This window comes from Metopolophium dirhodum, chromosome 9, assembly GCF_019925205.1.
Source record: "Metopolophium dirhodum isolate CAU chromosome 9, ASM1992520v1, whole genome shotgun sequence".
NCBI classification, from domain to species: Eukaryota; Metazoa; Arthropoda; class Insecta; order Hemiptera; family Aphididae; genus Metopolophium; species Metopolophium dirhodum.
In genome coordinates this window covers 21693379-21765467 of record NC_083568.1, presented here as the reverse complement: position 1 = coordinate 21765467, position 72089 = coordinate 21693379, and the positions used below count along the sequence as shown (strand labels likewise).

Here is a 72089-nt window from a genome sequence, read left to right as displayed (position 1 = left end):
TCTGACTTATCGAGAGGATAATTTTTTAGTTTCTCCAAGCTTTTGAGTCCCAGCAATACCGGCGCACCATCTACACGCGAAATTTCAAAAACTATCCACTCCCGACCGATCTGCGTGTTATTCGTTTGCTGCACACATATAAATGGGTGTAGTACTTACTAATAGTATAGGTACTAACACTGTTAAATGCTCATCAACAGAATGATTATACAATGTACCTATACATGATATTGTTATTGTTCATATTATAATATGTAATGAACTCGAAGAATATATGATAAAAAATTAACATTTTATTACTTTTGGTGCCCTGCAGTGTCACGTTTTTTTCTCTTTAATTCCAATAATTTAAGCCACGTACTTCTACGTAGGTATATGTATATATATATTATTGTATCTATTGCAATTAATTTTTTTTTTAAATTTTTTTAAATCAAATATATATCTACACATCGTTACATTGTAGTTAACTGTGCAATTGATTATAATCTATAAATATACAATCAGAGATGTCAGGTTCGGTGTAATTTTCGATTCTGAATATAATATTGGTTTTGCGATGAGGTAAATTTTTATATATTTTTTTGATTGTTTGTGTGTCTGCAGATGAAGACACTTTTTAATTTTTATTGTAGAAAAAATGCATCGATCTTCAATATCGAAGTTTCTTTGATTTATGGTTGAAAATTGGTTCTAGTTAGTACCAGATGCTGGTCAAATGTAAAAAATTTCTTGTATTTTTCTGAGTAATCGAAAAACTAAAATAAAATTACAGAAAAACATGGAAAATACCAATTTTTGACAAATCTAATTTTGTTATTTTGTTGTAAATCAAAAAGAAAATAACCATAAAAGTAGATACTATAATGTTCATCGTATATTTATTTAATTTTCTACAAATTTTGCACTTTTTGACCTCTAAGTAGACTGAAATTTTCAACTTTTTTAGTTTTATTTTTTATATTATATTGATTTTTATTTTTATGCTCGGAATCAATTTTGAAAAATAATAGAAATTAATATTGGGTAGAAATCACTACGCATTGAATAACTTTACAAGTTTTAATATCTAATTCAATATAGTATAATATAAATACACTTATATAATATTTATGACCGAATCATCTAGGATTATACAAAAATAAATTAAAATTGACCAATAATCACAAACTTTAAAACAGGCGCAGGCACTATATGATAATAAGATCAAGAAATTTAGTAGGTAAGTACTAATAACTGTACTAACAAAAGTATCTATACGGCTATACATTAAAGTTTTAGAATTAAATTAAGACTTTGAAAAACAGTTCAAAGCCCGTGGTCCTGTAAAGTTTCCATGTAAAATTGTGGGTCATTATATAATTATAGAACAATAGGCCTTTGCTGACATAGTTCAACCTTAAATATAGGTATGGCTGAATAAGCCCAACTCGCCCAAGGTACATAATTTTAACAGTCCAGCAAATGGCGTCACGTATCAAGGATTGTTTGTTTCGACACCAAGAACGTGAACACTAACTAATTTATATTGTTTAAAAATGTATTTATTAAAATTATTAATAATATTATTTATATAACATAATTGTGAATGATTTACCGACCAACCTCTGGATTATTACAACGATTTTGAGTGGTTTGATGACCTATATTTATATTTTAAGTGTCTTAACTATACCTAACTGTCTAAACCGTCTGACGAAATATTTTGAAAGAGTTAATATATCAGGTTTATCGTCCTATTGAAAATGGTTGTGACTACCAATACTTTTTTAGACGGTTTTTAACCAGTTACTGAACCTAATATTGATAATATTTAATAATTATTTATTCTGATCACTCACCCATATTTAACTAGATAGATACCTATTTGTATGCTCCATGTGACCATGACAAACATTTTCTTAAAGACTTTAACGCCAGATTGAATATAGGTACTACCAACGTCAGTGATTATTCGATCTATGGTTTAGAAAAATAATTATATTTATATATTCTGAACATCATATTATTTTTTTTTAATTTATTCATTCACACTAGATTATCAGTATAATATTATATGTAACTTTTTCTATTAAAAAAAAAATGCCATGCCCTTCAGAGAAAATCAATAATACCGTCAAACTATTTTATATAAAACTTTAATATTATACCTAAAGGTTAACTAGAATTACTGAAGAAAAAAATTGTTTTTATAGTTTCTATGTTCCTGCTTTCACTAAATTAGAATAATAATATATGAAACAAAGTCGGTTCGCTGGAATGGTGTAAATTATTCAAACATTTTTTTTTATTCACATAAATAAGTTTTGGGGCTGACTCCGATTTTCATAACACTTATAATATTATTATTACAACCCTCCCCCCAAAAAGATATTTATGATTCATAGATTTTCCTTGCAGAGCAAAAATATCAAGTATCGTGCAATTTTGTTTTAGAACTGTTAAGTACAATATATGTACGTAAGTACCTACTTAAAGTATTAATGTAATATTTTTTTAAGCCAAAAACCTTGAAAATTAAATAGATTTATTACATATATATAGGTACTTAACATATTTTTTTTTAATTTTTGAAGTTTGAACTAATAAAACGTGTCAAAAACACGAAATCGTGTAAATGTTTTTAGTTTGAAATAAATAATAATATTATGTGAATACTGAGGTGGTTATGTAATTTTTTGTAAGAAAAGGATGCATATGTGAAAATTAAGTTAATTTGGAAGTTGTAATAAAATTTAAGATTTTAAACGTGAGGGGTGTTTCCTTAATTATTCAGAGAGTGATAGATTGAAAATATGGGTTTTATGTGTGTTTGATGCGTTAGGACAGTCAAATTTGTTTTCCAGGGAGTACGATAATATAACGTCAGTTTATCTATTTATTTGATCAATTGTAGAGGGCTTTTCACAAAAGCCGAAAATTGAGTATTTATCAGGAATCATTTTGTACATATTTTAAAATCGTAGTTATACATTTTAAAACTTATTTTTAATTTTTCACAGATGATAGGAAAATAAATTGTTGGTAGGTTTGTCTGGTTTGGAAACCTAGTTATAGTTTATGAATTAAATTTTCTACTGAAAAATAAAGTAAGAGTCGATGATATTATATAGAGTTATATGTGTTGATAGCTTGATGACATTGTTTGGAAATTTAAATGCGACTTCCATCGTGATTAAATCCATTCTAAAGGAGTTAGGATTTGAACATTTTAAAACCTTTGGAGTTTAAATATGAGGGAGGTAGCCAGTAAGATACAAATCAATTGTAGATATGTTGGAAAACTGATAATTTCTATTGGGATATGGTTTTATAATATTTGCTAAGCGTGCTCGAAATAATTCAGATTTTCCTGCATTTAAAGCGCATCAGGAGTTGTTAATGGTTTTCAAAGAGATATTTTATTTTTAAGACATTTCTTGGCTGCTCTCGAAACTGCGACATACTTAGTTGTCGTCGATAAATTCCAAGAGTCAGTAGATACATATCCAGAACTTATAATATACAATAACAATAACATTATAATAATTAATAATATAATATTTGAGTGATGATTTCGTCATCAATTAAACAAAGTTGAACCCACCGTATTTTTAATAGCATCTTAAATTACTTATATTAATATAAATAAAATATAAAATATCCTTAGAAATAGAGGCTGACTAAGAGTCTCTGATCAAAATAACTTTTCATAATATGCAATGAATTACCACTGGATTCAAATTTAACACATTCATATTATATCATTAGAATGACGTACTCACCAATGACAAAGGATACTCGAAATCTACTATTATAAGCATACCGAGTTCCCTGGTTTTTTTGTTGTTGGTATTTAATCTTTGAAATGTTTGAAACCGATGATTGTTTATATAGTTTGCATAACGTTGTATATAATATATATATATCTTATCAATGGTATTAAAGATTGCTTCAAAGAATATTCGCCAAAGCTTGCATTATTTTACTGCAAACATAGGTAAACTTTATTCTGCTGAATTTTATTATTTTGACGATAATTCTTCATTCAATATTCTGTTAAGTCATAATAACTATATAGTAATAATTATTGTTAGAAGATTATAATTTATTATAACGATTTTAGAGCTAAATTTTTATTTTATCTATTGTTCTACATTCATATGATTTACATATACTATAACATTAATACATCATTTATTGATTTTAAAAGATATAATACTGATGAGTTATCGAACATTTTAAGGTTTATTTACTTTTAAATTGTTTTTCAATAAAAATAAATGTATTATTCTTTATTTTATTTCATATTCTGATACAGTATATCCACCTTCTGTACGTGGACGCCCACACGACCTGTTGTTATAACTATTATTAGTTATTTATTTAATTTTCTTCTGATTGTAAATACTTTAAAACGTAGCCAATAGTATCTTTATTACTAATATTTATTTATTATATTATTACTTCTTCTTCTTATTCTTATCGTGTCCGGATATTATTACTAATTGTTATCTATTTTTCCAAATGCTAAAAAAAAATCTAATTCAACAACAATAAGATAAGATGACTTACGTCAGTAAAACTTTAATTAATATAAAAAAAAATAAAAAAAAAAAAATAAGTACAGTATATTTGCCTGTAAATATGTCTGTGCATAAATATCGAATAATCTATACATTATAATAATTATATGGTATGTATTTTATTGATGTTAACAAGAATTATAACTTTTAATGAGTATACACTATATATTATATATTTATCATTTAGGAAATTTCTAAAACTATAATTCGTTCAATTTTTTTAAACCAAAATGTCTGAAAAATTTACTGTGATAAAAATAAAACAAACAAAAATGTATTAAAATTTAAAACTGTTTTTCTTTTAAAAGATCATAAAAGTTGTAATAATAAGTAATAGGTACGGCTCTAAGTATAACTCAACATTTCTACTTAATTTCTACTTAGTTACCTAATAATATGCTATAGGTACAAGGCACATAATGTATCTATATAGTATATAGTATGGCTTAGGTAAATTAACAAGGAAAAATCAGGGTTGATTGTTTAAAGAAAACAACTTTACTGTTTACTTATAATACTGAATCGACTTACGTATTGTTTACCAATTGAAGAAAAAAAAACAATCTTGACGTTAGCTGTATACATTATTACCGTTGAACTATTGACATAATATTATTATTCGTTCATCGATTTATCTACCAACATAATATCGTAATAACATAATAATTATAAAGCAAGCTATACAGTATATCTATAATCGCGTAATGCACAATAAGTTCTGATTTCAAATGGTCAATTATTTCAACCAAAATGTGCCATGCAATTTTTGTCAATCATACCGATGGACCTGATAACGCGAAAAGATTTCTGAAAACTGATTTGAATTTTTTAGTATGTCTACTTGAGATACACTTTTTTTTAAATTTTGTTTCAAAACTCCTATACATTTTGTTTGAATATTTCAAATTTACGAAATTTGTTCATTATTCGAAAATTATAAATTGAATATCCTTAAATGTTGCCTGATCGATCTCAAGTAGACATACTAACGAATTCAAATCATAAGTCTTATCAGGTGACGCGTTATCAGGTCCATCAGTAGGATTGACAAAAAGTACAAACAAATGAGCATACGCATTATTTACCATTCACGCGCCAACGCCGTAGCGGTGACTTGTACATGAGCGTGCGGAAGCATTCTGCAATTTCTTTTACACACACTAATGATTACTTACTACACACACATTTAAAAGAGCCGTGTGCATACAATTTGGAAATTGCCTATTTTGACCTCCTTAAAAACTGTCCGTTTGCATTCCACTTAAAATAAATTTAAGCTGTAATAAACTGCAAACATAGCTATAATTAAGCTAATATACTATAGGTACCTACAGTATATTCTATAGTGGACGCCATTTTAAACTTGGTAGACCATGTGCCTACTTTTACGCAGACATTTGCAATATTAATTATGTAAAGGAAAATTTGGATTTCATAGTTTAAAAAAATTAATTCATGTTCAAATTACATTAATTTAATAATAAGGTGTGTAGGTACTTATTGTCGGCGTAAAATCGTTTATCCCCTACCACTCCCATTCATATATCAGCTATCATTCCACCCGCAAAAACCATAAGTACCTATGTCGATATACAGACGCATCTGCAGCAGTATAGCTGTTTTAGACAACTACAAGTCTACAACAGTCGATCGATCGTTTATGCGGGCAATGTTTTGGCGGTCGCTGCAGCGATTTAAAAACAATAATAATATATGCATTTTTATCGTCAAATTTTTACGATATACATTTTACGAGCGTCTGCCGGAAACGCAGCAACTGGCAATGACGCATAACAATAATAATATTGCGCATATGACTTTTCACACAGTGTAATAATTATTTATACTATACTATTATTACGGCAAACGAGCTAGCGTATAATATTATTATGGTGACGCGTGCGATAATATACTATAAATGTAATATATTTTCAAAAGAAATTTTTCAATTTGACATATTATTATTAAGCACTGCGCGTTTCTGTCGACATTATAGTAGTTTTGCGACGCGCCGCGATATACTATACCCATATAATATAATATAATAATAATACGCGACACCGTTTAAACGAAATACGTGAGACGGTGTTGACGTGTTTCGCGAGTGGGAAGGCGAAATAGTTTACTGCAGTTTGGGTCAATGCATCGAAAACCGTTTTAGGTCGCCCGCGTTCTTCCTTCGCCGCCGCCACCGCCGCCGTCCCGTCCGCGGTCGCTTCGTCGCGGCGGTGGTGGCGGCGGCACAGACGAGGAAACGCTTTTCCGACCTCCGCACGCCTATGCCGGCCGGCGAATCGATACAGCGAAAGTGCATATCCCCTGAAAAGCGCCGCCGCCAGATCGCGACCGCGGCGACGAACCGGACGGAGAAAAAAAAATTATCCTTTTCCTCACACGCGCCATAGCTAAAGTGTTATCGTGTTTTTGTGTGCGAGCTGGTCTCGTACGGTATTTATATTATATTATATTAGTGTCTTCGGACGTGCATATTAATATTGGTCCAGAAAACTACTAATGCAAATTATATTTTTGTCCTGCTACGTGCGTGAACCTTTAGGTACTTTTATTGAATTACTCTACCGCAAAACCGCGGCTGCGATGAACACCCGATAAATTATCTTAAATAAAAAATTATTAAAAAACCATGATAATTTTATATTTGTCTTAGTCATCCGATACGATCCGACCTGGCCACGTACACGCGTAATATACCTATGCTCACTGCAGTGCAGTAGTAGGATCCGTATAGTATAATATAGTGAATAAATTGGAAAAATACAATCATTTTTTGCGCTCTGGGGTTTTTTCTCGAGCTTTGAGGCACGCCGTTCGAGAGGCGAACCAATTTGCATTGCGTCCCGAAGTTAAACAAACAAAAATAAATCATCGGGATGGATAGGATACATGATAAATTAAATGCATGTTTATTTTCGGAAAATAGGTAAATCGTTGTATCTTATCTATTCCATTTGGGAATAGATATTACGATGTAAGTGGAAATCGTGTAGGTACACTTGCACACACACGCGCGGATAAAAGTACTCCACACAACGAGAAAAAAACATATTTCACGGTTAGCCTGAAAAAAAGAGAAAATAAGTAAACATGTTGCTCTGAGAAATAAGCGATAAATAGCGAATGGTTAGACCGGCAAAGTCTTGGAATAGCAACCTATAGCTATATACATGGATATTGAATTGGTTCGAAATGTTGTGTTTTTCTTTTCTTATTACCTAATGTATAACACTAAATTCTTTTATAAATATACAATAAAAAATATACGTTGAAATATATGGCTTCTGGTAATAAAATATAGTCTGTAGACAATAGTAAGAGGTCCGTGACAAAAATAAGTATGCACCCCGAAAATAACAGTTGAAATAAGTTCAATTTGATCACAGTCTTTCACGCAGGTACTCACCAGGTCAATTTACAATAATAATTATTGTAAACTAGTAAATTTGTAATTAAGATAAAATATATAATATTGACGTAAAATGTTTTAGATTAAAATTATATCAATAATAATATATAATACCATTGAGTATAATATATATTATTATATTGTTGTAATATATACTCAATGATTATATACATACAAAAAAATAATTTCACAATTTACATTATTTTATTTCTACGATAAGGGATTACATATTATAGATATAATTATACCTAACAAATAATTAGCTATTATACACCAATTTCACGCTATTGTTGAATACATATAATATAATTCCAGTTAGGCGTACGGCGTACCTATATGCCATTGCGTATATTACCTATGTTATTCCATGTATTGGCCATAAAAGATTTACTTTCAGCGCACGTGAAAATAGTGTGAAAATCGCATGAAAACTATATTATTGCTATGCCCGGGAAACAGACACGATGATCGGTTAAAACTTTAAAAGGGTCACACGAAAGGCGAGGCTTGGCTACACGAAAATAATATATACCTATTATAATATGTTCTCGGTTCGAATGTTTCTACAACTGACCTTTAACTGCACTTGATCCTCGCGGGCTATTTGTATTGTGCCAATACTTTTGTTATTATAATTACTACCTATATTGTAATTTAAATACAGACGGACGTCGATGACCGCTGGTCGTTGTCCCACTTCCAATCGCCCGCCGTCGACCATGGTTTTAATTTTGCATAACTATTTAAAATAGTACCTATTAAATAAATATATATTTAACTTAATTTTTACAACTGTTTATTATTTAATTCAAACTTAGTCCAGAACATTAATCACCTGTGTTTTTTCAGTTTTTTGTACGCTGTCTTTGTTTGCGGTATTTAAATTTTCATTTAATTTATGAATAATATATGAAATATTACAATCTAAGAAAAATTATTATATCTTGCTATTTAAAATTGAAATATCATAAAAATAATCCAACGTATCAGCACAGATAACGTTCTTAACTTCAACGCACTCCCTCTGTCACCAGCGTTAACATTCTTCTTATGTTTTTTCACATTCTGCTTCTTGGACTCATTAATCAACTTTTTACACTTATTATATAGTGTCAAATTGTCACTACTACGATATCTAAGAATTTATAGTAAAGTACATTATTAGTATACATAATTTTCCTTTTGTTGTCTCAGCTTAATTGCATCATTGACCTAATAAATAATTAAACTAAAAGTATGATTACAAGACTACAATTCAAACTTATAAAATAATATAATAATATGATATTTAATGCTTAGTACAACACATAATTTAGTATACATATATACGTGTATAATGTATATATAATATGTCTATCGATGGTATCTATATTCAATTTAGCTTCAAAGGATTATGGCTAAAGGTTACATTATTTTACTGAATTTTATTGTTCGGACGATAATAATTTATTTGATATTTAGTTTAGCTATTATAGTAAAAATTATTATTGGGATACTAAAATTTTAAAAAAAAAAGTATCTACTAAAAAGTATAACCAAAAAAGCCAGTAACCGGATCAATGAATTTCGAGTGTACCTCATAATATTATGTTTCTAAGTCACTGTGATGTATGTGTTAAATTTGAATTCAATTGTAAACCATATTGCACAAACGACAAATTGTTCTGAATGAAATCTATATATATTAGTATATTTTATGATATAAAAATATCATACATAATATACATACACAATGGATAATATCCATCATACATAATGCTATTAAAGAAATTTATTTTACTATTTACAGTAATACGGTAGGCTGGATTAATTTTTGCAAAATTCATTAAATGTATTTTATTACTAGTATTTAGTTATTATAATAGTATACATGTATAGCATATAATATTATTGTTATTAACTTTTGAGTCAATACTTACTTACTGTACTCAGTAGACCTAAGTGAATTATATATAGGTTTGTGGTACAAATAGACAATATCTTAAAATTAATCTAAATGTTTTGAATATGTTTAAACTTTCTAGTCCCCACGAATAATATTTTTGAACTACAACAAAATACCTAACTAAAATAGTTATTTTTTGTTTAAACAGACATCTAATTTCGTCCAAATTTGAAATTCATATTATGTTAATAATAAAAAAATGTTTGTGATTATAGTTTGGTTCCAGTATGATTGTATGAACTACTTAATATGAGGAACCTATTGTATTGAATTTTCGAGCCTTAGCTATATAAAACTGAACATTTTATACATTTTAAATAACAAAATAATTTGCAAGTTTTCGTAATTTCAACGTTGTACTGATATGCGCAGTATAGTACCTACATAATATATCAATTGTATTGACGTACAATATTTCAATTTAAGGAAATAAACTATATATAATAAAACACCGTGTAGGAAATTATTTGTTGCCAGTTGGTAGTAATGTCGATCAAATACCACCCACTAAACTATTAGTGTAGGTATATATCGATGGTAAAGTTTAAAACCGTAAAATACCTAACCTATTAAGTATACCACAGAATTATAGCGATTTAATCGGTTGAAGTTACAAAAATATCTTCCTCGACATTAGATGTTATAACAATAAAATAACTGTATACCATATAGCTACAATGCCGAGCAACCAGAGGAACTATAAAACAAATAATATATAAAATATATAACGATTAGAATAATATTAATTGTTTTGACTTTCCAGCAGATATTATACGAATACAATATGATTCCGTCGATAAGAAAGCGCATGATCGACAAGACTTTTCGACAAGACGGTTATCGCAGAGCTGCCGGTGGGAAGTCTCGTGTCTCGTTCCCCGATGTCGACGACATGAATAATAAAGTCAATACAAATACTATCGACACACTGAAACACGATTTGGACAAGCCACCATCTCCGAGCCAAAATGCAGAGGACCACCAGCGGCTGCAGACCTATCAAGTGGCATATGCAGGTCCGTCTACAGGTGGTCGCCGTCGTTATCGGCCATCCTCGAGGATCGACAGCCTGGCCAAGCCCCTGGCTCGGTTGCGAAAACCGTCGATTCGGCTGAGTGCCGTTTTCCGGGGTAACTGGGCGCTATATCGCAACTATAATAATATTATTTGAACTATGGCAATAATAATAATATAACGCGTAGTATGAGTTAGATATTATTATGTCTTATTACGTCGGTTAAAAGAAAAACACATAGGTACACAGAATAATTTCATTTGATCTAGACCATATATAGTGTGACTACCAAACGTATTTTCTTAGTGGCGCTCATTATAGGTATATGTATAGGTACTATATAATGACACAATGTAGAAGTGTTTAATCACGTTACTAATAATAGTTTGTGCTTTCAATAGAAAAATATATAATACTATGAATAGACTTGATACTAAGACTAAATTTTAAACAAGTACCTGCCTGGCTGCCTACCTATTTTCTTAAGAAGGTAAAGACAGTGTCTTGTTTAGTACGTAGGTACTATTAAATTTAATTATAATATGCAACTTTAACACTTTTAAACCAATTACTAAGTAACTATACCCACTTTAAGCAAAAAAAAAAAAATTGAAAAACGAAAATAATTTGAATAATTTGATAGGTGTAATTAGTTTTAAAACTATCAGTTTTATTTAGATTCCAAATGATATACTAAGGGGGCTTTTTTCAATAAAATAATGTATTGATTTATAATATTATTTCTGAAACTGTTTATAATGGGAAATAAAATAATAACTGCTAAAAGTTTCGTTTCGCTTAAAGTTTAGCTATTTACATTGTTATTCCACATGTATGACCATGGTGCTCTTTACAGATAAAACTAAAATATCACAAATTTAAATTAAATATTATTCAACTGAAAAGAAAAAATAAATATCAACAGCTCCGTATCTCCACCCTGTTCTGGTTATCAGCACGTTCCTGCTCGATTTATTTTTGGTTTTTTTTTTTTCACAAGATACATTTGCATTTGAGATCGTAGTATCTTTATAATAACTACGACGCAATATTTATACAATAATATTATATAAAATCGTTCACGAGTCACGACACGGTATAATTATATTGTACTGGCCTAATATTTTACAGGAGTTGATCACCAGATTCCGTGGTGCAAAAAGGGCCCAAACGTTCCCAATGATAAACCTCAAGTAGTGTGCGGTCACCCACCGCCACTACCACAACGAAACAAAACAGGGGTGTCACGTGCTGCTCTGAAATACGAGGCTTCAGAGCACATTAAACGATTGGCCAAGCACCGTCCAACGCCGAAAGTGGACGACGAAAAGAAGTGCTTCATGGTGAAGCCATTGTCGCTTATTTACAAGCCGTCGCTCCGTATCCAACAACTCTCCAAGCCCCGGATCCGCGAAGTGAAGACGTGATGATGGTCGTTTCGAGGTTATTTCCATATAAATAAATGTATTGGAAGCATTTTGTCCGGTATTTAAGGTCGGGTAAACTATCTACCGATTGATTCAAGTACTGGCTTGAGAGAAGTTAACCAGCTGACACGTCAGAAGTTCACCGTCTGCTTCCATAGCCGACGCATAGGGCATTTTTACAAATTCACGGTGTTTAATGCGCATTCCAGTTTAGGTAAATAGCTACCGATTGAAAAAAATATTTTTCTTTGCTTATGTTCAAGTAGGTATACCGACTTGAGACCCAGAAGTTAGCAGTCTGCTTCCATGGCCAAGACAGTCGGACCTCATACAAAATTGGCCGAGCACCGGGGTCATGCCGAACTCGGTCAGAAACGATGACAGAAGTAGATGGTCGTTAACTATTACAAGCCGTTATTACAACGGAGAAGAACTTCTGTCATCATTGCTGACCGAGTTCGGCGTGAACCCCGGTGCTCAGCAAATTTTGCTGTAAGTGATTCAAGGACTCGTTCTTGAGAGTAGCACGTGACACGCCTGACCTGAATTGAGGTGGTAGAGACAAGAGGCGGCTGGTGCACCATCCGAATTTTTCGTCTGGTAGCGTCATAGGGCCCTATGGAAGCAGACAAACTTCTGGCTCTCAAGCCGGTATACCTACCTGAATATAATACAAAGAAAAATTTTTTTTTTAATGAGTAGCTATTTACCCAAACTGAAATGCGCATTAAACACCGTGAATTTGTAAAAGTGCCCTATGCTTCGGCCATGGAAGCAGACGGTGAACTTCTGACGTGTCAACTGGTTAACTTCTCTCAAGCCGGTACTTGAATATAAATATAAAATGCAAAGAAAGAACGTTTTTTTCGATCGGTAGATAGTTTACCTGACCTGAAATACCGAAAATACCGGAAAAAATACTTCCAAAACATTTATTGTTTGTAAAATTGTACATCGTATATTGTAATATGTTATGCAAATAAATTTCTATACAAATAAACATATATATTTTTTCGAAGTTTTTTTTTTAAAAAATCTGCAATACTAGGAATATGCCCGAATGTCAATAAATATATATGAATACACAGCAAGCAGTATAATACGTGAGCCCTTACTGAGTGGTACGAGGGTGTCATGAAAGTTCTCGTGATTATGAGTTTCTTTGGATTATGATATTGATTTAGGAAAAATGAAAGAGATAAATGAGTATTTATTTACCTTTATGATGAAGATTGTGGTGAGGACCTGCAGTTGTAGTTTTTCTTTATAGATAGGAACACAGAATGTTAGCTGTACCTACCTCTAGGATCAGAAGGAATTAAACAAAATATATAAATATTTTAAATATTAGGTATTGTTAGTAAATTATTTATTAGTTATTACTTATTAGCTAGGTATCATAAACTAAGATAAACTATAAGTTTAACAGGTCCATTTCAATGGCCCCCCCACTTTCGAAATTTGAACTTCTGACCACGCCAAACGTTTGTGCATCGTTTGTGCAGAAATGTGCACCAAGTCCAATCGTTTGTGCACAAAAACTGAAAGCTCTATCCCTAAAACAAAATGGGGGGGAGGGGCATTGAAACGGTAGCCCCCCACATTGAATATTTGGATTTTTGAATGTGCCAAACGTTTGTGCATCGTTTGTGCAGAAATGTGCACCAGGTCCCGACGTTTGTGCACAAAAACTCCCAGCGCTATCCAAAAAACAAAGTGAGGGGTATTAACACGAGGGTCCCCCTTTTTTGAAATTTTAAATATTTGTCATATTAATAAATGTTGTTTACGTACCTAATAGGTTTAATAGAATTGTACTATTGCCATGTAAACGTATGACAAATAAAATCTTCAAATATTTTTAATTTATCAAGAAAGCATTATCTTGTTCTAATGTTTTTGATTTAAAAATTGTATGAATAAATACAGTTTTTTCTTTATGCATTTCTTTACTTTATATTTTATATTATATTTTGCTGATGAAAATGTGTTTATGGACAGGTGCCTCAACTCGACGTTGCTGTATGTCCGGTCCAATAATGTAAGTTATAAGTCATTGTGTATATTTTAATACAATAAAAGCATAGTAAAAAAAAGGTGGATAAATAGATGTCGCTCTGCTGTATAGTAGGTTACAAGTGGGTCACTGTAATGGATGATGTTAAATTTGAATTCAATGATATAATATCATTGTATAAGAAAAACGATTCTGAGCGAAAACGGACCGTCAGCCTATGATATTACCAAGTATATTTGATGATATTATTGTGAATAAAGTAATTTATATATAACCTATTTACGTGGAACCTTGTTTTAAATTTTTAATCCTTAGCTACAAAAATTGAACATTTTATAAATTTTTAACTACAAAATAATTATTAATTTATAAATTTGATAAATGTTGTCAACAATTGAACATTAAATGCTTATAAATAAAAATTGAGCCTATGTATTTTTAATATTTTTTAACTGCTATTAGAACGATATATCAGCAGCCTTATATTAGATTTTCACGCTATTTTACCCAATAAATAAAATTTTATTGATATTTATAGAAAAAAAAACTAAAATAATTGAAAACTGACTATGTCCGTAAACAGCTCAAAAAGAATCAAATTATTTTCAAAATTTTATCGTGTATAGAAAATGCTAATATAAACATTTAGTGAAATGTTCAAGTATCTACAGTCATACGTTTTTTAATTACAACAAAATAAGAAAATCGTTACATGAGAAATCGAGTGAATATCAAATAATGTAAAAATATGAATTTCAACGTTCATAAAAATTTAATTTGACTTTTTGTAGACATTTTTTTTTTGATATAGGTAGGTAAACTTTTGGATAATCTTGTATTACATTTTCGAATCTTAGATTGAAAAAGAAAAATTTTTATGAATTCTCAACTCAAAATAATTTGATAATTTTCGTGATTTTTCAGTATTTTGTCAAAATTTGAACTTTAAATGCTTATAAATAAAAACTGTGACTAAGGATTTTTAATTTTTTTTCATCTGCATTTGAAACAATAACTTAGGAGCCTTCTATTAAATTTTCAAGCTTTTTTACTCAACAGATAAAATTTTATTGATATTTATAGAAAAAAAAAATTAAAAAAATTGAAAACTGACAATGTCCGTAAACAGCTCAAAATAAGTCAAAATATTTGGAAAATGTTATGGTGTATAGAAAATGCTAATATAAGCATTCAGTCAAAATGTAATGTACCTACGGTCATTTGTTTTAGAGTTGCACCAAAAACCAAAATCGATTTTCTCGAAAACGGACTTTGAGTAAAAAATTCCCGTTTTTCCTTTGTTTTTCACGTCGCTTTTGAAAACTACTGGGAAAATTTTACTTTTGACCCCCCCATAGTACCAACTAGATTCACTTTCCTATCAGAAAAGTTACTGTTAAAGAAAATTCAAGCACTTTTACTGTCCTAAAAGGTGATGACAGGCACAAAAAAAAAAAAAAAACGCACATCATTGTAAAATCAATACATTCATCGCTTCCCTCAGAATCTAAAAAAAAAAAATTGGAAGTGACTCTGCTGAACAGTAGGTTACAAGTGGGTGACTGTTATGGATAGTGTTAAATTTGAATTCAATGATATAATATCATAGTATACGAAAAACGATTTTAAGTGAAGACGATTTGTCAGCCTAGGATATTGTATACTATATTTATATTGATATTATTAAATATTATTAATACCGTAGCTGGTTAAGCTGAATTATTATTATTTGTATATGATAATATATTTAAGACGTTTCAATTACCAATGAATAATATTTTTAAAATAGGCATATGTATATATTACAAGTAACAACGAATTAAGAACGATATTGCAAAAAATAATTGCCGGAAATCATTAGTTTTTAACTGAAAACGACAGGGAAGTCTGAACTTGGCGGTCAGTCTTATTTTTAAGTTATATGTATTATAACTAATTGAAATTTTTGGTATTTTCATATGTACCCGGTGTACCACACTGCGCTTGCTCGAACAATTAAAATCAAAAACATCCCTCGACTTGTTATGTGAAACCACCATAGGAGGGTGTCAGAATTATTTTTGCATCATCAATTTTAAAACGTTGATTTACTTAGATTAAAAAAAAAATTAATTTGTAATACTTAAGATCGGTAAACTTTAAGCGTTGTACGGATGCGTAAAACACCGAAAATCGTGAACTTCGTAAGGCTATACCATAAAAACCAATGATTTGCAGGTAGTCGAGTTTTGGACAAGTACCTACATAGGTAACTTATAATAATTCATATTGTAAATTAATTAGGTACCAAAAAAATATAACTTCTCAAACACTTTGTCTATTGGCACTGGCGGGAGAATGTATTAGAATGTCTATAAACTTGCGGACCAGTTTGTATAGTTAAATTTGGCATGCGAACTATAATTGAAATAGAAAACCAGAATAGGTGCATTGCAGATCACAAATATTTCTGTAAATACGATTTATAAATAAACCGTATAGGTATACTGAGTTCTTATATAATAATATATAAGTTCTTTGGATTTATCATAGTAAATAATATATTTTATGATATCTATGGCAATCTTCAATTGTCGAAATTCGTCGGCGACGGTTAACAATTCTAATAATTTCAGCAATACTAATGTATTATACATTATTATAAATTCGCAAATTTTGTTTGATCAGGTTATTTTCATAAAATATTTCGATACTTTCAAGTTTCAGCTCATCGGAGTGAGAGGATTAGATGAAGATGGATGAAGATAGCTGTTTCTTCGGCGATGGTGGCACTCTAGCTACGTTTCACCGGAAGAGAATGTTTACGAGTAAGTTTGTTTTCATATTACCTATTACCTACTATTTTACATTTACTTTTTAGACTTAAATTAAATATTTATTGCCACGGACAATCTGTTAACTAGGTGACGTAGAAGCATTTATAAGTTTAATCCCAATAGCACAATGTATAAAATACGTGAGACCGTCTTCGTTTTACCACGCCAAGTTTAATACGCACCTTTTTGCATGTTATACTATACGCCAGGTATCACCTTAGGTTTGCGCGAAGTATTTAAAACAATATAATGTTATTAATCTTTATATTTTATATTTTTATATACATAAATACATTATACACCTCATATATTTTATTATCATACTTACACCTTTTTTAGTGTAGTTTATACCCTAGATGGCTATAGATATAGGTATTAAATGTCTTGCAATTATATATTTTACTATAATTATTAATTTCATTATAATATAATATAACAATACACTCTAAATTAAATTAGTTGTTATCAAGACAGACAGTCTTAAAACAAACTCTTTTCTGGACGTTTTCAAAACGTATTACGTGTAAAATCACCAACACACAGTGCAGACTGCGTTTAAAAAATTAAAAACATAAAATAAAATATAAAATAATGTTGTAGTAGAAGCTGGAAACTGTAGTTTATTTTAATTTATAATCCAATTAATGTAACCGAGAATGTAACTATTAAATTAATCATTGAATGATTATTCAGAGATCACTTTGGGATAAATGTAAACTAAATTAAAAATAATTAAAAAACATTTTGTGAAAGGAACAAGATTACTGCTAATATTTAAGTCTTAATTATTATTAACAAATAAATACAAATAATAGATTTTTTAATAGGTTTTACTATTAACATTCAGTGTAAATATAGTTTCTGATCGACTTACCAATATGTAATAAACCCATATTATGTAATAAAATAATTATTCATATCAAATAATCCTAACAATTATTTAATGCAAGGATTCTCATAAATTGATCTTACAGCAGCCTTAAAACACCAAAAATACATTTGTACATCATTTACACAATTTTAGTTCCCTATTAATACAAACAATAAATTGCTATTCGAAAACACAATTTCGTATACCTATTATTATTTACTAAATACCTACAGTTAAATTAAACTAAAAATAAACATATGGTTACATACTGAGTGCCTATAATATAATATTATATATGAAAATTGAATCTTTATTACGAATACTTATCGTTTACACAGACCACAAGAAAAAAAAATTAAAAATATTTAAAAAAAAAAAACACATATCATTGTAAAAATATAGTTGGTATTATAGTATTTGATGAATTTACTGTATACGTTTATGCTCTTATAAAAATATTCTTGTGCTTCTGATATCTATTCACCACCATAATCAATAATTAAATTGATAAACGAAAATAATAATTTAAATAATACCAATATCATATTATTATAATTCAAATTCAAAATTATGAACTATTTTGGTTTATTGTCTTATCAAAATTCAATGAACAAATTGGTCCTTAACACAGAACTCTTTGATATAAAAAGTTGCATTATATTATATCCGTGGATTCATCATATTGACGTACCTAGTATAATATCTATCATTTATTTATTTAATCTATGGCAAATCTCAAAGTCGTTGCAGAAGACACAGTCGATTAAAAATTCTAAAATTTCAATAAGCAAAGAAGATATGATCAAAAAACTTACTGCGTTTCGTATAATTTTATTTTTCATAAATCACAATATTCCAAGTTCTGGCTGTATTCTGGAGCGTTTCCTCATGGGCGTCACAGTTCACACACGTCACGGATTCCGCCGAAGGAGTCGATAATTAAAGTAAGTTTGTTTTTATATTCTTTTGGGGATTAAATTTACTTTTAAGACTTAAAACAAATATTTAATGTCACGAAAAATGTGCTATCCAAGTGTTGTAGGCGCATATTTTAGTTCCGGACTAGAAATGTATAAAATACGCGAGATATAAACGTCGTCGTCGTTTTTCCAGTCCCTGTTTGTAGAACAATTATAATTAATAGGTGCATACCTATACAGGGTACTTAATATAAATATATAAATATTTTGGTTTAATTTATAGAAATATATGTTATGATTTATAACTGATAATAGTCATAAGATACAATTTTAATTAATAACTGGTAATTTTTCTTCCAAATACAACGTTATAAGTTATAGATAACTATTAATTTAGTGTCACATACTTAACTTCTATTGTTCACCTAATATCTATATTCTATATCATAGGGATTAGGGATGTATAACCATGTACACATAAAAGTATATTCACGGAATGGTCAACTGCCTATCCTGACGTGTGCGCACTTATGAATAATATACCTACCCATACACTCGTATAGGCATATAAATATACCTGTATAAATAGTGTAATACTACATACACGAATGTGTTTCCTATTATGTCCCTAAAAGTTCAACAGCTATTATTATATTTATTTATTTTTTAAATATAGGTAGGTACATTACAAGACTCTAATTAAAATCACATTTTTTTTTTATTTTTTTGAACACAATGTTTTAAAAATTATAAATTAATATATAATTTATTGGTATAGTACTAAATAAATTAAGGAAATAAAACAAACACAACTACTATAATTATTAGTAATAATATTATATCCACGTATAAATTATTAAAATACAAAACGAACAAACGAAAAACGATTCTGAGCAAAGATATCGTTAACTAATAAATAATATTGAGATTAAAGTAATTTATTTTTTCGGTAGAAAATCGGTATAAATATGAATTATAAATATTTTTTTATTTTCATACCATGACGCGTGGGTGAAAAATTGTTTATATTAAGTGTTTAAGATGTTAGATTTCGGTTCGGCTGATTGTCCACCCCCTCACTCTTCAGCATCAATGCATCAGAAATTATTATTTATAATATTAAAATATAAACTGCATTTTCTGAATTTTCTAAAACATTGCTTTCCAAGCAAAGAATTCGTTTCATATATTATCAACGAATTGAAAAATGAAATTAGAACATTAATTATATGGGATAAAGTGAATTTTATAAAAACTTATTAGAAAAAAATTAAATACAATTAAATAAAGGTAATTTTTTTTCTTATATTTCTATTTTTTTACGTACTAATTATGTTCGATACTATAACTTCAGTCTTCAGTTATAGAAAACAACACTAGCCAATATGGAATTACTGTCGAATTTTTTTATTTTAAAATATTAAATAGCATCTGATGGACTGATGTGCTATAATGAAACTCAAAATATAACGAATACACTACCTATACACTTATCTAAATTCTATTTTATATACGTTTTTAAATTGGACTTTTAATTTTTCTGGCCATTTTATTAAGCTTTGTCATATAAGTGCATTAAATCGTATTTTTAAGGCATATTTCTTATTTTTAATGCATTTAAATCCACGTCCTATTTATTTTATTTTATTTTATTTTATTTTTACAATACGGGACGAACCCTTTTATACATGAATATAAAAGTATAATAATAATAGTTTTAATAGTTTATGGAAACGTGGCTCAATATCAGAGAGAGAATGAAGGGTCAGTGTTGGCAATGCGCATAAGACGGATGATTGGTGAGTTAAGATAGTAGTTTGAGGAAGAGAAAGGTATATGAAATGGAACAGATGATCGTGTACGGCGAGAGGGGACATTAAATGAGACATGAGATAGTAATTCAGGACTGTCAATTTTAGATGAAAGGAGATTGGATAGAAATGTCAAGTTAGCTGAATGACGACGATCGGTGAGGCTATATTTATAATTTAAAGTTATTTTGTATATACCAATCGATTAGTGTACACAATAAAAAATATAATATTATTGATGGGTTAATAGGTTGATAACTATTATGTAGGTAGGTACAGTTTTGTACGTTTAATGTATCGCTCTTAATTCATAAAGTAGCTAAATGAGTCAAATGATTTTGTCAAGGGGTGGGGGGGAGGATATGGCTGATTTTTTTACATGCACTATTTCAAGGGCTCTTAACCTAAGGGGCGCACCACTCTAAGGAGGAGTGATACAATTACGTAAGGGGAGGGGGGAGTGAAAATGTTTAAAAAAAAACACACGAATTTATTTAGTTATTTTGTTATTTAGGTAATACATATTAATTAATAAGTATTTCTTAAATTTTTTTTATTATTTTATTTGAAACATTATTTTTAAATATTGGGATCAATAAAACTAATTTTATATAATTACTATTTTATATCAATTAGAATTTGTTTATAAACCAAGTAATAAATAAATGGTTACCAAGTAAAAAAACCGTTATCTATATTATAAATTTGAATTCACTTTACCGTATTTGCGTCTAGTAGAAACAAATAAATGTTTTTTTGAAGATAATGTAAAAATATCCATCATACATCGGTTAGGACCATATATATATTTTCTATGATTGGGACGGTGAGGTTATAATTATAAATAATCTATGGCAAATGACAATCGTCTGAGACGAACAGCGATTCCAATACGTACTCACATATTTCGTTCCATTCTGGTTATTAAACTAGGTGCCTATTTTTATAAATGTCATTATTCTCAATACTTCCAGACTGAACTTTTGGTTCGGAGATATGAAGACGCGCGCTGCATTTTTCTTGGCAGAGAAGCACAGCTCTGACACTAGACAATATTATACACTCGAAGGGAACGCGTTTCGCCGGAAGAATAAATAATTACATAAGTTATGTCCTACTACCCTGTTGACGCGGTAGACCTTATGTAAATATTTATTGTCAGACGAACTTATATACCCGCTAGACGTAGAATAGTTTTTAAAATCCAGTTGCTATATGTGTACAAAATTAGGATATTATGAAAAATACCTTAAATTATAATACTTTGCCTACAACTGTTAATTTATTGTTATAGTAGAATAATTTTTAAAGTTTTAAATCAATGATTAGGTAATGATTTTATAAGTAGGAAGGTAGGTTTTTATACCTACCTAACAAAATAAGAAAATACATAATGATTAATGTTATTTAGTATGATTTGTAAGTACATAGCAGAATATACCTATCACTTGGTGACGATTATTTTTGTTTTATACGTTCTTCGTAATTCAGTTCCGTCACGATAGTTTTAGTTTTCGTTAAATGTGAAACATACATTTGCTATGCATACGGGATACGGGCATTAAATATTTGGGTAATAAGAGAACACCTTAAACGTACGTTTTATTTTGGGGGTTTTACGGGATATACCTATAGGAAATTTTCTTCAAATTTTCACATTTCACTATCTGATATTGTGATATTATTTGTACCTAGGTTAAGTTTCTGTTTTAGAATCGATCGATATGTTACCTAGGTATATCCAATTTTTAAGCGATTGTTGTGTTAATCATTTTTTTAATTTATTTCATTCAACACACTCGTCTCAGTTTTCTAGTACCTCTAGATTTCTCACAAAATTCATATCGATCATCTCACAGCTTTCATATTCAAAACCAAAAAATATGTATTTTTATCTTATTTCAATCTTTTTCATCGAACACCATTTATATATTACAGATCATAAAGATACTAGTATTGTATACTAGATAAGTTTCAATTAAATAGAGATGGAGATGGAGCGAGATGTAGACGGATGAAGATAGCTGTTTCTTCGACGACAACGTGTGCTGCAGTACAGCTAGGTTTCACTGGAAGAGTCGATGTTTATGCGTAAGTTTGTTTTTATATTATTTTGGTCTTACATTTACTTTTTAGACATGAATTAAATATTTATGTCGCGGAAAATCTGTTAACTCGGTAACGTAGAACCACAAACGTTTACTACTACCTACCAAAAGATGTATAATAATAATAAATTATACGCCAGTCCGAACAATCCAAACGCTGTCTTACTCGTAGTCGAGTTCTAGTTGATAACTGACTTGTGAATAAATGTAATTTTTGTTAGGTATAAAAATAAAACTAATAAATCCTTGAATACAACATTTAAAAATACAAACTCTGTGTAATAAAAATTAATATTAGGTATATATTGGTAGGCTTATATAATATCTGTAGACTGTAACGCATAGGTCATTAGAATATTGTAGAACATTTTACTGCATAAGATGCGTGTTATTTCAGAAATGGTATTCTTCAGTGAACATTTTCAAACTAGGAATAATATATCATAAGCAGATTGAAATGTGTGAACGTTTCAGTGTTTCGAAGACTAAGTTTCGTAGCAGATTTTGATTACGTCACGGGGTATGTATTTTCTTATTTCTCAGTAGGTTTTTTTTTACTATAGTTAATTGATCAGGGGATGTATTGCCCGAAAATTTTCAATATTTGTATTGTAACTATACTGGTATAACACTATTCGGGCTATCAATAAAGTCGTGTTCAAAATTAGAAAATTGGTGAGGTATGATATTTTTTTAAGCAATTCTTTCGAGTAGGGAATTCGCTCAACGATATTTAAATATTTTCACCGATAATCAAGTACAATGACTTGTAGGTAACTAGAGACTGAGTGAATAGGAATTAGGAAGTGTGTGATATGGCAAAGATAATGAAATGGGTCAACAGGATTTCAGAATGTTTGGTGTATGAAAGGGAAAGATGAAAAAGAAATGTAAGGTTAGGGTAGGTAAGTGGAGTGAGAGTAGCAGATATGAAAATAATAAGTAAGGTGTTAAGGTACAAAAGAGGATAGAATAAGAAATTAATTAATTAAGGGTAGTGTAGGGTAGTGTAAATATTGTAGTGAAAACAAGAGAGAATAGGTTTAGGTGGTTCGGTCACAGTATGATAAGAGATAGTGAGAGTGGCTATAGAAGTTAATTTAGGGGAGAAATGATGGACGAGAAGACTGAAGAAGAGATGGATAGACAGAATACCGATCATATGGAGGTGTGGAATGAGAGTGGCTGAACCTGTATATAGCTTTGAGAGACGGGGGAAGAAAAAGTGTAAAGGTAGAATAGTTATGTTAACAATGCCGAATACGTAGGAAAAGATCTTGAATTGCAAAGGCCCTATTGACTCTTTGGCTTCAACTAACCATAGGTTTACCTAACTAACCTTCTTATGACTCATTAGGACACTGAATAAAAAGATCCTGAGTTGCAGGTTGCCGAACTTAAGTGTTTGATTATCAAGTTGATCCTTTGATTGTTGACACCTTAATCCATGCTATGGATGAAGCCCATAGATAATAAAGATACGGATAGTCCACGCCTATGTTAAATACATTTGAGGCAGGGGCGTCATTTGGGGGGGGGGGGGTGCAGGGTGTACATTTGCACCAACATTTTTTATAAACGCCTTCTTTGGCCTGCCAACAATAAATATAAGCGCCGATATACCAAAGTGTTATATATTAATATATTATATATATTTTAAATTTTTTCAGTATTTAAAAAAAAAAATTAAATATTCTAGGTACTAATGGGTTTTATTTCCAAAAATGATCGATGTGGTTGTGTGGTTATATCATAGACATAATATAAAATAATAATAATATAATTATGTCTATGGGTTATATATATTTTTTATTCTCTACCATGATATTATTACCATCGAATATATAAATATCTGTGGGTATAATATTATGCTGGTATAGATTTCTTATCACGCTCCGGTATCTCCCTACTCGTTATAATAAGAAAACAACATGATATATAATTCCCATCAAAAGGGAAAAAATTGTCTAAAAATAGCAACCACAGAATATTATTTGCCTACATTTTTAACCTTGTCACTTACTTTCTACGGTAGAAATGATATTCTATGGTAGAAATTCTACCACCAATTTTAGTTAGTACGTCGAGAATACGAGTTTTTGTCCCTACTAGACCCCCCCCCTCCCCACTGAAGAAAAAAAAAGTTTTCTATGTGGCCTGGTAAAAATTTGAATTGCCTGCAAACATTTTCGCACCAACAAAAAAAAAGTTGAAATGACGCCCCTGATTTGAGGCAGCGTTCCCGGAGGGGAAGGCAATTGAGGCTCCTTTATATTGATAGTCGATAGTCGATACTCGATATAAGTATACTTTATTGGCCTCAATTTAATGTTCCCCTCGAAGACCGCTGATAAGACCATTATGTCCTATCCATATCTTTGTTATCTATGATGGAGCCATACCCAGCTCACTCGTGTAAACTTGTTGCCGGTTGGGATGTCAGCGCACTATTTGTTTTCCATCTTTGACCCACGTGTAGCATACCAAATGTACGATTAAGAAAACACTAAAATGATTGGGTCAGAGAGAGAAATAAATGGTGCGCTAAAAATCTGACATCCTCTTAGTGTTATCAAGTTGAAGAAGCAGTTGATTGTTGACAATTTGACATTTAACATTAACTGTGGTAGGTATTATGATTGGAAGTAAAAGTAATTAGCAGGGCTGTGAATTTAATGCAATGAAAAAGTGTTAAATACTTGCCTGCATGTATGCACTAAAAACAGGCAAATATATGCACTGAAATATTCAAAAATATGCACTTAAAATTCAAAAAAATACTGAAAACGTTTTTATTAAAAATGTTTTAAATTAATAAATTATAATTCAAATTGGTTTACAAAAAAAATTCTTTATTTGCACACTTGGTGGGTAGGTATGTAAGTAGGTAACGGATGAACCGAAAATATAAAAACATTTTAAGAAAATAAGCATAAATACGAAGAAATCATAAAAACATGCAATTATATTAACTAACCAAAAAAAAAACGCATGTTGGTAACGGTGTTGTAATAATAGGGATCTACCAAAAAAAATAAGTACTAATAGTTCAAACAAATCATAAAAGCCAACTGTAATAAATATTAATTTATGAAAAAGTATATTAAAAAGCATTATTATTATAAATGAAACAAAACTATGAACTATGGACCGTGACATAATATAGGTATTTCTATATTTTTAGCTCCATAATTTCTGTTAAAATATTAGGAAAATGTATTAAGTACAGTAAAAGTGCTAAATTTGAGTTATTGCTTAAAATATTATATTCATAACAAATTATCATAGAAGGTTAGGTACTGTTATTCCACATACTTATCATAGTTTAATTTAACTACAACATTCTAGTAGAGTCTGATAAAATTTGGTTCCACGACTTTGATCATACAAACTATAAATACTAAACTATGGGTCTGAAATTTAGTTTATATAGATGTAAATAATCCAAAACATATATTGCTTCAAAATATAAAAATAAAGTGTCTTGTATTGTAGTAGGTGGGTAACTTTCAAAAAAAAAACTAAAAAAAATCATACTTGAAATCTATGTATAATATACGTATATTGTAATAAATGTTCAAATGTTTACTATAGTATATTATAAAAAATTAACTTAAGTTCACTATATCTATAATAGTACATTATAACAGGTGTTCAAATAAACATTTCATACCAAAAATTTTGTTAGTTCACACAGTCTCTCTTCAATTTTAAATTTTTCTTCAAATTATCTAAAAAATATAAATGTTTAGTAAATTGGAAGACTTGATTAAGTATTTAATCATTTATCTAAAAGAGATGTGACGGGTCGCCACATTACTATATCGAGGGGTCATGGTGCAAGAGTCGTCCATAAATATCATAACATATATTATATTAGTAATACCAACTTTATATTTCACTAACAGTAAATATTATAAAAAAATATTACGAAATGTACTATACTCGTATTATATTATGATTGTATTACTCTTGAATTAAGAGTTTGTAATGAAACGCAATTGGTTGGTAATAAATTGTTTTTATTTATTGAAATATCATGTTTTGAACCAATCTTCATGTTAGTTTTGTATAATTCATATGTTTTGTATAACAATAATTTATGAATTATTTTAATTATACTCATCAGAGTGTACAGTAAAAATATTTAATGGGGTGGGAATGCGAACATATAACTCAAGTTGTTCGGTAGCTGGTGAAGTATTGGCTCTGCTCTCGATGGCGGCGTACTGTCAACAACAACGGCTCGTACAAGTGGCACGGTAACACTTTATAGTGACTTACCAGCGTGGACGGTGAATGGGGGTGTAGATGAGGACGGCGGCGGCGATGGCTCTGCGTTCTCGACTTGATCAATTAAATATAACGATCGGACGGCGGCGGCGATGACTCGGCGTTCTCGACTCGGCTGACGGATTGACTACTGCGGTGCCTGGAGTTGGTCGTCACACGGAGTGTACGTAGAGCAACGAGCGAAAACAACAGACTTCTTCGCAGCGCACGGTCGTTTGGAGCGGAAAGGGAAGCCGGGACAGACTATTAAGCATCCGTGTATAACGAAGTTTTTAGTATCGTCCGGCTTACTCGGTCTGGGGCAATGCTGTTATATGTTTGGTAATTGGCGTCCGTGTATAACGATGATTTACTATCGTCCGGCTCACCAATATACCGCACTCGGCGGGGAAACTGCCGTTTATGATGTTTCTGGCTGGTACTTATCATAGTCATGACTTTCACGGGATGCATAAAATATGTAAAAGGTTTTTGAAGATAGTAGGATAAAAAAGAGATTTCTGGAACCGCATCCTGCTGGCTCAGCCCTATACCTGATGCACATCCCGCGAAACCCGTTTGCACATCCCACATACATCTATTATACACCTCTGCTCAACCCATATCACATACGTACACGACATTCCCCCCGCTACCCCGCTCTTCATATACCCCCCACCATCAATCACGCACTTATACGATATTCCCCCCGCCACTCTTCCCTATCAATTAGCCGCGGAAAATAATTTAAAAATTTTTTTACCGAACCGGGATTCGAACTCGAACAGGTCGCTTCCCATACCACAACCACACCACTGCGCAACTTACTCGCTTATGATTAGAAGGTATATTCTATCTCATTTAACTGGTGTTTACGACAATCGTTCGCATACGTACGAGATGTATAATTTCCCCCACCACCACCACAGCCACTATACCTTACAAAGGGCCGCCGCGAACGCGCGCGAGCCCGCCACCGCGTTATCATACCTATGTTATCAGTTATCACATCTATAAATACCTACTTACATACGCACTTACGTACAAACACACATACATACATACATACATACATACATATAATATACGAACATACGTCATGCTCATAATATAATATAAGGTACCTACAACATCACACATACCTGTCAACAAATATTATACCATAATATTATATACTTATTACATATATATCAATAAAACGCATCGTTAGCATACGATACATAGGTATATTTATACATATAAATATGATATAACCATACACATACAAACTATAATATAGTATTACACACCATACAGTACTCATCAGTTTTCATTCTGAACTTATATAATAATATTTACAACACACACAAGCTCAACATATATATTATATACCATATCATACATACACGCATGCATGCATAGATAAATACATTCATATCACATCACACATATACACACACACACACACACACACACACACACACACACACACACACGCGATTCCAGTATTCCATAATATAGTATACAAACAAGCCGCCCAGTCCTTTATTCATTCAATTACATATGAATGCTCATACACACACACATACATACATACATACATACATACATACATACTTGCAAAAATATTATATATAATCAAATTCGAATAACATCTCGATGCAGGTCTACCGTCAACCATGCTAGATATAATAAGAGAATTTAAAAAATGCGAAACTTGTGGGCGTCGCTTGCAGATATGGGTAGGAACGAATGAGTTAAAAAAAATGCGCGGTTTTATACCTGTACACTTGCAGCAGAAATAGAATTATTAACGCCTCAAATATTTAACATGATAAGTGAATTGTAGATAAGTAAACGATGTTTATACAGATACTAATAAACGCTTATTTATAACTATTTACCACGCTTTTTTTTCTCCCCTTACGTATTTACATATTTATAACATTCAGGTATATATTATATATCAACTTGAATACGTTTGTATTAAGCTAAGTATCGAAAATGTTTCGTATTTATTTCATATGAGACATATCATACGGGAAGTACTCGAGATGAATAACATGTGTAATACGACCTAAAGTTTTGCTACAGGCATACAATATTTCTATTTTCCTAGGACGTGCAACGTACATATCCAAAAATAGTGGTGCACATGAATTAGAGATTTATTTGAAAAACATGTATCCAAACACATGCTACATACCTGATAGGAAAATGTGCTATACCATACAACTACACACCACTAGTTTGTTGGCTAGAGGTTTAAGATCTTCCTCCGCATTAATATATAATATATATATAGTAATAATTAAAAAATGTGTGATCTCAACAGTTCGTGGACAATGTTCTACATAGTAATAGAACTATATTACTAGATACGTAATGTTTATATTACGATTTATATTATATTTATATTTTTATTATATTGATACGATCTATGTTTGATAAATGAAGGTGTCAACATAAGGAAACTCTTATTGTATTATTATTATTACATACATAAGTTTTTTTTTTATGTTTAGTTTCTAAATATATTTCCTTGCATGCAATTTGTATACCGCATCTAGAAAAGGTAACTATACAATCTTTCATTATACGTTTAAACTCGATTTTATAGTATTTTTAAAACAGGCGGCTTGAACACTTTACCATACGGATATTAACACACCCGATATATACAACAAACCGACGACCCTGTATTGCATTGTATAACTGTGATCGGTGGTGGCAGCGGCGGCGGCGGCGGCGTCGGCGACGGGTCTTAGGTAGGGATTTTTTGAATGAATGAATAGTCGCTATTCATTACTCCCCATAGTTGATGATATTTTGTCGTACCATATTAACCTATATCTCTCTCGATCGCTCTGTGTCAATACTACACACGTAATTATCATATAACGTTTTAATTTTTCTTGTTAATTTATTTTAAAATGTTTAAATGCGAGCAATGTTTTTTGAAATTCGTATACAAGCCAAATTTGATCGCTCACCGAAAAACACACCTCGAAATGTTTAAATGTCGACAATGTCCTTCGGAATTCACGGTGAAACGTAGTCTAACTAGACACGAAAAAAATCACAACGCCGAGCGTATCCCATGTATTAGATGTGGTATTACGTTCAGTTATAAGGCCGGTCTCAATAAACATTTGAAAAATGCTCATGGTATGTATTTTTGTATCCACTTTAAATATTTATTTTTTATTATATTTCAAATGTTTTATCAGGTATTGTACAAATCGCGCCACACGTTTTTGTACCAGACTTACAGCCTGGTACATCATCCGTTCGTAAAGATTGCGTATCAACTGCACGAGATAAACAAAACGTCCGCTTATCACCCATTCGAGATAAAGCGAGGGACGAATTTATGAGTAACGCGAATGAATGCTGGGAGGTTCTAGACGATATCGATCTTTTCGGACAAAATGATCGCTTATCACCAGAACGAGATAACACGATGGACGAATTTTGGAGTAACGTGAATGACGCTGAATGCTTGGAAGTTCTAGACACCGTTGAGAATCTCGGACTTTATGATTTTCAAGGTTAGCATTTTTTTTTTTTATAAACGTGCTATAAGCTAATTAGTTTTTTTTTTTTTAAAAATAAAAGATTCATACACTACGCTCGTTAATGGCAAACGTGTCTCCAGTGCAAATACAACGTCGGCTGTTAGGCTAAAAAAATTACGTTTAAATCTCGTAAAGTCTTCAGGATTTACACAAATCTCTACATCATCAAATCATACAATTACCTGGTATTACGTGAAAAATACCAACAATATTCAAAACTATATCTACTTTCTTGATTCGATTAAATCCGAACTAATCAATTTACTAAAATCAATTGTGAGTAAAAATCCGATCAAGTTTAATTTAAAGCTTGAGGCGACATATAATATACCGAATGTGGAATATTCATCGGAAAACCGTGCTTTTAAAACATCGGCTAAGGCGATTTTCTGTGATACCGGAGTACAGGAAATTGTCGAAGAGGCATTCGCTAAATTAATGAAAGAGCAAGACGAGTATACAAGCAAGGGTAGTGGTTTCACATTACAATGTATAGACGGTTTAATGTTAGGTGTGTATAAATATAAACCTATAGGCGGCTCATCATACATACAACTACCAGGCGCAATAGAAAATAAAAAAGCTGTGATTAATCCGCAGAACTTAGACTCACAATGCTTCAAATGGGCGATCCTAGCAAAACATGTCACAGGAAATAATAAACATCGTGTCGGTGATAATTATTTTAAACACCAAGAAAAATATAATTTTACAAATCTATCATTTCCAACACCACTACATCAGGTTAAAATTTTTGAAAAAAATAATCCAAACGTCTCTGTCAATGTTTACGGTATTGATAAACAATTTCAACCACCGAAATTTCCGGAATATAAAGTATTTCCACTAAAAGTAGTACATGAAGAAAAACCCGATCACTTTGATCTTTTACTAATTTCAGACCAGGACGATAACACTCACTATAGTTACATCTCTAATTTTTCAAGACTCATTAGCGCTCAAAAAACCAAACATAATGGGCAGTTAATTTTCTGCAAACGGTGCTTTACATCATTCGATAAACAACAATACAAATATAAATTAAACGGAGTTGCAGGACTTGAACAACATAAATTAATATGTGGGGAACACAAGCCCATACTACCTCAGTTACCTGAACCCGGATCAATACTCGAGTTTACTGCATGGGATAAAACGCAACGTCATCCTATAGTAATTTACGCGGATTTCGAAGCAATTCTAAAGAAAAGTGATGAGAAAATTGGAGAAAAAACAACAGCTTTTCAAGAACACGAGCCCATGAGCTATGGGTTTATGGTTAAAGCAAATGAAGAAATACCAGTGGAACTGCTTGAAAAATTCGGAATTCCGACATCGCCTGTAATTTACCGTGGAAATGAAAATAATAAAGACGTGGCGAGACATTTTATAGATAGTATTGTGAATATAGGTCAAAAAATTGAAAAACTACTCAAAACAAACACCCCTATAATTTTCACTATTGAACAGCGGAGAACACATGAAACATGTAATACTTGTAATTTATGCAAAACCAAATTTTCTCATGAAAATCATAAAGTGGCTGATCATTGTCATTTATCAGGGAAATTTAGACAGTCATTATGCAATACGTGTAATCTTAAACTTCAAACACCTAACTTCGTACCAGTATTTTTTCATAATTTATCAAATTATGATGCACATTTTATTGTCACTCGTCTCGGGTATGATACAAACTCTATCTCGGTAATACCAAACAGCGAAGAAAAATTTATTACGTTTTCAAAATACATTAGCAACTTCTTCACATTAAGATTTATCGACACACTAAGATTTATGGCCTCCAGTTTATCAACACTTTCAAAAAATTTAATTACACCAGGATTTGAAAAGTTTAGAGACAGTGCAAAACATTTTTCTACACAAGATTTACCACTAGTTACTCGTAAGGGGGTATACCCGTATGACTACACAGATGAATGGGATAAGCTTGAAGAAACCAGTTTACCGGCGAAAAAATATTTTTACAGTACATTGGACGAATCACATATAAAACATGAGGATTTTGAGCATGCAAATACAGTTTGGAATCATTTCAACTGTCAAACACTCGGGGAATACTCTGATCTTTATTTAAAAATCGACGTGCTGCTGCTGACTGATGTGTTTGAAAATTTCCGAGATCTCTGTATAAGAACTTACCATCTGGACCCATCATTTTACTACACAGCACCGGGATTTAGTTTTGACTGTATGCTGAAATACACGGGTCAACAACTTGAACTGATTTCGGATTATGATATTTTGTTAATGTTCGAGAAAGGTGAGGTCAGGTTATTTATTAAAAAAATAAAAAATAATGTGATAAAATATCTGTTTTTATTATAGGAATTCGTGGCGGCTTGACCCAGGCGAGCATGAGATATGCAAAGGCGAATAATGAAAAGACACCAGATTATGATCCAACACAACCAAAATCATGGCTTGTTTATCAGGATTGTGAGTATAATGTTATATTTAATTTAATATTAAATTTATTATATTACTTAAATTGCAGGTAACAACTTGTACGGTTACGCAATGTCACAATTCATGCCATACGGAGGATTTAAGTGGGTTGAGCCGAAACTAGAGGGTCTAAATGATTTAAACGATAGATCACCAATCGGGCGGATGTATGAGGTCGATATATCATATCCGAAAGAACTTCACGACAAGCATAATGATCTGCCATTCCTACCGAAAAATAGTATTCCACCTGGTTCAAAAGTTAAAAAACTTATGGCGACTTTAGAATCAAAGAAAAACTATGTGATTCATTATCGGAACCTGCAGCAGGCTATAGCCAACGGACTCGTTGTGGAAAAAGTAGCATATTTATTTTATTTATTTTATTTATTGCATATTTTGTTTTATTGTAGGTTCACAGAGTTGTGCAGTTTAATCAGTCGGACTGGCTTAAAAAATACATAGAATTAAACACTGAGATGCGGAAAAAAGCGAGGAACGACTTTGAAAAGGATTTCTTCAAACTCTTAAACAATGCCGTTTTTGGAAAAACCATGGAATCTTTAAGGAAACGTTTTAAAATGGAGCTTGTTTGTAGTGAAAAACGTTTGCAAAAACTTATAAATCTTACTACATTCAAACACTGTACTACGTATGACGAAACCCTCAACGCTGTCTCATTAGAAAACAAAATTATCATGTTTAACAAGCCAATATATATAGGTAAATATATATATATATATATATATACAACTAATTTACTATTATCAAACATATTTTAATATTTTTTTTAATTTTCACCAGGTTTTGCAGTGCTGGAAATTTCCAAGACCGTCATGTATGATTATCATTATAACGTTATGCAGGCTCATTATAGGGATAAAATTGAGCTCATGTATACTGATACAGGTAAATGTTTTCAAACTATACTAATTTTCATATATTAATTTATATTGTAATTTTAGATTCACTGGTATACTATATTCAAACCGATGATTTTTACAAAGACCTGGAGAATAATTCCAATTTACTCGATCGAATGGATACATCAGACTTACCACAAGATCATCCATGTTACATTGCTGAGCGAAAGAAAATCCCTGGTTTGTTTTCCGATGAAACAAATTCAGAGGTTATGACGCATTTTTGTGGGCTCAGAGCAAAGTCTTATTCATATAAGATCAATGGCAAGGAGAAGATCAGGGCGAAAGGAATCCGCGGGCATGTAGTCAGAAACCATATGAATTTCAACGATCATTATCGCTGTCTGTTTGGTGATACAACTTTGGATGTGATGACGGAGAATGTCTCTATCCGGTCGTTCAATCATCGATTGAAGACTATTAAATCAACCAAATTAACTTATAATAGTTTCGATGACAAGAGGGTTATACTTGAGGATCAAATACATACCTTGGCTCACGGTCACTACTCTATAGAGTGAGTTAGAAATAATTGTATATTTTAATTTATTGTACTTTAAATATTTCTGAATTGTATAGGGACACCAGAACACTAGAGCAAGCAGAAGCCGAATTAATACAACTTCCGGAAGCCGAGATAGACAGATAGTTTTTTTTTTTTATTTATTATAGATGATTTGTTTTTATATTGTAAAATATCACTGTAGATATTATTATTATTTTTTTTTTTATTTTGTAAAATATCTCTGTAGATATTATGTGGATATTATATTTATTATTATTATTATTATTGAATTGATTCTAGTTAGGATAGGATAGGATAGTATAGGATAGGATAGGATAGTATAGTATAAAGAAATAACTCATTGATATAAAAAAAATAAATAAATATGATATTTATTTTTACAAATTATTTACAAACCATTTTCTTAGGCTAAATACTTTATAAAATGAACATTGTTTAGGATTGAAATCCATATGAAAAATACAGCATGGTAAAGTTTCTTCATCACATATTTGGTCTAGTGGAGGGCACCCCATGTCGTCAATATTGATGATCCCGATGTGAGGAATATACTCTAAAAGAAGTTGTTTTTTCTGATCGCCTTTAACGTATATGAAACTGAACTTTAGTGAATTCAGTACTCTACCTAGTTCTTCATACTCAACATCCCCATATTCCAAAGATAGTTTGTGATAATTACGCTCCAACCACTTGTTAGTTTTCCGACTCTTGTTATCCTGTATTGATTTTGAATTTTTAAAAATCCAATGTTGAGTGGCCCATGTTTCTACATCTACTATAGACATTTCTTTTATCATGTATTTATTATCCCTCCCGAGAATGCAATGGAAATCAATGATGGCAGTAGACATAATTATTATTTGGACGACAGTACTTCAGGAATTTGTTTCAACTTGTCTGTATTTTCTTTGATATTTTGTAACAATGCTTTGATTTTTATAAGGTGCTCTTGTATATCATCACACGTTAATTGAAGTGTTTCAACTTGTTCTTCTTGTGTTTGAATAGACTTATGATTTTCCTCGAGTAAATTTCCAAATTTATCTAGTCTTATACAATATGATTTGATGGTTTGTTCGAGATTTGTTACAAATTTTCTCGTTTCACCAGCCTGTGAACATCCGAACACGTTCATACCTAGAGCTCGACTGATGCTATTTTCTAATGTCACTCGTATTTATCCAACTATTGTGCGTATTATCAAACCCTAGCCATTTTACGAACATCTGTTTTCCCTTCCTACGGATAATTTTCTCGACTAAATAATCGTTTGGGAGATTGGTCTTTTGAATTTCTTCAGAGTAGAAACAACCTAAAATCGGGTTTCCTGTATAATCTTGTAGTTGATAAGTAGTGGGGGATGTCTTGTTTATTTTGGTTATTTTAAATATTTCTGTGGACCAGCTCGGTAGATAACCTTTTGTAAATACCCCTTTATATATACTGATACGGACGTTATCACCAATGTTAAATTTAATTTTTCCATTAAGAATCGGACGTTGCTTTAATTTTACCGAAGAAGGATTGTTATCAGCCTGTCTGGGTGTCATAGATATTGTTCTGTGTTTTGAATTATTATATTCATTAATCATAGATTGTAAAATAGAAACCCATTCATGTGTTCCTCGTGCAGTGAACTCCCTATACATTTTTTCTTTAATTGATCTGTTAAGGCGTTCAACGATACAGGCCTTCGTTGTACTATACGTAGAATATTTATGTATATTGTGTTTCTTCATCAACGCATCGAATGTCGCATTGTAAAATTCTTTACCGTTATCGACCTGTAATAGTTTTGGCGAGCGCTTGAGTAGTATTTTTGACATTGCATTTGAAACTTCTTTAGCCGTTTTCGACTTTAAAGGTATAGCGAAAGAGTATTTCGTGTAACAATCTATGATAGTTAGAAAATATTTATAACCTTTATTCTTTTTAGAATAAGGTATCATTTCCACCAAGTCTGCCTGCCATAGATCGTTTTTACCATACACATTAACTCTTCGCCTTGTATAATTTTTTCTTGCTGGTTTGTGTAGTTCGTTTGCTATATCGCGTTTAGACATTTGGAATTCGTTTTATTAAACCCGTTTCATACAATTCTTCATAAATTGAAAGTATTTCATTGGAAAGCCCTGTATTACCGGCAGCTTGTGAGGCTAAAAGAAGTCGTAACCTATCAACCAACTCGTTTGGATCATTCCAATATACTAAATTATGCGCTTGTAATTTCACACCCGAACCCGAGGTGAATAGCTTGCTAATAATTTGCTCATACTTTGTACCACCCTTCCTAATTTTTGTCCCGTCCTGTGTTAAATGTGCCGAAGTATGAATCAGTATTTCTTTATACGTATTTAAGTCATTAGCGGAGTATTGCATTGGATATCTGGAGCACAATAACTCGCTAAGCCCCTGTGTCAGTGGATAAGAGTTTTCTCTCACAACTATTGCACCGTTTTTAAATTGTATTACTTCTGTACCTAATTTGATAATGCCATTAGAATATTTTTTTGGGCCATATACTTTATCTTTTTCTTGGTCTTCTAATTTACGAAAATTTGTAAACCGGTTGTCGGATGCGTTGGAAACCATATCATTATCGACTTTGGAAGTCTGTAATTTGTTCAGAGGTTCGATTATTGGCTGAAGTGTTTGTGATACAAAAGATTGAATATCAGCTTTTCCATGTTTTAATGCAATATACTTACGTTTAATATTTTCTTTAGCTTTAATCAATTCTCCGAGTACCTCACCTTTAGACGACATATTTGTGAATGAAGTGTCTTATAAAAAAACAATAGTTTATATAACAACGAATGTATCAAATCCGTGACGATAGCGACCATTGTCACGTTCACTGTCTTTGTTTATGACAATAAATTCAAATCCTCCTTTACACCAACATGAAGTACAAAAGTTTTTAAACTCGGGATATGACACATCACCAGAGCAATGTTCGTTGTAAACATGCTTTAGGTTTGTCTCGTCTTGTTTAAATAAAACAATAAAATTTGCGTTATCACGTAAAAGTTGTTTAGGTACTTTTGAATAACTCTGAGCCAAATAGAAAACATCTACTAAATTATGGCGGCCTCTGGAAAAGTAAGTCCTTGCAATCTTCTGGTTTTCAGTAATAATATCATCGAAAATAAACACAGAGTTTGGTAAAGCTTTTTCAGGTTCGATAACTTGCTCGTTTTCGTAGAACGTGAATAATTGTATTCCATTAATACCTGATAAAATATCACTCAATAATTTATACTTTGGTTGATCCAATGTTTTTGAATATATGTATACGTTGTGAAATCGTATACCATTTATATGTGTTAATAATGTGAATATTAAATTAGTTTTCCCACAGCCTGAAGGGCCCATGATAAGCGCTCTAATCGTATTAGGTAGAAGCACACCATGTCTTTGTTTTTTATACGAAGTAGGTGGGTCCACGTTTTCAACTGTGAGTTGTATATCTTGTTTAATGAATTTCATTTTTTAAATAAATATCCCTGTAACACTAAGAGCGTAATCAGTACACGATGTCACTCGCTCGAAGAAAGACCAAGAATAAAGGTGCTGGTCTTATAAACACGCTTATAAATAAATTACCATTAGAGCTTCACGTACCTGGTGAGAGTAAATACACGTATATTAACGTGGTAATAGTAATAATAAAAATAATATTTCTTTATAGGTTATCAATATTGTGGACCTGGCACAAATTTGAAAAAACGATTAGCTCGCGGAGATAAAGGGGTAAATCCTTTAGACACTGCGTGTAGAGAACACGATATTGCATACGATCTTAGTAACTCTATCACAGATCGCAACGAGGCCGATTATATATTAGAGCAACGAGCCTGGGATAGGTTCAAGTCTAAAGATTCGAGTTTAAAAGAAAAGGCTGTAGCTTGGGGCGTGACTACCGCCATGAAAGTGAAACGTAAAATCGGGGCTGGATGTGGGTTTAAAGCAGCCATCAGAGCAGCTAAAAACGTAATAAAGAAAAATATCGGTGAAAAAAACCTGATGAAATTAAGTAAAAAGTGTATAACCGTCGCACGAAAAACATTCAAAAATAAAAAGACTAAAGTTCCAAGGGTTATATCAATACCAAAAAAGGGTGGAGTGTTGCCGTTAATCCCGATTTTCGCCGGTTTATCAGCACTAGGAGCACTGAGTGGCGGTGTTGCCAACGTTGTCAAGGTTGCGAATGAATTTAAAAGAAATACGCAATCTCATTTGGGCGGCGGATTATACATCGCGCCGTATAAAGGTAACTCGTATAAAATCGGATCAAGTCTATATCTTGCACCATATAAAAGTGGAGGGGATTTGAAAACGAAAAAAACTAGAAAAACTAAAAAAAATAAAAAAAACTAATAACTACGTTACCCAGAAGAGCGCTGTACGATTTCGAACTTATAAAATTTGCACGTTTGAATAAAATACCTCATTTCATCGGCGTGTTTACTCGAGATAGGTTACCCGTACGTCGTAAACGAGTAGAATCAGCGATTGTTAACTTGGATACGGAAAACGGTACAGGTACTCACTGGGTAGCGTATAGAAAAATCGGAAATCAAGTTGAATATTATGACAGTTTTGGAAATTTACCACCTCCATTAGAAGTACAACGATATTTTCACGGATGTGACATAAATTTCAATTACAGCAGAGAGCAGAAATATAATACTACAAACTGTGGACACTTGTGTTTAAAATTTTTATCATGTATACGATAACGTTAAACGGGAACTCGAGTGAATTGTCATGCGACATTTTTCCACCGCTAGAAGTAGAAAGCACAGCACAAATATGTCTTTTGAGTCTACAGACAAATAATTCGATACCGAACATTGAACCCGGTTGCAATACTATCGGTTTCCGTAATATGATTGGACAAAGAGAGGAAGTTATTATACCCACAGGCTCGTATGAGTTTGAAAATTTAGAGACTGTTATAAAAAAAAATATGCCCGATTATATCGACTGGTTTGAATTAAAAGCAGACAATACCACATTAAAGTGTATAGTCTCGTGTAGTCATGACGTAGACTTATCAGTTGAGAATAGTATAGCGAAGTTATTGGGTTTTAGAAATTATTTATACACTTCTGGTATTAATCATGAATCTGAAAGTACAGTTAAGATAATGAAAATCAATAGTATAAAAGTAGAGTGCAACTTGATTACTGGTTCATTCTGTGATGGAGCACCGAGCCAGATCATACATGAACTTTATCCAACTGTCCCGCCAGGTTATAAAATCATCGAAGTACCTAGACATCTAGTTTTTTATGCTCTCAATACGACTTCAATATCTAGAGTATACATCGTGTTAAAAGATCAGAACGATTGTCTAATAAATCTGCGCGGTGAACCAATTACGATTCGATTACAAATAACGAGTGGAAATGGCATTAAAGTTTAATATAAAAAGATCTACAATCAAAAAACCAGTTAGTTTACCGACTGTCGTGAAGAAGTCAACATCTAGACCGAAAAAAGGCGAGATCAAGCTCACGAAAAATAATTTAAATTTTCTACGTTCGTTGCAAGTATAAAAAATAATTATGGACGACTCGTATTTAGACGTTGGGGTCGATTATGTCGATGAGTGTAAAATAACACAAAAGCATTATCATTCGTTCACTCCATACTCAAACATGTCTTTATCAAATAACGATGAAATTAGGATAAGTGTTTTAAATATGGATGCATACACTCTACCATGCGAAAGCTATATTTATATAGAGGGGAGAGTAAATAAACCGTCCGATGCAGTGGGAGATGTACGTTTTTCAAATAATGGATTGGCATTTTTATTCTCCGAAATGCGCTATGAAATAAACGGAATAGAAATTCAAAAATTAAAAACACCTGGAGTTGCATCTTGCTTGAAAGCATATTGTTCGTATACTCCAAACGATTTGAATACGTTGGAGAACGCTGCTTGGGACTCGGCGATGGATGGTGAAGATAATAAAAACTTTATGAGCAACAATGTATTTACCGGGTGTATCCCTCTAAAACATTTATTCGGATTTTGTGAAGACTATAAAAAAATATTACTTAATTGTAATCAACAGCTGATTTTAAATCGCGCATCTACCGACCTGGATGCGATACACGTTGTTGGCGAGGGCGCAACCGAAGCAGTCTCAAAAAATAGAAAAATTACAATTGAACTTACTAGGGTGGTGTGGAAAATGCCTATTATCAGAGTTAGTGATAAAGAAAAATTAAGGTTGATAAAAGTGGTAGATTCGTGTAAAACACTATCATGTGCGTTCAGAACCTGGGATCTCTGCGAATATCCTATTCTCCCTAGAAATACCTCACATTCGTGGACGGTAAAGTCCAGCAACTTGTTAGAAAAACCGAGGTTTGTGTTATTCGGATTACAAACAGATCGAAAAAAAAATATTGAAATAGACGCTGGACGCTTTGATCACTGTCAACTAAAAAATCTTAAGGTTCACTTAAATTCTGAAGTGTATCCATATGAAGACTTTCGTGCTGATTTTAAAAATAATACAACTAGTATACTGTATAAGGCCTATGCAGACTTTCAAAAATCATATTATGAGAAAGAGTATAGTGAACCTTTATTGTCAAAACATATTTTTCAAAACTATTCACCAATCATCGTTGTTGATTTATCGTGTCAAAACGACAATGTGAAGTCGTCAACCGTAGACCTACGTATTGAATTTGAAACTGATACCGTTATTCCGGAAAAAACTACAGCGTATTGCTTAATATTACATGACCAGATTATAAATTATAGCCCGTTTAGTGGCGAAGTTAGAAAATTGTAAAAATGTATATAATTTTTTTTTTTTTCCTCTTATGTAAAATATTGTAACCTTATGCTAAATATATATATATATATTGTAACCTTATCATTATTAATAAATAAAAAAACTTGTTTTTAAATATCACGCTTGTTTTTATTTTACACAATAAGAAAAATAATAATACAGAAAAATTAATTATATTGTGGTCCAAATGGCCCATCGTTTTCCGAACGTCCTTCCTGAATGTTTTCGAGGTGGCTCTCTTGTGCTGGATTTCCCTGTAATTTTTTTTTTTAATTAAAATATGTTATGTCGGATTTAAAAATGATTATTACCTGCGGATATGAACTGAAGTACGATTGTGGTGAAAAAGCTATGGAACACTCGTCATTGTATCCCTGTAAATAAAAAATATTTTATTAACATAACATAATATAAGCTAAAGGAAAATTGCTAGTACCTCATATTTTTTTATTTTCTCCATCCATTTTTGAACGATCGAATCAGTTGCATATAATTTTAGTTGATTTGTGAAAATGTAGTCGTTCTCGCCAATAACATGTATTGAAAGATAATTATTATCGATGTTCCTCACATGAGTTCTCATATCAGTCTTAGAATTTTCTAACGCTACGTTTGATTTTAAGAATGAAGCGATTAGATCAATTTGATGTATTACAATCGGTTTAATTATAATAGATTTTCTATTGATAATCTCAAAAATGGTGTATTCTAAATCTTGTAAGGTCAAAAGATCCGTTCGATTTAACAGAACACGACATCCGTCTTGAATTTTTGATTCTAAAACAAGTGTGTTCTCCGAGTGATATGTCATACTAGACATTGAAATTACGTCGTTATCCAAAAATAAATTTCGTTTGTATTTTTCTGGACGATCGAGTATGAATGATAGAATGTTCCCCATAAGTCTGAATATACTTTGTAGAAAATCGATAGGAATATTTACATACCGCGAAGATGTTATAATATGAATCACGGTTTTGAATTCATCGGTAGGATCTATCCCAATGTTTAAAAATTTACGAGCTGTGAAGTCGATGGTTAGATTACTGCAATCGATGAGCTTGGGTGGTGGTGACGGTGGAGTATATTTAAAAGTTTTCTTGTAAATATCTGCCATATTTTCGATTGGACCAGCCATTTTAATTTTAAACACTGAAAAATAATTATGATTTAAACGTTGAATACGAGACGAGCACACGGGCGGAGTAGACACTCGGAGCGATGTAGACACTTGGAATGATGAAGAGCGACTGATTTTATGAAGTGTAACTGTGTTCTTAGACGATTATATTAAATATTAATTGGTGGGGGGACATCGAATAGTCCCTACAGAGTTATCGTGGTAATGCATGCAGCTACAGGTCTGTTAACGCTGAGGATGTTTACAAAGGAATGTGCCTTTATGTGTGTGTGTATTATATTTCTGTATGCTATGCAGGAAGCTACATGTTCGTTAAAGTTGTTTACGTTTACAAACGGGAAACATTTTTGTAATAATTCTCGAATGCCATGCGTGCGAAAACATTTAAAGATTATGCTAACGTCAATGTGATAACTGATAACATAGATATGATAACGCGGTGGCGGGCTCGCGGCGGCCCTTTGTAAGGTGTAGCGTTGGTGGTGTTGGTGGTGGTGGGGGGAAATTATAGAATGTTTATTGTTAGAAATATCAGTGGAATATTATATGTAAACTATATTATAATATATGTATGTATGTGTGTTTGTACGTAAGTGCGTATGTAAGTATTTATAGATGTGATAACTGATAACATAGGTATGATAACGCGGTGGCGGGCTCGCGCGCGTTCGCGGCGGCCCTTTGTAAGGTATAGTGGCTGTGGTGGTGGTGGGGGAAATTATACATCTCGTACGTATGCGAACGATTGTCGTAAACACCAGTTAAATGAGATAGAATATACCTCCTAATCATAAGCGAGTAAGTTGCGCAGTGGTGTGGTTGTCGTATGGGAAGCGACCTGTTCGAGTTCGAATCCCGGTTCGGCAAAAAAATTTTTAAATTATTTTCCGCGGCTAATTGATAGGGAAGAGTGGCGGGGGGAATATCGTATAAGTGCGTGATTGATGGTGGGGGGTATATGAAGAGCGGGGTAGCGGGGGGAATGTCGTGTACGTATGTGATATGGGTTGAGCAGAGGTGTATAATAGATGTATGTGGGATGTGCAAACGGTGCCACCACCGATCACAGTTATACAATGCAATACAGGGTCGTCGGTTTGTTGTATATATCGGGTGTGTTAATATCCGTATGGTAAAGTGTTCAAGCCGCCTGTTTTAAAAATACTATAAAATCGAGTTTAAACGTATAATGAAAGATTGTATAGTTACCTTTTCTAGATGCGGTATACAAATTGCATGCAAGGAAATATATTTAGAAACTAAACATAAAAAAAAAACTTATGTATGTAATAATAATAATACAATAAGAGTTTCCTTATGTTGACACCTTCATTTATCAAACATAGATCGTATCAATATAATAAAAATATAAATATAATATAAATCGTAATATAAACATTACGTATCTAGTAATATAGTTCTATTACTATGTAGAACATTGTCCACGAACTGTTGAGATCACACATTTTTTAATTATTACTATATATATATTATATATTAATGCGGAGGAAGATCTTAAACCTCTAGCCAACAAACTAGTGGTGTGTAGTTGTATGGTATAGCACATTTTCCTATCAGGTATGTAGCATGTGTTTGGATACATGTTTTTCAAATAAATCTCTAATTCATGTGCACCACTATTTTTGGATATGTACGTTGCACGTCCTAGGAAAATAGAAATATTGTATGCCTGTAGCAAAACTTTAGGTCGTATTACACATGTTATTCATCTCGAGTACTTCCCGTATGATATGTCTCATATGAAATAAATACGAAACATTTTCGATACTTAGCTTAATACAAACGTATTCAAGTTGATATATAATATATACCTGAATGTTATAAATATGTAAATACGTAAGGGGAGAAAAAAAAGCGTGGTAAATAGTTATAAATAAGCGTTTATTAGTATCTGTATAAACATCGTTTACTTATCTACAATTCACTTATCATGTTAAATATTTGAGGCGTTAATAATTCTATTTCTGCTGCAAGTGTACAGGTATAAAACCGCGCATTTTTTTTAACTCATTCGTTCCTACCCATATCTGCAAGCGACGCCCACAAGTTTCGCATTTTTTAAATTCTCTTATTATATCTAGCATGGTTGACGGTAGACCTGCATCGAGATGTTATTCGAATTTGATTATATATAATATTTTTGCAAGTATGTATGTATGTATGTATGTATGTATGTATGTGTGTGTGTATGAGCATTCATATGTAATTGAATGAATAAAGGACTGGGCGGCTTGTTTGTATACTATATTATGGAATACTGGAATCGCGTGTGTGTGTGTGTGTGTGTGTGTGTGTGTGTGTGTGTGTGTGTGTGTATATGTGTGATGTGATATGAATGTATTTATCTATGCATGCATGCGTGTATGTATGATATGGTATATAATATATATGTTGAGCTTGTGTGTGTTGTAAATATTATTATATAAGTTCAGAATGAAAACTGATGAGTACTGTATGGTGTGTAATACTATATTATAGTTTGTATGTGTATGGTTATATCATATTTATATGTATAAATATACCTATGTATCGTATGCTAACGATGCGTTTTATTGATATATATGTAATAAGTATATAATATTATGGTATAATATTTGTTGACAGGTATGTGTGATGTTGTAGGTACCTTATATTATATTATGAGCATGACGTATGTTCGTATATTATATGTATGTATGTATGTATGTATGTATGTGTGTTTGTACGTAAGTGCGTATGTAAGTAGGTATTTATAGATGTGATAACTGATAACATAGGTATGATAACGCGGTGGCGGGCTCGCGCGCGTTCGCGGCGGCCCTTTGTAAGGTATAGTGGCTGTGGTGGTGGTGGGGGAAATTATACATCTCGTACGTATGCGAACGATTGTCGTAAACACCAGTTAAATGAGATAGAATATACCTTCTAATCATAAGCGAGTAAGTTGCGCAGTGGTGTGGTTGTGGTATGGGAAGCGACCTGTTCGAGTTCGAATCCCGGTTCGGTAAAAAAATTTTTAAATTATTTTCCGCGGCTAATTGATAGGGAAGAGTGGCGGGGGGAATATCGTATAAGTGCGTGATTGATGGTGGGGGGTATATGAAGAGCGGGGTAGCGGGGGGAATGTCGTGTACGTATGTGATATGGGTTGAGCAGAGGTGTATAATAGATGTATGTGGGATGTGCAAACGGGTTTCGCGGGATGTGCATCAGGTATAGGGCTGAGCCAGCAGGATGCGGTTCCAGAAATCTCTTTTTTATCCTACTGAAGATAACCATGTTTTCTTTTTAACTTAAAACCAATTGAAATCTATTTACGATAGTTCGGAACATGCTGATTTCAATGATGTCTTCAAAAGGGTTTTAAGTTGAGGGGTTCGGTACGAACATGAGTTTATTAACTCGGGCGGCGCGCCGTCGCAAAGCAAGTTTGCTTCTTCACGCGCTCTAGGTCGCGTCGTGAACGGTTGCTGCGTTCAGCGGGCGTAATGTGTTATTGATGTGCAAAAGCGCGTCGCGGTACTCGGTACGCGAGAATAAATGGTTAGTGACGAGAGTGCGCCACGTGAGCGGGGCGTCCGGTTTTGTCTCGTTACAAGTTATGTTTGAAGATTTAATTAATTTCCTAAAAGGAAATACCTCAAGGTTGCCTCAGTAAGTTGAGGGACCGTAGTTAAAGTGCCGTCCACCAATAAAGTAGATAGAGACTCGTTGATCGCTTTTATGTGCTTCAAATTGTTTACACGAGTGAGCTGGGTATGGCTCCATCATAGATAATAAAGATATAACATAATGGTCTAACAGTGGTCTTCGAGGGGAACAATTGAAGCCAAATAAAGTATACCTATATAAAGGAGACTCAATTGCCTTCCGCGGGAACGCGGCCTCAAATGTATTTAACATAGGCGTGGACTATCCATATCTTTATTATCTATGGGCTTCATCCATAGCATGGATTAAGGTGTCAACAATATAAGGATCAACTTGATAATCAAACACTTAAGTTCAGCAACCTGCAAATCAGGATCTTTTTATTCAAAGTGTCCTAATAAGTCATAAGAAGGTTAGTTAGGTAAACATATGGTTAGTTGAAGCTATGGTAATGATAGACGATGACTACCATCACCGGTCGTGAGCTTTGCGATGATCTTTTCCTACTAACTATCAAGGTATTCGATATTGTAAACATAACAATGAAAGAAAATATTTAAATATTATTAATTTGGTTAAGTTAGGTTAGGTTAGGATAGGGCAGGAAATTAGATGTTAACTAATTATCATAGTTTTTAACACGGTCTTAAAGACTGTCAGCAAGAGTTGTACCAGTATAGTTATTAAAAACTTAAATACAGCCAACATTAAAAAATGATTTTTTTAACACAACAAATTATAAAATGTATTTTAAAATATAACAAAATATTATTTTATTAAGGTTTTATAAGGTTTTCAATACTTATGAGTTTTTGTAAATAGAAAATGTATAAAATCAATAGTTTCAATTTTATATATGGTTTTGTGTTTTAATATCCTATTGTCAAAGAATTCTCAGGGTTTCCCTTCCATATTTTTTTACATTGTACTAAATCTAACTTTTTTCCGCACATATTTACAAAGACTAAAACATATATCTGACTATGTTTTTATTTGCATTTAGACTCTATAGTTTGTAATTTAATATTGACTGTAGACCCACCAAACACAATATTATTTTAAATTAAACATTTTATGTCCTTTATAAATTACAATCACATAGTAGAGTCCGTGCAGGACCTTTTATCATTTAATTTCTTTGCATCCTTTATAATTTACATTCATTTTTATACATTTTCTAATACATATATTACCGTGATACACCTCTGATCATAATAACTGTTTGCATTATTATAATGTAAACAACACCTCGTTTTTGGATTGTAGTTAATATGTATTGCAGTATTTAGCTTCCAGCGTATTCTTTTGTTTAGTGTTATTTCACCCAGATTTCTCAAACAATTTTTTTTACACTTTTTACGCAAACATTTTTCAAGATTAACCGGCTATACCTGGGAGTACGCTGAGTACCTGTGTACATAATATATAATTTGAAAAGAGACTGGCTAGGTTCTCTCACGTTCCCCATTCAATTTGTTTCTTTATATATTTAACTTTTTTGATTCTTTTATATATATCTTTTTTTAAAACATTAACAACCTGGTGCCATATGATTTATTTAAAATTTTTTTTTTAGTAATGTTTATCTAGTTGAATATTTTGTATTGACTTGAAAATTGATAACTTGGTGTCCTATGAATAATCATTCTTTAATGAACTAAATATTTTGAATAGTTCTTCTGTTTAAGATTCTGGGCATTTTAGTTTGTCTTTTGTAATGTGTATTCCTACAGTTAAATTATTTCAAAATATTTTTTTGGTTTCTTAAAATGCATTTGCCTGCGGGCGCAAACACCCTCCTTCAATTTTTTTTTTTAGTTATGTTTATCTAGTTGAATATTTTGTATTGACTTGAAAATTGATAACTTGGTGCCCTATGAATAATCATTCTTTAATGGACTAAATATTTTGAATAGTTTTTCTGTTTAAGATTCTGGGCATTTTAGTTTGTACTTTGTAATGTTAATCCTACAGTTAAATTTTTCAAATTTTTTTTTTGGTTTCTTAAAATGCATTTGCCTGCGGGCGCCAACACCCTCCTTCAATTTTTTTTTTTGTAATGTTTATCTAGTTGAATATTTTTTATTGACTTGAAAATTGATAACTTGGTGCCCTATGAATAATCATTCTTTAATGGACTAAATATTTCGAATAGTTTTTTCTGTTTAAGATTCTGGGCATTTTAGTTTGTACTTTGTAATGGGTCTCCTACACTTAAATTTTTTCAAATTTTTTTTTTGGTTTCTTAAAATGCATTTGCCTGCGGGCGCCAACACCCTCCTTCAATTTTTTTTTTTAGTTATGTTTATCTAGTTGAATATTTTGTATTGACTTGAAAATTGATAACTTGGTGCCCTATGAATAATAATTCTTTAATGGACTAAATATTTCGAAAAGTTTTTCTGTTAAGATTCTGGGCATTTTAGTTTGTACTTTGTAATGTGTCTCCTACACTTAAATTTTTCAAATTTTTTTTTTGGTTTCTTAAAATGCATTTGCCTGCGGGCGCCAAAACCCTCCTTCAATTTTTTTTTTTGTAATGTTTATCTAGTTGAATATTTTGTATTGACTTGAAAATTGATAACTTGGTGCCCTATGAATAATCATTCTTTAATGAACTAAATATTTTGAATAGTTTTTCTGTTTAAGATTCTGGGCATTTTAGTTTGTACTTTGTAATGTTAATCCTACAGTTAAATTTTTCAAATTTTTTTTTTGGTTTCTTAAAATGCATTTGCCTGCGGGCGCCAACACCCTCCTTCAATTTTTTTTTTTGTAATGTTTATCTAGTTGAATATTTTTTATTGACTTGAAAATTGATAACTTGGTGCCCTATGAATAATCATTCTTTAATGGACTAAATATTTCGAATAGTTTTTTCTGTTTAAGATTCTGGGCATTTTAGTTTGTACTTTGTAATGGGTCTCCTACACTTAAATTTTTTCAAATTTTTTTTTTGGTTTCTTAAAATGCATTTGCCTGCGGGAGCCAACACCCTCCTTCAATTTTTTTTTTTAGTTATGTTTATCTAGTTGAATATTTTGTATTGACTTGAAAATTGATAACTTGGTGCCCTATGAATAATAATTCTTTAATGGACTAAATATTTCGAAAAGTTTTTTCTGTTAAGATTCTGGGCATTTTAGTTTGTACTTTGTAATGTGTCTCCTACACTTAAATTTTTCAAATTTTTTTTTTGGTTTCTTAAAATGCATTTGCCTGCGGGCGCCAACACCCTCCTTCAATTTTTTTTTTATAATGTTTATCTAGTTGAATATTTTTTATTGACTTGAAAATTGATAACTTGGTGCTCTATGAATAATCATTCTTTAATGAACTAAATATTTTGAATAGTTTTTCTGTTTAAGATTCTGGGTATTTTAGTTTGTACTTTGTAATGTGTATTTCTACAGTTAAATTTTTTCAAATTTTTTTTTGGTTTCCTAAAATGCATTTGCCTGCGGGCGCCAACACCCTCCTTCAATTTTTTTTTTAGTAACATATATCTAGTTGAATATTTTGTATTGACTTGAAAATTGATAACTTGGTGCCCTATGAATAATCATTCTTTAATGGACTAAATATTTCGAATAGTTTTTTCTGTTTAAGATTCTGGGCATTTTAGTATGTACTTTGTAATGTGTATTCCTACAGTTAAATTTTTTCAAAATTTTTTTTTGGTTTCTTAAAATGCATTTGCTTGCGGGTGCCAACACCCTCCTTCAATTTTTTTTTTTGTAATGTTTATCTAGTTGAATATTTTTTATTGACTTGAAAATTGATAACTTGGTGCCCTATGAATAATCATTCTTTAATGGACTAAATATTTCGAATATTTTTTTCTGTTTAAGATTCTGGGCATTTTAGTTTGTACTTTGTAATGTGTCTCCTACACTTAAATTTATTCAAAATTTTTTTTTGGTTTCCTAAAATGCATTTGCCTGCGGGCGCCAACACCCTCCTTCAATTTTTTTTTTTAGTAATGTTTATCTAGTTGAATATTTTGTATTGACTTGAAAATTGATAACTTGGTGCCCTATGAATAATCATTCTTTAATGAACTAAATATTTTGAATAGTTTTTCTGTTTAAGATTCTGGGTATTTTAGTTTGTACTTTGTAATGTGTATTCCTACAGTTAAATTTTTTCAAATTTTTTTTTGGTTTCCTAAAATGCATTTGCCTGCAGGCGCCAACACCCTCCTTCAATTTTTTTTTTAGTAACATATATCTAGTTGAATATTTTGTATTGACTTGAAAATTGATAACTTGGTGCCCTATGAATAATCATTCTTTAATGGACTAAATATTTCGAATAGTTTTTTCTGTTTAAGATTCTGGGCATTTTAGTATGTACTTTGTAATGTGTATTCCTACAGTTAAATTTTTTCAAAATTTTTTTTTGGTTTCTTAAAATGCATTTGCTTGCGGGTGCCAACACCCTCCTTCAATTTTTTTTTTTGTAATGTTTATCTAGTTGAATATTTTTTATTGACTTGAAAATTGATAACTTGGTGCCCTATGAATAATCATTCTTTAATGGACTAAATATTTCGAATATTTTTTTCTGTTTAAGATTCTGGGCATTTTAGTTTGTACTTTGTAATGTGTCTCCTACACTTAAATTTATTCAAAATTTTTTTTTGGTTTCCTAAAATGCATTTGCCTGCGGGCGCCAACACCCTCCTTCAATTTTTTTTTTTAGTAATGTTTATCTAGTTGAATATTTTGTATTGACTTGAAAATTGATAACTTGGTGCCCTATGAATAATCATTCTTTAATGGACTAAATATTTTGAATAGTTTTTCTGTTTAAGATTCTGGGCATTTTAGTTTGTACTTTGTAATGTGTATTCCTACAGTTAAATTTTTTCAAAATTTTTTTTTGGTTTCCTAAAATGCATTTGCCTGCGGGCGCCAACACCCTCCTTCAATTTTTTTTTTAAGTTATGTTTATCTAGTTGAATATTTTGTATTGACTTGAAAATTGATAACTTGGTGCCCTATGAATAATAATTCTTTAATGGACTAAATATTTCGAAAAGTTTTTTCTGTTAAGATTCTGGGCATTTTAGTTTGTACTTTGTAATGTGTCTCCTACACTTAAATTTTTTCAAATTTTTTTTTTGGTTTCTTAAAATGCTTTTGCCTGCGGGAGCCAACACCTTCCTTCAATTTTTTTTTTTAGTTATGTTTATCTAGTTAAATATTTTGTATTGACTTGAAAATTGATAACTTGGCTAGGAATAATCATTCTTTAATGAACTAAATATTTTGAATAGTTTTTTCTGTTAAGATTCTGGGCATTTTAGTTTGTACTTTGTAATGTGTATTTCTACAGTTAAATTTTTTCAAATTTTTTTTTGGTTTCCTAAAATGCATTTGCCTGCGGGCGCCAACACCCTCCTTCAATTTTTTTTTTAGTAACATATATCTAGTTGAATATTTTGTATTGACTTGAAAATTGATAACTTGGTGCCCTATGAATAATCATTCTTTAATGGACTAAATATTTCGAATAGTTTTTTCTGTTTAAGATTCTGGGCATTTTAGTATGTACTTTGTAATGTGTATTCCTACAGTTAAATTTTTTCAAAATTTTTTTTTGGTTTCTTAAAATGCATTTGCCTGCGGGTGCCAACACCCTCCTTCAATTTTTTTTTTTTGTAATGTTTATCTAGTTGAATATTTTGTATTGACTTGAAAATTGATAACTTGGTGCCCTATGAATAATCATTCTTTAATGGACTAAATATTTCGAATAGTTTTTTCTGTTAAGATTCTGGGCATTTTAGTTTGTACTTTGTAATGTTAATCCTACAGTTAAATTTTTCAAATTTTTTTTTTGGTTTCTTAAAATGCATTTGCCTGCGGGCGCCAACACCCTCCTTCAATTTTTTTTTTTGTAATGTTTATCTAGTTGAATATTTTTTATTGACTTGAAAATTGATAACTTGGTGCCCTATGAATAATCATTCTTTAATGGACTAAATATTTCGAATAGTTTTTTCTGTTTAAGATTCTGGGCATTTTAGTTTGTACTTTGTAATGGGTCTCCTACACTTAAATTTTTTCAAATTTTTTTTTTGGTTTCTTAAAATGCATTTGCCTGCGGGCGCCAACACCCTCCTTCAATTTTTTTTTTTAGTTATGTTTATCTAGTTGAATATTTTGTATTGACTTGAAAATTGATAACTTGGTGCCCTATGAATAATAATTCTTTAATGGACTAAATATTTCGAAAAGTTTTTCTGTTAAGATTCTGGGCATTTTAGTTTGTACTTTGTAATGTGTCTCCTACACTTAAATTTTTCAAATTTTTTTTTTGGTTTCTTAAAATGCATTTGCCTGCGGGCGCCAAAACCCTCCTTCAATTTTTTTTTTTGTAATGTTTATCTAGTTGAATATTTTGTATTGACTTGAAAATTGATAACTTGGTGCCCTATGAATAATCATTCTTTAATGAACTAAATATTTTGAATAGTTTTTCTGTTTAAGATTCTGGGCATTTTAGTTTGTACTTTGTAATGTTAATCCTACAGTTAAATTTTTCAAATTTTTTTTTTGGTTTCTTAAAATGCATTTGCCTGCGGGCGCCAACACCCTCCTTCAATTTTTTTTTTTGTAATGTTTATCTAGTTGAATATTTTTTATTGACTTGAAAATTGATAACTTGGTGCCCTATGAATAATCATTCTTTAATGGACTAAATATTTCGAATAGTTTTTTCTGTTAAGATTCTGGGCATTTTAGTTTGTACTTTGTAATGTTAATCCTACAGTTAAATTTTTCAAATTTTTTTTTTGGTTTCTTAAAATGCATTTGCCTGCGGGCGCCAACACCCTCCTTCAATTTTTTTTTTTGTAATGTTTATCTAGTTGAATATTTTTTATTGACTTGAAAATTGATAACTTGGTGCCCTATGAATAATCATTCTTTAATGGACTAAATATTTCGAATAGTTTTTTCTGTTTAAGATTCTGGGCATTTTAGTTTGTACTTTGTAATGGGTCTCCTACACTTAAATTTTTTCAAATTTTTTTTTTGGTTTCTTAAAATGCATTTGCCTGCGGGCGCCAACACCCTCCTTCAATTTTTTTTTTTAGTTATGTTTATCTAGTTGAATATTTTGTATTGACTTGAAAATTGATAACTTGGTGCCCTATGAATAATAATTCTTTAATGGACTAAATATTTCGAAAAGTTTTTCTGTTAAGATTCTGGGCATTTTAGTTTGTACTTTGTAATGTGTCTCCTACACTTAAATTTTTCAAATTTTTTTTTTGGTTTCTTAAAATGCATTTGCCTGCGGGCGCCAAAACCCTCCTTCAATTTTTTTTTTTGTAATGTTTATCTAGTTGAATATTTTGTATTGACTTGAAAATTGATAACTTGGTGCCCTATGAATAATCATTCTTTAATGAACTAAATATTTTGAATAGTTTTTCTGTTTAAGATTCTGGGCATTTTAGTTTGTACTTTGTAATGTTAATCCTACAGTTAAATTTTTCAAATTTTTTTTTTGGTTTCTTAAAATGCATTTGCCTGCGGGCGCCAACACCCTCCTTCAATTTTTTTTTTTGTAATGTTTATCTAGTTGAATATTTTTTATTGACTTGAAAATTGATAACTTGGTGCCCTATGAATAATCATTCTTTAATGGACTAAATATTTCGAATAGTTTTTTCTGTTTAAGATTCTGGGCATTTTAGTTTGTACTTTGTAATGGGTCTCCTACACTTAAATTTTTTCAAATTTTTTTTTTGGTTTCTTAAAATGCATTTGCCTGCGGGAGCCAACACCCTCCTTCAATTTTTTTTTTTAGTTATGTTTATCTAGTTGAATATTTTGTATTGACTTGAAAATTGATAACTTGGTGCCCTATGAATAATAATTCTTTAATGGACTAAATATTTCGAAAAGTTTTTTCTGTTAAGATTCTGGGCATTTTAGTTTGTACTTTGTAATGTGTCTCCTACACTTAAATTTTTCAAATTTTTTTTTTGGTTTCTTAAAATGCATTTGCCTGCGGGCGCCAACACCCTCCTTCAATTTTTTTTTTATAATGTTTATCTAGTTGAATATTTTTTATTGACTTGAAAATTGATAACTTGGTGCTCTATGAATAATCATTCTTTAATGAACTAAATATTTTGAATAGTTTTTCTGTTTAAGATTCTGGGTATTTTAGTTTGTACTTTGTAATGTGTATTTCTACAGTTAAATTTTTTCAAATTTTTTTTTGGTTTCCTAAAATGCATTTGCCTGCGGGCGCCAACACCCTCCTTCAATTTTTTTTTTAGTAACATATATCTAGTTGAATATTTTGTATTGACTTGAAAATTGATAACTTGGTGCCCTATGAATAATCATTCTTTAATGGACTAAATATTTCGAATAGTTTTTTCTGTTTAAGATTCTGGGCATTTTAGTATGTACTTTGTAATGTGTATTCCTACAGTTAAATTTTTTCAAAATTTTTTTTTGGTTTCTTAAAATGCATTTGCTTGCGGGTGCCAACACCCTCCTTCAATTTTTTTTTTTGTAATGTTTATCTAGTTGAATATTTTTTATTGACTTGAAAATTGATAACTTGGTGCCCTATGAATAATCATTCTTTAATGGACTAAATATTTCGAATATTTTTTTCTGTTTAAGATTCTGGGCATTTTAGTTTGTACTTTGTAATGTGTCTCCTACACTTAAATTTATTCAAAATTTTTTTTTGGTTTCCTAAAATGCATTTGCCTGCGGGCGCCAACACCCTCCTTCAATTTTTTTTTTTAGTAATGTTTATCTAGTTGAATATTTTGTATTGACTTGAAAATTGATAACTTGGTGCCCTATGAATAATCATTCTTTAATGAACTAAATATTTTGAATAGTTTTTCTGTTTAAGATTCTGGGTATTTTAGTTTGTACTTTGTAATGTGTATTTCTACAGTTAAATTTTTTCAAATTTTTTTTTGGTTTCCTAAAATGCATTTGCCTGCAGGCGCCAACACCCTCCTTCAATTTTTTTTTTAGTAACATATATCTAGTTGAATATTTTGTATTGACTTGAAAATTGATAACTTGGTGCCCTATGAATAATCATTCTTTAATGGACTAAATATTTCGAATAGTTTTTTCTGTTTAAGATTCTGGGCATTTTAGTATGTACTTTGTAATGTGTATTCCTACAGTTAAATTTTTTCAAAATTTTTTTTTGGTTTCTTAAAATGCATTTGCTTGCGGGTGCCAACACCCTCCTTCAATTTTTTTTTTTGTAATGTTTATCTAGTTGAATATTTTTTATTGACTTGAAAATTGATAACTTGGTGCCCTATGAATAATCATTCTTTAATGGACTAAATATTTCGAATATTTTTTTCTGTTTAAGATTCTGGGCATTTTAGTTTGTACTTTGTAATGTGTCTCCTACACTTAAATTTATTCAAAATTTTTTTTTGGTTTCCTAAAATGCATTTGCCTGCGGGCGCCAACACCCTCCTTCAATTTTTTTTTTTAGTAATGTTTATCTAGTTGAATATTTTGTATTGACTTGAAAATTGATAACTTGGTGCCCTATGAATAATCATTCTTTAATGGACTAAATATTTTGAATAGTTTTTCTGTTTAAGATTCTGGGCATTTTAGTTTGTACTTTGTAATGTGTATTCCTACAGTTAAATTTTTTCAAAATTTTTTTTTGGTTTCCTAAAATGCATTTGCCTGCGGGCGCCAACACCCTCCTTCAATTTTTTTTTTAAGTTATGTTTATCTAGTTGAATATTTTGTATTGACTTGAAAATTGATAACTTGGTGCCCTATGAATAATAATTCTTTAATGGACTAAATATTTCGAAAAGTTTTTTCTGTTAAGATTCTGGGCATTTTAGTTTGTACTTTGTAATGTGTCTCCTACACTTAAATTTTTTCAAATTTTTTTTTTGGTTTCTTAAAATGCTTTTGCCTGCGGGAGCCAACACCTTCCTTCAATTTTTTTTTTTAGTTATGTTTATCTAGTTAAATATTTTGTATTGACTTGAAAATTGATAACTTGGCTATGAATAATCATTCTTTAATGAACTAAATATTTTGAATAGTTTTTTCTGTTAAGATTCTGGGCATTTTAGTTTGTACTTTGTAATGTGTATTTCTACAGTTAAATTTTTTCAAATTTTTTTTTGGTTTCCTAAAATGCATTTGCCTGCGGGCGCCAACACCCTCCTTCAATTTTTTTTTTAGTAACATATATCTAGTTGAATATTTTGTATTGACTTGAAAATTGATAACTTGGTGCCCTATGAATAATCATTCTTTAATGGACTAAATATTTCGAATAGTTTTTTCTGTTTAAGATTCTGGGCATTTTAGTATGTACTTTGTAATGTGTATTCCTACAGTTAAATTTTTTCAAAATTTTTTTTTGGTTTCTTAAAATGCATTTGCCTGCGGGTGCCAACACCCTCCTTCAATTTTTTTTTTTTGTAATGTTTATCTAGTTGAATATTTTGTATTGACTTGAAAATTGATAACTTGGTGCCCTATGAATAATCATTCTTTAATGGACTAAATATTTCGAATAGTTTTTTCTGTTAAGATTCTGGGCATTTTAGTTTGTACTTTGTAATGTGTCTCCTACACATAAATTTTTTCAAATTTTGTTTTTGGTTTCTTTAAATGCATTTGCCTGCGGGCGCCAACACCCTCCTTCAATTTTTTTTTTAAGTTATGTTTATCTAGTTGAATATTTTGTATTGACTTGAAAATTGATAACTTGGTGCCCTATGAATAATCATTCTTTAATGGACTAAATATTTCGAATAGTTTTTTCTGTTTAAGATTCTGGGCATTTTAGTTTGTACTTTGTAATGTGTATTCCTACAGTTAAATTTTTTCAAAATTTTTTTTTGGTTTCCTAAAATGCATTTGCCTGCGGGCGCCAACACCCTCCTTCAATTTTTTTTTTAAGTTATGTTTATCTAGTTGAATATTTTGTATTGACTTGAAAATTGATAACTTGGTGCCCTATGAATAATAATTCTTTAATGGACTAAATATTTCGAAAAGTTTTTTCTGTTAAGATTCTGGGCATTTTAGTTTGTACTTTGTAATGTGTCTCCTACACTTAAATTTTTTCAAATTTTTTTTTTGGTTTCTTAAAATGATTTTGCCTGCGGGAGCCAACACCTTCCTTCAATTTTTTTTTTTAGTTATGTTTATCTAGTTAAATATTTTGTATTGACTTGAAAATTGATAACTTGGTGCCCTATGAATAATCATTCTTTAATGAACTAAATATTTTGAATAGTTTTTTCTGTTAAGATTCTGGGCATTTTAGTTTGTACTTTGTAATGTGTATTTCTACAGTTAAATTTTTTCAAATTTTTTTTTGGTTTCCTAAAATGCATTTGCCTGCGGGCGCCAACACCCTCCTTCAATTTTTTTTTTAGTAACATATATCTAGTTGAATATTTTGTATTGACTTGAAAATTGATAACTTGGTGCCCTATGAATAATCATTCTTTAATGGACTAAATATTTCGAATAGTTTTTTCTGTTTAAGATTCTGGGCATTTTAGTATGTACTTTGTAATGTGTATTCCTACAGTTAAATTTTTTCAAAATTTTTTTTTGGTTTCTTAAAATGCATTTGCCTGCGGGTGCCAACACCCTCCTTCAATTTTTTTTTTTTGTAATGTTTATCTAGTTGAATATTTTGTATTGACTTGAAAATTGATAACTTGGTGCCCTATGAATAATCATTCTTTAATGGACTAAATATTTCGAATAGTTTTTTCTGTTAAGATTCTGGGCATTTTAGTTTGTACTTTGTAATGTGTCTCCTACACATAAATTTTTTCAAATTTTGTTTTTGGTTTCTTTAAATGCATTTGCCTGCGGGCGCCAACACCCTCCTTCAATTTTTTTTTTAAGTTATGTTTATCTAGTTGAATATTTTGTATTGACTTGAAAATTGATAACTTGGTGCCCTATGAATAATCATTCTTTAATGGACTAAATATTTTGAATAGTTTTTCTGTTTAAGATTCTGGGCATTTTAGTTTGTACTTTGTAATGTTAATCCTACAGTTAAATTTTTCAAATTTTTTTTTTGGTTCCTTAAAATGCATTTGCCTGCGGGCGCCAACACCCTCCTTCAATTTTTTTTTTTTGTAATGTTTATCTAGTTGAATATTTTTTATTGACTTGAAAATTGATAACTTGGTGCTCTATGAATAATCATTCTTTAATGAACTAAATATTTTGAATAGTTTTTCTGTTTAAGATTCTGGGCATTTTAGTTTGTCTTTTGTAATGTGTATTCCTACAGTTAAATTATTTCAAAATATTTTTTTGGTTTCTTAAAATGCATTTGCCTGCGGGCGCCAACGCCCTCCTTCAATTTTTTTTTTTAGTTATGTTTATCTAGTTGAATATTTTGTATTGACTTGAAAATTGATAACTTGGTGCCCTATGAATAATCATTCTTTAATGAACTAAATATTTTGAATAGTTTTTTCTGTTAAGATTCTGGGCATTTTAGTTTGTACTTTGTAATGTGTATTCCTACAGTTAAATTTTTTCAAAATTTTTTTTTGGTTTCCTAAAATGCATTTGCCTGCGGGCGCCAACACCCTCCTTCAATTTTTTTTTTAAGTTATGTTTATCTAGTTGAATATTTTGTATTGACTTGAAAATTGATAACTTGGTGCCCTATGAATAATAATTCTTTAATGGACTAAATATTTCGAAAAGTTTTTTCTGTTAAGATCCTGGGCATTTTAGTTTGCACTTTGTAATGTGTATTCCTACAGTTAAATTTTTTCAAATTTTTTTTTTTTTGGTTTCTTAAAATGCATTTGCCTGCGGGCGCCAACACCCTCCTTCAATTTTTTTTTTTTTATTTATGTTTTTCTAGTTGAATATTTTTATTGACTTGAAAATTGATTACTTGGTGCCCTATGAATAATCATTCTTTAATGGACTAAATATTTCGAATAGTTTTTTCTGTTAAGATTCTGGGCATTTTAGTTTGTACTTTGTTATGTTAATCCTACAGTTAATTTTTTTAAAAATTTTTTTTTGGTTTCCTAAAATGCATTTGCCGGCGGGCGCCAACAACCTCTTTCAATTTTTTTTTTAGGATTTAACCTCTAGCCAAATATTTTAAACATTGACAATCTAGTACCTCTTGAATAATCCTCGTTTAATGAAATAAATATTTTAAATAGTTTTTTCTGTTGAAGATTCTGGGCATTTTAGTTTGTACTTTGTAATGTGTATTCCTGCAGTTAATTTTTTTCAAATTTTTATACCAACATAAATTAATTTTTATATTGGTATCGCTATTCGTATAATTTGGAGGAAATGTTGGTACAGTTGGTTGGGTTTTTTAGTTTTTTAATACATGATAAATTCAAAAATGTTTTCAAAATTTAAATTATTCAAAAATTAATTTGGCGGGAAATTTTCGTTTGTCAATCCTAATGTCGATACTTTTTTGAGAATATAAATTTGATTTCAAGGCTTGGCTGCGTTGAATCTTGAAGACTTTAATTCGATACGACCAATATTGAATGATTTACGTTTTCGATATAATACGAATATGAAAAACATATCAAACAATTTAAAAGGCTTGACTGCGTTGTATCTTAAAGAATTTAAGTCGATAAGACTAATATTGATGAAGTTAGGATTTTAAGTATTTTTAAAAAGTCTATAAATCTAAAGTTCAATTTTTGGAACTCAGATCAGCTATGAAAAATTCCTACTTGAGCAATAGTATTCAAATACTTTTTAATCACTTGAATACGCGTATTTTACATACTTTTCAAAACAGGTATCTGTATTTGAATACTCTTGAAAAGTATTTTTTCTAGTAAGTATTATATTAATTGTTAAACTAACATTCTAATAGATTATAGATTTAAATAATAATTTAACAACTGTGTTCCAGAATACAGAATATAATATATTGTGTATTATATATATGGATACATTTACGACTTATGTTACACTTCTAAGTTATAATATATTTACAAGACTTACATTTATTTATTTGATTTTTTGTTTATTATAGTTAACACATAATACCTTTTGGATAAATTAGGTATTTACAGAGTTAATTTGAAATGATGTAAATAAATCATAACCATTGTTATTACTTATTTGTTAACTGTTTTCAAAATTTACATTAACAGTAGTAATATTTAAAATAAAATTGTCAAAATTGTACTTCATCGTTAATGTAGTCGTTAAACGTCTGTGTTAAAATATTTCCTTGTTTATATGAAAAAAACATTATATAGCCATATAGGTAGTATTATTTAAACATTGTTAATTAATCAAAAGTTCATATTATATAATATCCATTTATAACTTAGAATATAAATTTAAAACCATAGTACGTGCAGTGCTACTCTACCTATGTTGTGTTAAAATAAATTAAATTATTTATCTAAGTAATCACTGTAGCTTATGAAAAAAACAGTCTGTTGTGGCATTATTCATGTACAAAATGTATCTAAACCACTCAGAACACCCTGAAAAAAAGTTCTGATGATGTGCCTGATAGTTATTAATATAGTATAGTGCAGTGGTCGGCAACCTTTTGAAGAAGGTAAAAAGAAAAAAATAACTGTTTAAAACTTTAAAATAATAGAGCATAAAAATTACAGTTTTTAATAATATAATAATTATAATATGGAATTTACAACTGCTTTAGGCTTAATTTGATTTTTGTTGTTGGATATTGTTTATTATTTTTTAAATTTCCACATTGAAATTTCTTGTGCTGGCTCGAAGTACCTGGTGGAGATGGTCATTAATTAAACGTGAACGGTATGATTTTTAATTTTTTTCATATGAGAAAAGGCCTGTTCACACACGTAAGTGGATCCAAACATACTGAAGTATTTTGCAGCTATATTTTTAATTTTTGAAAATTATGCTGGAAGTTCAACGAAAAAAAGTAAAGGAGATGCTTTGAATGAGTCTTTTAAGATATCTTGTCTTGACTGCAAATCTATTAGTTCCATTTGAAGCTCAACATCAACATCTTCATAATCAATATTAAATGGATTGGCGAATAATTGAAAAACGCAACGTTTTACTTTACTGAACAGAATAGAAAATTAATATTATAATCCAAATACACTCAACGTATCTACTCTAGGTATCTTATCGGTAACTGTCAAGGTATATCTACCATTATAAAATATGACTGATAGAAACGTTTAATTATATATATTATACAATATGATTTTTTTGATATAATATTCGATTAAATGTCGTTGTCGTAGAATTTAAAGCGGGCCGCCGGTTGCCGACCACTGGTATAGTGTGTACTGAAAGAATTCAGATTTGTTTGTTTAATTAATATAGTATTAAAACAATTTTGTTAATTTAACACAAGAAATCGATAATATTTTTAATATTTTTTAAAAAAATTAATTTAAATTATAAACTTGCTTTATATTTTATTATGATTGCTTCTAACAGTAATTCAAGAAATATAATGTGTTTATTGGTGCAAATGTATGTTTTCTTGCCAATTATAAAAATATTGAGTGCTGAGTAGGTATAATATTACATATAAATAATAATGTTTATTTTAGTAACAGTAAAAAACTGTATGAGGGATACATTTTCAATACAAAATTAAATTAAAAGTGTAAAATTAAATGTTATACCCAAAATACGTATTATGAGATGTAACAACTAATAGTTATTAGGTTAAGTTGCGTTCGGTTGTATACGACTTAAGCAATTATTATATTAATTTATAACTTTTTATTTTTAAGTTAGTATTGCTAACCTGTGGTTATAATTTATAAGCGGTAGTTATGTTTTTAGATATTTTAAATTAAGATTTTTGTATTTGTATTTTAGAAACACTGGTATTTAATTTTTAAATAACCTAGGAATATTTAAAACATAATATTATTATATTATTCATATTATTATAATACAATATTTAAATATAATATATTATGAACCTACTGCCCTTCTATTTCTAGACGTTTACATGGCAATAGTAAAATTCTATTAGGTACGTAAACAACATTTATTAATATGACAAATATTTAAAATTTCAAAAAAGGGGGACCCTCGTGTTAATACCCCTCACTTTGTTTTTTGGATAGCGCTGGGAGTTTTTGTGCACAACGTCGGGACCTGGTGCACATTTCTGCACAAACGATGCACAAACGTTTGGCACAGTCAAAAATCCAAATATTCAATGTGGGGGGCTACCGTTTCAATGCCCCCCCCCCATTTTGTTTTAGGGATAGAGCTTTCAGTTTTTGTGCACAAACGATTGGACTTGGTGCACATTTCTGCACAAACGATGCACAAACGTTTGGCGTGGTCAGAAGTTCAAAATTTCAAAAGTGGGGGGCCATTGAAATGGACCTAAGTTTAACTATATAAGCACTATCTATTAGTTCATGGTAGGACGTCTTAAAGAATTAAAGTAAAATAATAAAATATGTAACATAAATAGTGATGTAAGTCGGTAATATTACTTTGGTAAAGTATTTTAAAGTAAGTAATTTATCGGTAAAGTAATAAATATAAATTACTTTACCACTTTATGAGTATTTTTTTTATTTTTATGAATCATATTCATATAACATATACCATGTTACATTTATTAGGATTTAGGATCTTTGGAGGCAGTGCCACGGGCCCACGGCGCGGCGCTACAATTACAACTGAGTACTGATTAGTGATTACTGATTAGGTACTGATAAAGAAAAATATAAACATATTATTAATATATATATATATATATATATTTAGAAAATGTTTTAAGAATCTTAAAATTATAAACAAAAATATGTAGATTATTTGAATATGTTTAATGTTTATGCATTATAAAATAGGTAGGTATCTAAATAAACTTTTCAATTACCTACCTAGTGAAAAATGTATGTTATAAACTATAATGTAAGTTTTTAGTGGCATTTAAATTTAATAATATTCTATTAAGTACCTACAGTTTCAGTAATTTTGCAACAAACCTTATCTGAAAAATTTGAGTTTTGAGAATAGAACTAATCTTGATCAGGATGAATTAGGTGAAATGCTTAAGAGCAATGTGTTCACAATAATAACAAGTATTATTATAATAATATCATACAATAATTTATTCTCAAAAATATCTAAACATAGTATTGCACAATGAAACAAAGGGTGTCCATAACCTTTAAGTTTGGTAATACAATACCCGTTTTCAAGTAAACACAAGTTTAATTACAGAGTGTCCCATAAAGATTTAATAATTTAAAACGGTGGGATCATTAACATATTGTTTTACCGAAAACTCTTATAAATGACAACCAAGGCTATTTGGAAGGAAATATTTTTATCTCTTAAATGAACAAAAAATTCCAACATCCTATATAATATACACAAAAAGTTTTTAGAGAACATTTAAACAATTACATTTTCAATATTTTAATGTTTGAAAGTGGTAAGTTATTAGTTGTCATCACAACATTTATTTTGTTTTTGATAGCCCTGGGAACACTCTGTAAATATATTTAAAGAGTATACATTTCAAATCAATTTAATTAAATTATCATCATCAATATTACTTTCAATTATATAATGTGAAATAAATAATAATATTATATTTAAGTATTAAATAAATAGTTCCAATTCCCTCAAAATAAATATTATTGATAAATTAATTAAATAATTATTCTTTGAAAATTGTGCAGCCCATACTAATGCAGGCAATTAACCTAATTATTATAATAATGAACAGTGTACTTTTTTAAAAATAATCATAAGTATTAAATATTTTATTGGAGCACAGTGGCCAATAGGGCTAAGGTGGCAGTTCAAATGTGTTTAGCTGCCGGTACCAACCCAGCCACAGGTGGTATCTCTATCTGAGCAGACGACTGCCAAGTGTAAGAAACCACCATCCCTCCTAAATAAGGACTGGCAGAAATTTACATGTACTCAATAAAATATCTGCCAAACAGGCGAACTAACTAGGCCTTTGGACATACTCCCATTTACGTATCAAAAAAAAAAAAATATATTTAATTTGACTAACTATACAAATTCCAAGTGATAAAATATGTAAAGCATAAAAATGAATGAGTCATTATTTCATTTAGTGTTGACTACTAATTTTGACATCTTAAGTATTAAATAAAAAAAAAAATCCATCATAAAGAAGTGAACACTTGGTAGGGGACTCAAAATGTATGGCATTTTCAAAACAAAAAATATGTATTATAAATAATAATCATAATTCATAGATCATAACAAAGATAATTACAGAAACAATAATACATTTTATAAAGATTAAAAAAGTTAATAAGTTAAGTTAATACATGCTTTGGTACATGTTGATAGGAAAAACAAAAGCACATGTCTTTTCATGTGCAGTTAACATTGCTCTGCATACAAAACCACTACCACAAGCACACACATACGGTCTTGCACCAGTATGTTTTCTATAGTGAATTACGTAAGAAGACCGCTGCGAGAATGTCTTACCACACTGATCACATTGGTATGGCTTTTCACCAGTGTGAGTCCTGAGATGTAATACTAACGTACATTGTTTTGCAAAACCTTTACCACAGAAACTACATACGTTTGGTTTCTCTCCAGTGTGTAATCGTTTGTGTAACTTCAAATGTTCTCTGCTGGACAATTCTTTGCCGCATATGTCACATAGACAAGACATGGCTCTTTTATGTGTTCGACGGTGTAAAGCTAGTGAGCTACGATCATCAAATTTACGCCCACATTGAGTGCACACATATGATACTGTGTCACCGTGTATAAGACGCATGTGTGTCGCTAAGTATCGAGATAATGAGAATGATTTTTTACATGACTCACATTTAAATGGCTTATCACCAGTATGCTTATTTTTATGTTCATTTAGTGAACTTTCTGTAATAAAATTCTTGTTGCATTCTGAACATGTATACTTGGACTGTTTTAGATGACGTTTTTGATGACGGTACATAGAAGATCGATGCTGTGTTGTATAACCACACGACTCGCATGAAATAGTAGGAGGTTCATTATTATGGTTTAAAACATGAGTGTTAAATGCCAAAAGATTTTGAAATGTACGATCACAGATTTCACATACATGCAGGGGTTTATCTTGTTTTTCTGTCAAACTATCTGAGGGTTCATCTACAGACTTGCTCTGATCTTCATTTTTAACTACAATCTCAGCATGAGCAGTTTTCTTGGGAGATTTAACAGACAAACGTTTACAAGGTCCAGACTTTCTTTTGCTCGGTCTAAAATTAATTGCAATAGGTATATTAATAACAAAAATTAAAAGCGTTAATTTATTTTACCTTCTAACTGTTGGCTTCTCTACTTCACAATCACTTGGTGGCTGATTCTAAAATATTTAACATAATATTGTATTATTTAATTTTAATACAAAATTATTAGACATAATATAAATGACTCGTTTCATTTGTTGAAAGCTCAATATATTGAAATGATAAAATGAACAACAGGAGTCATGGACCAATTTATTTGTATTATTAAAGGTTGTTATTACCATTTGATCCAAGATGCCGCGAAAATGATTCTCGGTGTCCTGGATGCACATAAAGAAATTATAAGTCTCCAAAAGTTTTCTATGACAACTGTTGCATATCATTTTTGGAAACGGGTCTTCTTCTGAAAACTGATTTAAAAATGGACGTCAATAGGTATTGATAATAATAAAAATGAACATAGAATATAGTAATATAATAATAACTATGGTTAGTTATACTTAATAAAAATATCATAAGATATCTCCCGTTACAAATTATCGCTTACTTTATTCGGTAAACACATATTTATTTTCTCAGCCAGACCGTCAGGATCTTCGACTATGGGCGTTTTTGCGTCGTCTTCCGTCAGACAGTACCGACAAAACCCAGACAGGTCCATTGCAACTATCACTACGAAGTGTAAACAACAATAATTACATACGTACAGACGCGGACTTCCATGCGAATTCGGTCAATTAATTTCAAAAGTGAAGGAAAATTGATGAGTACTTTGCCTGTATATTATTATGTATGTATGAATGTGTAATATTCCATTATTTCATCAATATTATTTCGTACTATCATAACCACAGACCATTCGCAACAGATAACATCAGCTTACGGTTAACCATTCTAACCTCAAACATTTGTTTTGTCCAAAAACGCCCTTTTTTCTGTCTACTTGGCATTTTTGAAATTTTTTTAACTTCAGCAATATTGACGTTTTCCATAACTCATAAGATCGACAGCAATTATTGCATACAATTAACATTAGATCTTAATGATATGCCGAACACCTTTTGTCAAACTGTTCACCGTTGCATCTTGTAACCCACTACGAATTTTTGGCCTCGGCCTTGTAATGGACTCCGACACCAATCTGAAAGTAATTGTTGCTATAACGTTCTCTGTGTACTGGTGTACCTACGCGATTCAATAATTTTCATAAATTATTATTTAATCGCGTTTGATTTGTTCTAGAATTGACTCAAACAAAATATATAAATAAACGTAATGCACGAAAACGCATCAACAAAAGTGGCTGTTACTACTTCTGTAACACCTGTACATGGTCGTCCGGAATTTAGCAAACACAGAAATAGCAACCACCAAAGGAACCTTAGCCTTGACTTTCGGTATGATGTTACTAGCTTAATTACCTTAAACAGTGCTTTCTGTTACCCTCTAGTTCGTCATATTTGTCTTGTGTCATCTGACTTTAGTAATAAAATAAATACCCATTTTGTTATATGTAAAATTTTCCATTCAAAATATAAATTATGGCCAAAATTAAATTGAATATTTTACAGTTGAGTTTTTATTTACGACTTATTGCACAAATAGTTGTATTTAAGGTTTGATCCAATCAATTCTAAAGTGTTAATATTTTTATTTAATTAAATGTTAGTCTAAAACTTTATCTTATTATAAATTACAACTTTCAAACTATACGATTAGTTGACTTATATAATATTCTGAATCAATTGCATAACTAGGTACTTCAAAATTATTGCAAAATAAATAATCTAAATGAATGATCTAATTTAAGTTTTTCCAACCTATACCTATGTGTTATTTTAACTAATTTTATTATAAATAAAGGTCAATGGGTATTGTATTACCAACAATAAATCATCCATCACACCACCGAAACCGTAGTTTGGATTCTGTACTTACTAAAATACCAGAGGTAGATGTGATACCGAGTCCTGAGTGTCCTGAACCAATATGTGCGCCAATATCTGACCCAAACATCCATTCGGATGATTCGGGTATTGGAAGGTAATTACTATTTTTATGCAAAAATTAAAACAAATAATAATTTGTCATATAGTTATAAATTATTATAGCTCAGAGATGGCGAGCAGCTGCAGCCGAGAGAGTCTTAGCTGTTCAGAACCCAGCCCTTCTAAACAGGGAGGTTACGATTCTCAGACATTCGACAAAGTTTCTAAAAGTTTTCTGCTCAGGCTGATAGAGTCCAAGCTTTTTGATATGCCAATGGCCATTATGTACCTTTTTAATTCAAAAGAGCCTGGTGTCCAACGGTATATAGGTAATATTCTTATTACTTATCTTATTTGAATGAAATTGTAAATTATTCAAATATAACCTATATATAATGTCCGTGGTTTAATTTATTTTTCAGGTGATAAATTGTTTAGTTTTGATGACAGTTCAGTTGATTTTTTCTTGCCACAACTAATTAGTATGTACATACAAATGGATGACATAGCAGAAGCTATAGATCCGTATTTGGTACATAGGTATGTTCAAATTTATCAATTATAATAGTGATAGGTACCCAGGGCCATTTTAAGGGAGTATTTCGGGAGGGCATAGACCCCTATGTTAAGAGATGATTATAATAAAGTAAAATTATGTTTTCTATTATATTATAGGAAAATTATAAATTAATAATAAATATATAAATACATTTTGTAATATTGGTTCCCAATCAACAACTGATGAATATTGTTAGGACAAAGTTACATTTTTTTTTTTTTTTTTAATTATCTTTTTTGTCTAAATACTAAATTGGATACCACAAACCCCTATAATTACCTTGTGAATTGTTGCTTGTACCACATAGGAGTCTGCTATAGAAATATAAACTTAATTGTTTTATAATACAATAGGTAGGTGTCTAAATATTTAACTCTAAAAAAGAGCATTGTCACATTGATTTATTTTAAAATAAAAGCCCAATTTTTGTAAAAAAAAAAAAAAATATCTCAAAAAGTACCTACTTAGCGGATTTTAATACAGTTTTATATCTTTTTTTTCAACCCATGTCCTTTATAGTTATCTAAATAATTTATAGATTAATGGGTAGTTTATTTAAAAAGTTGTCATTGGTTACATAATATATTACTATTATAATTAGTAGAAATGTGGCATATACATTTTTTTACAAATATTTGGCCAGGGCAACAGCTAGTAGTATGATATAATATAAAATTCAGTCTTCCACAAAATGTTGTCACGGGCGAAAAAATCTTAAATATGGCCTTGTGGGTACCACAAATGTACATTAATGTATGTTAATTAATTAACATCAATTTTAGGTGTCGTAAATCTTGTGATTTTTCTATTAAATGTGCATGGTTATTAAATGCCTTTCATGATTTAAATGCTGAATCAAAATCTCGTGGTGGTCAATTAATCAGTACAATTCTCAACGAGCATTACAAACAAGGACCAAGTGAGCCAACCTCTTTAGACTCATTCAACCTATTAACAAAAAAGACTCATTGTCGGTCTAGATCTGATAGCTCGATGGTCAATTTAAATGGAATTCAAATAGGTAAGATTGAATTGTACAGTTTACTCAATTTACAATCTAGAACTTCTATTTAATTGTTTTAATCTTTAGTTTACTCATAATAATTTTTATCTTTGAATATTTAGTACGAGAACGAAATTTTTTAGGGGATTTAAGTTCTGGTATGGCATTTGATAATAGATGCAGTTGCACTGAACAAATAGCTGAGTGTCGATGCGGTGTAAGTTAAACAAAAAAACTGTGTTGAAAATTAAATTGTATATATTTATACTTTACAAATATTTCTACAGGCTCCAAGAATGTGTTCTGAAGTAGAATTTATTAAATGCTTAACAACACTTGGACGTGATTTGGCTAAACAACCAACTAGAGAAGCAAGAACTACTTATCTCTATAGCCAATTAAGTTTAATTAATAAGAATTTACCTGCTAAAGTTTGGATACCATTGTACAACTGTAATCATCATATTTTATCAATTCCTCCGCGTGTAGCAGCTGTTTTGAATTCTAAAGACAAGGTAAATTATTACTGTTTACTGTTTAGGTGTGTGATGATAAGGAATTCAAACAATTAAATTTAATTACAATTATTAAACATATTATTTCTATGTTAGATATTTGTATTATATTTCACTGGTAACTGAATATTTCCCAAAAATGTTTATTGTCATACAAATAAAATAAATTATAATTGTATAATTCTGTTAGTTTTAATTTTTCATAATTTAACATATTAAATAAATAATACAATTATTCATTTATGTTTAGGCTCCATTTATTATTTATGTGGAAGTCGCAGAAGTAGAAGATGCTGAACGGTCTCCCTTGACTACCCGGGTATCAAATCTCCGTCAAACACGTAGTGAAGAAAATCTCACTCGATGCGAGTCCCAAGACCTTAAACCAGAAATAAACAGTCAAAACATGTTTATTGTAGCCGGTGACATAAGACGTCGCCTCACCGTTTCCACTGATATTAAAAGTTCTTCGCCCACAGATCCCGAAGACCCTTCTGCTGCTGCACTCAAAGAACTTTGGTCAGAAAAAGAAAAACGTGTCAGGGAAAAGTCTCCATATGGTGGTCTAGCCAACTGGAAACTGTTGCCCGTTATTGTGAAAACAGGTGATGATTTGAGACAAGAACTTCTTGCCTCTCAATTATTACTAACATTACATAGTATATGGATGTCAGAATTAGTACCACTAAAAGTTTTTCCGTATAAAATATTATGTTTGTCAAATGATGCCGGTTTAATAGAACCAGTATTAAACACTATCTCTTTGCACCAGATCAAAAAACAAAATAAAAATTCATTGTCGATGTATTTTGAAGAGGAATTCAAAGAAAATACTTTGGTAGAAGCAAGACAAAACTTTATAGAAAGCTGTGCTGCATATTCGCTTGTTTGTTATTTAATTCAAGTAAAAGACAGACACAATGGAAATATACTTCTTGATAATCAGGGTAATCTTATACATATTGATTTTGGATTCATACTATCGGCGTCCCCTAAAAATTTGGGATTTGAAAGTTCTCCCTTTAAATTAACTTCGGAAATGGTTGATGTAATGGGTGGACTTGACTCAGATGGTTTCAAATACTTCAAACTACTAATACTCCGTGGTTTAATTGCTTCACGTAAACACATGGACAGAGTGTTGTCTGTCGTCCAAATCATGCAGTCTGCTAGTATGAAATATTTTTATCAGCTAAAGACTGTGATCATATGTCAAACAATATTTATTAGTTAAATATTTTGTTTTACAGATTCGCAGTTACCTTGTTTTAGAGCTGGAGCAACAGCTGTAATTGGATCTTTGAAATGCCGTTTCCATTTAAATCTTACAGAATCTCAACTGATATCGCTTGTCGATAACATGGTTGAGTCATCGTTGCATTCAATCACGACCAAATTGTACGACGGTTTCCAATACTACACTAATGGCATACTGTGATTGTTACACTATGCGTTACTTGGAATACACAAAACAATATGTACAAAGTCTCCTACATAGTATTTACATAATTGGCAAATGCTACTTCCAAGTGCGATTTTTTATTGGATGAAAATGATAAATGTTTTGCTCACTAAACCTGGTCAATGAAATACTGTCAATGTTACCTAATACTAATGTTAAAAAAATCCTTTATTCTTTATCCTAAGAAAAATTATCAAATATATTGTAAGTAAACAAATTCCTTTGTACATACAATACAACCAAAAACACACATACACTGTATTTGTACTATATCATTATTTTACAACAAATTGTAATTAATTTGTAAATTATTTTTTTTAAACAATTAAACAAAAATCTATTAATTAAATATCTATTATTTTTTACTATACACCTATTATATTATTATTATTATAGTACCTACCATCAATGGAGTATCTACCATTGATTTCTATGCAGAAAAGGTCAAGTTACTTAATTATTTATACATATTTTTTAATAAAATAATAACACTGCTATTTGGCACGTACTTATTTTTGAAGGTGCATATGAAAAATGTATTACTTTATAACTTATAACCAGGGCTTGAAGTTATAGCACTAAAAAAAGTTACTTTTAAGTACTTTGTAATGAACTCCAAAATATGCAATGTAAATACCTCTAAAAATTACAGAATATGCGAAGTACAATTATTATCTTTGGCTGTTGTATACATTTCCTATAGTTCTAATTCTAACTGTTATCTATTTTATTCTATTACTCCGTGAATACAAAAACAATTTAACAAAATATGTGTGATTCCATTCTTATATTTCAATAGCATTTTGCGAAAATATGAATATATTTTTAAATATTGATATTTAAAAACGCTCATACCTCACATAAAAATTTAAATATCGTAAAAATACAACGAGAGACCACAAATTACCTTTAAATTTGTTAATAGATCAATTCACCCTACTATTAAAGTTAACCACACAAAATTGAAACAACTTAAGTTTAGTAACTAAATATACATTTTTGCATGTTATGTGTGT

The 72089-nt window shown here is 30.7% G+C and overlaps 5 protein-coding genes and 1 long non-coding RNA gene across 10 annotated transcripts in view; 4 read left to right on the top strand and 2 right to left on the bottom strand.

The window, feature by feature from the left end:
* The window catches only part of LOC132951729 (uncharacterized), a 15640-nt gene extending 3264 nt beyond the window's left edge, over positions 1 to 12376 (top strand). The window contains exons 2-3 of one of the 2 annotated variants that reach the window (XM_061023650.1): positions 10698 to 11064; positions 12081 to 12376. In XM_061023650.1, the coding sequence (XP_060879633.1) occupies positions 10698 to 11064; positions 12081 to 12376 (663 nt within the window). The remainder of the gene's footprint in view (positions 1 to 10697; positions 11065 to 12080) is intronic. The other variant, XM_061023651.1, reaches the window with a different exon arrangement.
* A 17627-nt stretch (positions 12377 to 30003) lies between these two features.
* LOC132952864 (uncharacterized) lies at positions 30004 to 37291 on the top strand. Its single transcript, XM_061025337.1, has 9 exons — positions 30004 to 30338; positions 30401 to 30721; positions 30789 to 33032; positions 33098 to 33208; positions 33267 to 33577; positions 33631 to 33940; positions 34022 to 34126; positions 34183 to 34657; positions 34720 to 37291. The coding sequence occupies exons 1-9, from the start codon at positions 30104 to 30106 to the stop codon at positions 34787 to 34789; spliced, it is 4182 nt and encodes a 1393-aa protein (XP_060881320.1). The 5' UTR covers positions 30004 to 30103; the 3' UTR covers positions 34790 to 37291.
* Positions 37292 to 40239: 2948 nt separating this feature from the next.
* Positions 40240 to 41487, top strand: LOC132953028 (uncharacterized). The gene has a single exon (XM_061025578.1). The coding sequence runs from the start codon at positions 40240 to 40242 to the stop codon at positions 41485 to 41487; it is 1248 nt and encodes a 415-aa protein (XP_060881561.1).
* A 122-nt stretch (positions 41488 to 41609) lies between these two features.
* On the bottom strand, positions 41610 to 41995 carry LOC132951955 (uncharacterized). Its single transcript, XR_009665427.1, has 3 exons — positions 41927 to 41995; positions 41802 to 41864; positions 41610 to 41744 (listed from the first exon to the last, which is right to left on the bottom strand). It is a non-coding gene; the product is annotated as an uncharacterized LOC132951955 (long non-coding RNA).
* A 21397-nt stretch (positions 41996 to 63392) lies between these two features.
* Positions 63393 to 66410, bottom strand: LOC132951924 (zinc finger protein 664-like). The gene is made up of 4 exons (XM_061023990.1): positions 66094 to 66410; positions 65828 to 65956; positions 65616 to 65662; positions 63393 to 65555 (listed from the first exon to the last, which is right to left on the bottom strand). The coding sequence occupies exons 1-4, from the start codon at positions 66205 to 66207 to the stop codon at positions 64616 to 64618; spliced, it is 1230 nt and encodes a 409-aa protein (XP_060879973.1). The 5' UTR covers positions 66208 to 66410; the 3' UTR covers positions 63393 to 64615.
* Positions 66411 to 66459: 49 nt separating this feature from the next.
* Positions 66460 to 71422, top strand: LOC132951923 (phosphatidylinositol 4-kinase beta). 4 transcript variants are annotated; one of them, XM_061023987.1, is made up of 10 exons: positions 66460 to 66693; positions 66789 to 66943; positions 67410 to 67589; positions 67658 to 67863; positions 67957 to 68074; positions 68876 to 69114; positions 69240 to 69313; positions 69384 to 69611; positions 69862 to 70783; positions 70862 to 71422. In XM_061023987.1, exons 2-10 carry the CDS (start codon positions 66822 to 66824, stop codon positions 71047 to 71049), a joined length of 2277 nt encoding a protein of 758 aa, XP_060879970.1. In that variant the 5' UTR covers positions 66460 to 66693; positions 66789 to 66821; the 3' UTR covers positions 71050 to 71422. The 4 variants fall into 4 exon arrangements, with proteins under 4 accessions (XP_060879970.1, XP_060879971.1, XP_060879969.1 ...); XM_061023988.1 differs by having other exon boundaries at positions 69219 to 69313; positions 69862 to 70558; XM_061023986.1 differs by having other exon boundaries at positions 69219 to 69313.
* Positions 71423 to 72089: the final 667 nt, after the last annotated feature.

What these genes read in the sequence shown, in the direction of transcription:
- LOC132952864 (XM_061025337.1), top strand. Translation starts at nt 30,104, where the DNA reads ATGTTTAAATGCGAGCAATGTTTTTTGAAATTCGTATACAAGCCAAAT. An exon ending in TAACAAGCCAATATATATAG is followed by an intron (nt 33,941 to 34,021) that starts GTAAATATATAT and finishes AATTTTCACCAG; the next exon opens with GTTTTGCAGTGCTGGAAATT. An exon ending in CACGGTCACTACTCTATAGA is followed by an intron (nt 34,658 to 34,719) that starts GTGAGTTAGAAA and finishes TGAATTGTATAG; the next exon opens with GGACACCAGAACACTAGAGC.
- LOC132953028 (XM_061025578.1), top strand. Translation starts at nt 40,240, where the DNA reads ATGGACGACTCGTATTTAGACGTTGGGGTCGATTATGTCGATGAGTGT.
- LOC132951924 (XM_061023990.1), bottom strand. Translation starts at nt 66,207, where the DNA reads ATGGACCTGTCTGGGTTTTGTCGGTACTGTCTGACGGAAGACGACGCA. An exon ending in ATATGTGTTTACCGAATAAA is followed by an intron (nt 65,957 to 66,093) that starts GTAAGCGATAAT and finishes TTTTTAAATCAG; the next exon opens with TTTTCAGAAGAAGACCCGTT. An exon ending in GCGGCATCTTGGATCAAATG is followed by an intron (nt 65,663 to 65,827) that starts GTAATAACAACC and finishes TAAATATTTTAG; the next exon opens with AATCAGCCACCAAGTGATTG.
- LOC132951923 (XM_061023986.1), top strand. Translation starts at nt 66,822, where the DNA reads ATGCACGAAAACGCATCAACAAAAGTGGCTGTTACTACTTCTGTAACA. An exon ending in TGGTGTCCAACGGTATATAG is followed by an intron (nt 67,864 to 67,956) that starts GTAATATTCTTA and finishes TTTATTTTTCAG; the next exon opens with GTGATAAATTGTTTAGTTTT. An exon ending in TTTAAATGGAATTCAAATAG is followed by an intron (nt 69,115 to 69,218) that starts GTAAGATTGAAT and finishes TTGAATATTTAG; the next exon opens with TACGAGAACGAAATTTTTTA.